Source organism: Trachymyrmex septentrionalis, unplaced genomic scaffold (assembly GCF_001594115.1).
Source record: "Trachymyrmex septentrionalis isolate Tsep2-gDNA-1 unplaced genomic scaffold, Tsep1.0 scaffold37, whole genome shotgun sequence".
NCBI lineage: Eukaryota > Metazoa > Arthropoda > Insecta > Hymenoptera > Formicidae > Trachymyrmex > Trachymyrmex septentrionalis.
This window is the reverse complement of record NW_017305536.1, coordinates 5,697,772-5,750,424: the sequence shown is the minus strand read 5'-3', so window position 1 is coordinate 5,750,424 and position 52,653 is coordinate 5,697,772. Positions and strand designations below refer to the sequence as shown.

At 32.9% G+C, this 52,653-nt stretch overlaps 4 protein-coding genes across 5 annotated transcripts; 1 reads left to right on the top strand and 3 right to left on the bottom strand.

Moving 5' to 3' along the window:
- The first annotated feature begins 24,426 nt into the window (after positions 1 to 24,426).
- On the top strand, positions 24,427 to 40,901 carry LOC108750404. Its single transcript, XM_018489818.1, has 2 exons — positions 24,427 to 27,720; positions 40,827 to 40,901. Exons 1-2 carry the CDS (start codon positions 24,427 to 24,429, stop codon positions 40,830 to 40,832), a joined length of 3,300 nt encoding a protein of 1,099 aa, XP_018345320.1. The 3' UTR covers positions 40,833 to 40,901.
- LOC108750765 (retinol dehydrogenase 12-like) lies at positions 33,595 to 37,372 on the bottom strand. Its single transcript, XM_018490487.1, has 6 exons — positions 37,110 to 37,372; positions 36,446 to 36,527; positions 35,989 to 36,293; positions 35,768 to 35,887; positions 34,785 to 35,001; positions 33,595 to 33,879 (listed from the first exon to the last, which is right to left on the bottom strand). Exons 1-6 carry the CDS (start codon positions 37,225 to 37,227, stop codon positions 33,732 to 33,734), a joined length of 990 nt encoding a protein of 329 aa, XP_018345989.1. The 5' UTR covers positions 37,228 to 37,372; the 3' UTR covers positions 33,595 to 33,731.
- Positions 40,902 to 40,992: 91 nt separating the features above from the next.
- LOC108750766 (retinol dehydrogenase 12-like) lies at positions 40,993 to 42,942 on the bottom strand. Its single transcript, XM_018490488.1, has 5 exons — positions 42,738 to 42,942; positions 42,153 to 42,234; positions 41,697 to 42,004; positions 41,469 to 41,588; positions 40,993 to 41,244 (listed from the first exon to the last, which is right to left on the bottom strand). The coding sequence occupies exons 1-5, from the start codon at positions 42,868 to 42,870 to the stop codon at positions 41,021 to 41,023; spliced, it is 867 nt and encodes a 288-aa protein (XP_018345990.1). The 5' UTR covers positions 42,871 to 42,942; the 3' UTR covers positions 40,993 to 41,020.
- A 2,080-nt stretch (positions 42,943 to 45,022) lies between these two features.
- Positions 45,023 to 51,753, bottom strand: LOC108750763 (retinol dehydrogenase 11-like). Of its 2 annotated transcripts, none has more exons than XM_018490486.1 (6): positions 50,391 to 50,508; positions 47,008 to 47,089; positions 46,533 to 46,840; positions 45,717 to 45,836; positions 45,352 to 45,568; positions 45,023 to 45,259 (listed from the first exon to the last, which is right to left on the bottom strand). In XM_018490486.1, the coding sequence occupies exons 1-6, from the start codon at positions 50,506 to 50,508 to the stop codon at positions 45,112 to 45,114; spliced, it is 993 nt and encodes a 330-aa protein (XP_018345988.1). In that variant the 3' UTR covers positions 45,023 to 45,111. The 2 variants fall into 2 exon arrangements, with proteins under 2 accessions (XP_018345988.1, XP_018345987.1); XM_018490485.1 differs by lacking the exon at positions 50,391 to 50,508 and adding an exon at positions 51,633 to 51,753 and having other exon boundaries at positions 45,112 to 45,259.
- Positions 51,754 to 52,653: the final 900 nt, after the last annotated feature.

The window sequence follows — 52,653 nt, the reverse complement described above, 5'->3', positions numbered from 1 at the left end:
GAGCCCTCTCTTCCTCATTTATCTATGCGAATGTTGTAAAGCAGATATGATTAATATGTATAATTAATGTAATTGTATAAAGTGTAAGTTGTATTATATTGTATTATGTTAAATTTATGCTGTATTTATATTATACGAGTATTGTAAAAATATAAGTTTCAAATATAGAGTGAAGAGAAATAAACATACCAAATGTAAATTGATTGTCAAAATACAGATCAATTGAAAATACATTTACTGAGTATATCACTATTTTATATAAAAATTGTTACATATTTCTTTAATAAAAACTAGGAAGGGGGAATTTGTTATTATAGAACTATAAATTATTACTGTTGTGTGTTTTTGTTGTTATAAAATTTATGAAAAGGGTTGATAAAGGATCTTCAATTTTTAAATAATTTACATATTCGAATGAATTTTTTTTATCAAAAATTTGTGACTAATTAATTAATAAATTGTATTTGCATTAAATATAGTCAAAATAAATTTAGACATGTATAAAAATGAACATATTGTTAAGAGAAATTTCGTGTAGAAAAATTAATAAATTACGATTTTTGTCTTGTGTAATAATATTGTGATAACGGAGTAAATGAACTAATATAATAACGTTCAGTCGCAAATAATTTTATGTAACGACCAATACAGTCATCCCTTTTAGAGGTCCTTCCCTTTCAGACGGTACGTTCCTCCGGTAAACACGTCCTCCGGTAAACAATGCATAGGAGACACTGCATTCGTCTCCGTCGTTGACGGAAGTAAGTCACGTTCGAATGATAAATACGAGGAGTTTACAGAAGCGGTACCATATCAATTTCGTTTGTTGAAATTTCAATTTAATTTGTCTGAAAAAGTCGATGTTTAGATCAGTAACAGTAAATACATTTTACAATACTCTCGACAATAATCACGGAGAACGAACTGCCGCTTATTTCCTCCCTATAGACTCGCGCTCTGTTTTCTTTATTCATACTTGCGTATTTTATTACACTTGTGTAAAAATCGAACTTTTCTCTGCCGGGAATACGTTTTGCAACATTGCACAACGTTGAGATAAGATCGTACAGCCGCATCCTACGTTACCGCGCCGTAAAGATATCGCGTTCGCATAAATAATTCTACCGTGCCGAGTATCGCGAATAAAACTTTCCCGGGCGATTTATGTGATGTATAGTATAATACGCGCGCGGCTAAAAATCGTTTTCGATCGCGCCGAGAGAGTTCGTGCGATTGCGATGTTTTTCCGCACGCGCGTCCGTACTACCGTGATAAGCTGAAATTAAAGAAAACCGCACAAACCGGTTCGATTCGCGATGCAGCGAGATGCAACAGCCGCGCGCACATCTGCCGCTGAACGAATGCGCTGCATCTGAGAGCGCACAAATGGTGATTACGAGAACAAAAGGGCGAACACCGTGAATATATCCTTCGTAGTGTGCCACCCCGGTGCGCGGCCGGTCTTTTTCTTTCCTCACTTCACTCCCTTTTTCCCCTCCCTCCGCCCTTTTTCACAATTCGCGATCTTTTGTCTTCCTTTCGTTGACTCTCCGAACTTTTTGCTCTTTGCCTTTCGTCTATAATTCCTACCGTTTTTAACACTCCTCTCGTATTTTTACTTGCTGAATTTCAACGTCAATGGCTTATTGTGAGTCGAATAAAAGGCGTGCTCAAAATAGTCATACAATGACGTCGCATAATGTCCGGATAATGAACGTTCGCAATGATGAGACGAAACTTTCGGATCGCATAAAATAATTACGACTGAAGTTGCACAAACGGAAGCAGCTGTGTAAGTACCGGTAAAAGCTCGATGTAATTTATCTTCATAAATTAGTACGCGCAACATTAGTATTTTAATTAGAAAAACTTGTTTTATACAAATTTTGTTTCGACCATCGAAATAATTCTTTTTATACTTGTAAACTGACCTGTAACAAAAAAACACAGATATTAAAACTAATTAAAATAATCGGAAGAACAAATATTGTGTGTGTGTGTGTGTGCGTACAGAAAATCTCTTTTAACTGTCTTCTAATCTCGATGAAATTCTTGCCGATATTTGACCGAATAACTTCCTTTCCGAGCAGCACACTTTCTGCAGTCCCATTTTTTATTAGAATTTCTCCAGACATTAGGTATCGGTATCAAAAGTTTGAGATCGTAAATTACTGTGCTGCAGAGGTTAAAGAAAAATTTTGCTGGTACCGCGAGTATACACACGATTGCATCGTAAATTCAGGAGCGATTTTGCCACTTCACGGCCGGTCCGCGCGACGGTAAGTATGAAACAGCCTTGGTACGACACGGTGGCACATTGTTCTCCCCCCTTGAGTAGCGCACACTGAATTTCGAAACGACCGACTGCGAAACTGCGGCGAAAGTCAGGCGATTTGGCGAGCTGGGCCCGACCTGCATCGGCTGGTATTTGGAATAATTGGACGACGCGACTGGGGAGGATTGCACACAAATCTCAGCTGCCGAAAATGGTCGCGCTCTTTCTCCCCCCCCCTCCCCTCCCAAGTTATTTATCGGAGAATCGTAGATTATCGCCTGTGCGGAGACCATTGTGCCGGACAGAGGAATCTGCCGTGTTGTTATTAACTCAGGTTTATCGTCCGCCTTTCTCGACTGGCTTAATTCGATCTGGTTTGCGGTTTGATAACATAATCCCGAGCATGGAAAGTCGCTACCTAATTGAACGGCGTTTGTATGAAGAGAAAAGAGGAAGTGTAGGTATCCGCGTTAGAAATGAGAGAAAGACAAATGAGAATGCTGAAAAGATTTCTCTAGAGAAAATTACAGAAAACAAATTTCAAATTTGGGACACAAGATGCCTTATAAGAAGTCTAAAAGATATCTAATGTCCGTTTCTAACAATGTAGATTAACTTTAACCTCGGTTCTCAACTTGCTTTTCATTTTTTCCAAGATGAGGAGTAAGTTGAACCAAGATCAAAGTTAATCTTACATTTGTAAAATTGGCTCTTAGAACTTAATAGAAAAAGAAGTTAGTTGAATTAAGATTAATATTACATTACATTGATGGAAACGGGATTTAAGTTAATCTTACATTGGTGAAACCGGACCTAAATCGGACTTAATTAGTGTCGTGAGTCCATTGAACTCGTATCAAATTTTGTAGAAGGTTTATTAACTACACTGTGTGTTAGAAATGTAAATGAAGCTCGTGGTTATGAACGAAATTAAAAGTAATGAATGATTTAACTGAAAATTAAGTTACAGAGTAATTACTTAAATGTAATGAACGTGTACATTAAATTTATGAAATTTAATGTACTTTTAATAAAATTTTATGAAAAGTATATTAAATTTCATAAATTTTCATGAAAAATACATTAAATTTTATGTATACGTACACAAATATATTATACTTTTTAGCTATAAATACATTAAATTTACTGTAATGTCATGAAATTAAGTTCAAATTGTGTAACTTAAAATTTAATGAAATTTAAGAACATTTCTAACAGTGTATACTTTAAATAAAGATCAATGCAAGGCTGATTATTAATTTCCCCCATATTAGTTTTAATTGCAAAATAGATAAATGAATCAAAAAGATATAATAAAAATATTTTCAAGATTATAATGAGTTTTATTTTATTAATAATTATTTGAAAAATCAAGATTCAGTAAACTCTCGATGTTTGAAGAATAATATTTTTTTCACGACACTAGAGGGTAAAAGGCATTTTTGCAAAAACCATCTAAAAGCCGTTCGAATTTTGAACTTGTTATTTGGATATTGTCGCGCTACCCATTTATTCCATCACAATTTGCCGTATCGTAATTTTATCCTTACTTACTGCATTATAATTATTTTTACTTGATACGTTCGGACTTCATTCGTTTAATGATTGCCACATAATAATTTCATAATTCATGGTCGATAATTTTATCTCGGTGGCCTATAATCAGTCGCTCGAAAAAGATTTTATCTCAGAGCATAATAAAATATTGTCACTCATACGCTTATCGCAGCGGAGCGGCGGTAAAATAAAGCTGGTATTCACGAGGTTGCTGACGATGAATGTTTTTATGTCGATGTGCTGATCGCGACTGAGTTACCCACTTCCGTTATCGCGCAGTTGCTCTAATCTCTATTACCATTATCCATATAACGAATCGAGAGTGTATGGCCGGCTTCCCATAACCCGTTACGTAACGCTCGTTGATCCCGGCGATGCGGGAAATTATTCAGGGATATCAGGGCGCTCTACCGAGAGGATGACGTCGTGCCACGCCGTTCCGCGACTTCTTCTGCGGCTCGTAAAGATATAGAACGCAATTCCCCACATTTTGCATGTCCCAATAAATCGCGATTTGCGCGCCGTGTGCTTTATCTAGTTTTTCCTTGGACTTGAATCACGACGGTCTTCGCGCAGCACACCTAAATTACCATCTCGTAAGTAATCCAAGTAGATAAACGATAAGAAATAGCCGTTGCTTCTCATCGTTCGTCTTAGATTAACCATAAATCGATCGTTTAGATTTTCCATAAATCCGATTGCATTTTGCGGTTTACGTGCACGAAAAATATCGAAACTTGTCGGCCTAGATTTCGCATGACCAAGATATACGTAACTTAGAATGACGATTATTTTATCAATGTTAAACATAATCACGTTAGAGAAAATGTGTTTGGAAATCGTTTATGTGCATTTATGTACTCATTTACTTCTGTAGAAAAACATGACGGTTACATTAAATCATGATCGCTTACATTAAAATTGTCGGCAAAGTTGTTCGTCCATTCTGGATGTTGTATATGACGAAATTACAAAGTTACGACTGCAACGCTTGAATTAAGAATTTCACGGAGATTACATCGTTGATACCGAAAGACATACGGCATGAAATACTAACCGCCTTCGGTTGTGTGACCGCGAGAGAGGTTTCTTCACGACCGAAAAGATTTGAGCGCGTCGAAACCGGTTTGAGTAAATACACATCACTAGCATTCTCTTTCTTTATAATTTACAACGAAATTATAAAGTTATCTAAGGCATTGCTCGTCTTCGCCGGACAATGACTGAAATATCATTGAGACAAACAGGTTAACTATTATAATTCTTCTCTCTTTCTTTGCTACTTTCACGATCAATATTTCAGATTTACTTGTTGTTATAACAATTTAGATAATTCATTATCTTAATTAATCAATTTTACGAATCATTAAAATAATCAATCAATGTTAATGATTGATTACTTGGAAAGGACAGTTTTGCTGAAATATCTAAAAATAGCTATATACAGATCTAAAAATAATTTTGTTGGACTATCAAAATAATTGTGTACGATGCTGAAACTGGTTGCTAGAAGATCAAAACTTTTTACAACATTGTTTACCATTGAGATTCCTATATAATTATTTTTAGATCTATATCTACACTGAAAAAATAATGTTATACAACTGCATTATTTTAATTAAAAATCGTGTTGTCAGTAACATTGTTAATAAAATAAATGACATTTTATTAAAACAAGAGCATGGCATATTTGTTTCATTAATAATGTTGTGTGTGTGTGTGTGTGTGTGTGTGTGTGAAACAATAAAATTATTTTCAATTAAAATAAATCTGTTGAAATAATATTATATATTATATATTATTTTTTCAATTTGTAGCTAAATTTTTAGATACTTACTTCAGTAAAATCTTTTTCCTATGTATATTTTCGCTTTAATTTTAGAATGATGCCAATATTGGTTAGTAAAATATGGAAAACACATTTTATATATAGGTATAGATGTTTCTTTAAAAATATATTTGGTGAAATATCTGATTTTTTAATAATTTCTCATTGGACAAATAAAATTCGGCATCGCGTGTTGCCTTAATCGCAAATTTGAGAGTTCCCTGTCCGGCACGAAATATACGCAATGCGGTTACAAATACGCATGTATATTACAACCACGTATGCGACATGCGATGAACCGGTTAACACGCTACGAATTACGCACACGAGTCGCCATAAATAATGTTGCGTGCAAATCTTGGTGTTAAAGTGTCTAATGAGGTTGCTGTCATGAATTAAATCAAACACAGTACACACCTGACAAAATGCATATATAACATTAAACGCAATGTCCTAACACTCGTAAGTTCAATTTTACATAACAATCTAATAGTTTGCTAAAACTTGAACTTACTAATCAAAAGTTTATATACCGTTATCTTTATCTCTTTCTCTTAATTTTCAAAATTCGACATTAAATATCTTGGTGGTAAAAACTGAGATTACAAAATTTTTTCTGAAGAAGTGAAAGTTTCATCATTTTACATATAAAAACTTATATTAACAATTTATAATTTTAAATGACTTTGACATTTTCGTCCACGAAAAATTTCCTACAAATTCTTTAAAGATACACTGTACGAACTTGCTAATTTTCAAATTAAGTTTTATTTATGTATAATTTGCAGCTTCATGGCTTCTAAATTACGAAAGCTAGCTGGATAAAATTACTTTATCTCGCTAAAAATAGAGGAAAATGGAACTCGAAAGGGCCTTCGAGAACGAAGGAGCAACTGATACGACGATTCGTCCTAATGCTGGCGCCAGCGGAAACTCGTTACGGTGAGAGCCAAAAGTCGTTGACGACACGACACATCCGCTGCCGACGAAGGACGTAGCTGCAGGAAGCATCATGAAGAAACATCAGCGAACGGAAGTATCTCTCGCTTAGACGCTCGGTATCCACACAATACGGCGTCATCGTTCCCAAACGACACGGCAACCCCTGATCCAGCCAGCTCGCAAAACGATATTCCACTTCCCCGTACCTGCGTAACATGCTACTGTTGCAACTGCTGCGATAGTTGAACTCCCGCATCCTTCTGCGAATGTAACATGTCTGCAGACAGATATGTAGGTACATCTTGACTATATATGTCTCAAGTTTGAATATGCATCCTGATAGTGTTGCTGGATATATGTTATTAATGTTATTATGAACAATATTATTCAATTAATAATGCTAGAATATTATTTAACAAATAGATTTAGAATTAATAAAATAAAGTAGATTACAAAGAAATAAAGACGTCTTTGTGTAATTTTTAGGATATATTATATCTAGTTTTACAAATGTATTAATATTTATACTTTAAATAAACTATATACATATAACATTTTTATTTCTAGAAATGTATATTTTTTTTAATAATATGTTTTTATTTATTTTATTTGTTATCATTTTTATCGTTATAAATTAGAATTGGAAAATAACAAAAATTTTAATCTTTTTATGTAAGTATTTTAAGTATTCAGAATAATTTATGTAAAATTTCAATGAGATTCAAAAATTAGTTACAAAGATTTAGAAGAAATAAATATTTTGTTTATTTATAAATATCTAGAATAATCTAACTTTTTCGTAACATTTTCATTATTTTGAGAATATGCATTATACATCCTTAAATCTCTTTGTATAAATTAAATAAAAAGCCTCATATGTGATACTATATTTTCTCAAACTTAATAAAAAAAAAGACCTTAAAAAGGGGTTAATTTGCGTAATGGCGTCTCCCCTAAGCGGTCCACTTTTCGCGTCGTGATTCCTTTCATAATTTCGTCCCTTTAATTAAACATATTCACAGGGTGTCACGATCCGTCGTTAATGAACCGCGTGAAAATAAAGCCGGAATTAAATACGAAGACGTCGTCACGTGAAGGTCTCGCGAGAGTTGTAACGCGCGTGTGTACCTGCCACTTTCGCGTACCGTGCATGTGCGCGAAAAGCATCGTACGCGCCGTGGGCCAAACCAGTCGAGTACCTTAATGAGGGAGAGATGCTCGTATTTATATACGTGCGTGTGCATCTCGGCGTGGCGTGCTTGTATGGCGATGATGGTAGTGGTACGGGTACCACGCATACCGCGGGAACAGGTACGTGCCCATGTGGGCACGCGGCTAGGGCGCCCACAGAGAACCACAGGGTACCCAGCCTATAGCCGCGACAACTCTCTCTCATGACAACTTGAGAACTTTTGCGTCTTTGAGCTCAAACGATTGTCTGCTCTCGTCGTCGCGATTTGAGAATTCGAAGTTTGCTCACAATTTACGCAATTTATACTAATGAATATTATGACGTTAATGACCCTTTTATATTTGTTAATAAGATGCTCTTATAAAGGATTTCTGTGTCCTATTTTAATAATTGACAAATTGAATTAAAGTATAAATCGTTTAGATTTAAATTTTACGAATTTAGAAAGATATAATTAGATTATACTGAAAAAGAGTAAAATTTGAGATATTTGTAATTATAATTACATGTTATAATTACATATTTTATGATAATAATAATTATAATTACTTTTAATCACATTAACTATATATATTTGTTGATAGAACTAAATATACATAATTATTATTTTACTAATATTATAGTAATAATCATAATTATGGAAACATGTAATTATATATATAATATGTGTGTGTGTGTGTGTGATTATATAACAAATAAATATCAAAAATTTTCCTCTCAATGTTACGAAGATGTTAAAAAAATAAAAGAATAAAGCATATTCCTATTAGATAATCAATGGAAGTTCCGATTAATGTCTGTTTCTATCAATGTAGATTAATTTTAATCTCAGTACAATTCTTAAAACTAGAAAAAGATGGAGAATATAATAAACCTATATTAAAAGTAATTTACATTAGTGGACATAAGCTTCATATTCCTTTAAATCTTTGCAATATCTTTGCTATATTATTTATACTTTATAGATATCTTCTTTTAAGATATATTTTAACAATACCTCTCTTTACATATCGTGCATTTTTACTCAATAGATTTGTCCAGTCTCTTTTCTTTATAACGATATGTATTTTGTTTCATAAAAAATTTGCTCAATGGAAAAATTATAGCATGCGCGTTATGTATAATTATTAATCCATGTAAAATCTGAACATTTTGTAAGGCCGATTGATTAGTACGGAATTTTTACGTTCGCGTACATTTCCGATTCTTTCTCTTCCATCAATGCACACATCTCTCATGCAATATGAGTTACAAAACACAAATTCACAAAGCAACACAAAAAAAAGATAGAAATCTGTTGTAATAAATTAATACGGTGATAACTCGTCGGATATTTCTGTTCCTCATCATTAAAATTAATTTTAAAAATGAAATTCTCAGCTGCATTGAATAATAAAAACTGTTTAAATAATATTTTTAATTAATGTTCGAATTGAAAATTAATTTATTCTCTTTCATAAATCTTTATTTTTTCGGACAAAGTCTAAAGCCATATTTACAAAACTGCCCAACTTTATAATTTAAGATTTTGTTACAGAATTTGTGTAATATCATCTTTTTGTAACTTATATAAGATAACTTCTATAAATTTACGTACCACATTTGCACGAAATTAGTTTGTTCTAAAATTTATAGCGTTAAATTGGTACAATGTATACTTTCTCGATAATAACTCATTTAAACTTGCGGAAAGCTCATTAAATTCCGAGATCAATGCAAAACAATCGAATGCAGTTTAGACTCTTTACTGCTCTTTTGAGCAGTATATTATTCACTCGCTATCAATTTCCCTGAACCCTGCCTTATGCCGTCCCTGGTCGTTGTCCCTCGATCAAGATCCTGATCCATGGCGGCCAGTCTTGCCGCGCCAGCGCGATCGAGAGGATCGATGCTACATAATAGTTCTGGTGCATCGGTGCTCCGATTCGAGAAATCGAATGTACAGTGATTCTCAATAGAATTAACAGAGATCAATAATAAAGTGGATTCGACAGTGATGCGTATTTCCATTTGTGCTATTATAACTTGCTGGATGCGTCACGTAGATCCGCTGCAATCTGCCGGAGATTCGCGGATTAATAAATTCACTACGGAACTCATTCATTTATCCCAAATGAATTAAAGCCCTTGAGCGAATTCGTGAGATTTCTTCCCATTTTTCCCCATCGTATATTTCTGCGCCAAGAATCTGTCAAACGGTTCGGTGCTTACATTTTCATTCTCGCGGTGAATTTATTCGGGTATATTTTTTTCAAGCATAGTGTGACGAAGTACACAAAGCTCTCTCTTGTCTGTCATTAATTCGAGATTAAATTAATGAGCGCCGATTAAGGGCTTCCTTCTTCTTCTCACGAGATCATGGCTCGCATTGCCTTGAACGACTACTTATTACGCTCGATTTAGATTTCAATTGACCGCGTAACTCGCACGTATCTGCACGATATTCCATTAAATGTATCGCCCGAATTCCGTTGACTTATCTTTATCTTCTTCCAACTTATCTTTATCTTTCTATTGAGTCATGCTACGCCATGCTTGTATGACAAGTAATTCATATAACTCTTTTCTTTCACCTTTTTCATTCACTTATGAAATTTTTTTATAAATCCTCATCGAATAATTTTTTATTTGTATAATCGAAGTTCATCAAACAAAATTCTACCGATCTTCCGGCGTAAAAAAAAAAAAAACGCGAATGAGACATTGAAATAATTAACAATTAAGCAAAGTCGTCAAAACATCGAGAGGGCTCTCGATATTTTTCGACTTTAATTTAATAATTTTTTCGATTAATCTTGTAACAATGGCGAGAGAAAGGCGGACGTTGAATGGCGCGCGGTATTTTTTATTCGTCGCCCGTTAATATGTTAATTCAATTTATCTCGCGGCATGCAACGCGTCCCATTTGTCTCTGTCTATCGCTCGGTGTTTACATCCGTGTTCATTTCCCTCAGCATTCCCTCGTTCTTCCGCCGTGCATTACTTTTTCCGCGGCTTTTCCCGCTCGCGAAATTGCATCCTCGCATATATCAGCGCAGCTGTCGCACGACTTTCCGACATTGTGACTTTTTCAGAACGATAATTATTATCTCTTAGACATTTCGAGCCTCGAAATTTGTTGACGATCAGCTTTGAAAGTCTAAATATGTTTGGAAGCTCACGAATTATTTCGTGAATTTATATAATGGATACGTGGTATATACAATAATCTTACGATCTGTTAGTACGCTTCGTTAAGACGAGGATTGAATCATGCTAGAGCACCCCTGCATTATCCTTACATAGTCATAATTTATGACAGATTCGCGAATATTAAAGCAGACAAGTTCGAGCTTGTTACTAGTTTCTTAAGGACTCTCCTCGAGCTATCGTTTAATCTCTATGTTATTAACGTAAATTCCTCGCAAATTATGCCGAACTTTCCGTCTCGAAGTTTAAACTAAACGTGTCAACTTGCTTGTCCTGAAACTAATAATAACATTAAGTTACGTGCGTGCGCAAAATAATTAAGTTATAAGCAATTATCAAAACGGTACAAAAGTTATAAAATTGATACCTCCGCAAATTTTCTAAGAGATCTACGTTTGACACGACCTTGATTATCCTTGATTTATAGTAGGCGATGTGATGTACGTTTTAACATTGCACAGATATCGAGATCGCACGTATTCTTTCGATTCTGGTAATAGTGCATAATTTTACGTGATAGTGGTGGTGTACGGGATAGTGTACTGGATCCTCTTTTCAAGTGCTACACAAGCGGCCGCAATTACTTTCTCGCGATACGCGACGTCGCTGCCAGTCCGGCCTCGCGCGAATCGCGGATGAAAGGATGCGATTAGCGCGGCGATTTGCCGTTACGGGACTGTGAAATTCGCGGAACAAGACGTAGCCTAGGCACGGCCAACAATTTCGCGATGTACTTCTTACGCGGTATCGGAACGGCGTAAAAATAGAGAAGGCTATCGATCGTTCGCCGCGTTCGTGAAATCGGGACTATCACCGGACTTGGTGTCACGAAGCAATCAGTGTACCGCGAAGTGTACCATTCCTCCAAATTGCGGTGCTCTCTCTGCACGATAACGGCACTTGACTTCCTGCGATATACCAGCCTGCAAAAAAAATCTCGAAACGGAAACGTACAATTATGTCCGCGGTCTAATTGGGAACGATGCTATTGTGTACGATTGGAGAGAAAGTTTAGAAGCTTTAGACAACGTTACCACAATAAACGTTATTGCGTAGTCGCGGCGCGCATCCTCGGACATTTTTCCACACGTGAATTGGAACATCTTGAAATAATGATGTAACGGACGATGGTTATTTCTGCCTCCATTGTGACTCCAGTGTAACAGTTCGATCCGTGACCGAAGAGGACTCTTCACATTTTGTGATCCATGTTTCACGCGTGGAGCTTTGGGAAATTCGTTAACAATTTTTCGCACAGTCAGGGATCTCTTGACATATATCGGCGACGAGTTTACTGCAATTTTCACGTGGACACGCGCTGCGAGTATCGGTTTGGCTCGCGATACAATGTTACCTTCTACGGTGAATTTCGCGGTACTTCAAATGGCAGTTTCCGCCGCAGAGTAATAGTTTCGCAGCTTGCCGCAACTATGGATTGTTTCTGCTCCGCTGGTGCGGCGCGTTTCGCTAATTTGCTTCGATAATGCTCGCTGACAGAACTCGCTACAAAACCGAAATTGGGTTCCTAAATTTAAGACCGGTCGACCAATTTCAGCGACGATAAACAACGTCCCATGTTCCAAGTTGCAAGCGAGTGGCACTGTGTGATGGATATTATAAAAGTGTTCAACGTAAAACAATGATTATTGCTAATCTCCTTAGTGTACTTGAAGATATTTTTAGAAAATCGAAGGCAAAAGTCAATTTCTTGTCAACATAACGGCTATTTGTTAGAAAAACTGTTATTCTATTTATTCTGATTGCAGTAACTATTAATGAGTCGTCGAGTCTGCACATTGTACCCAAAGAAAATTTATGTAAAGTTTTCTAAAGCTAAAAATTATTTCCTTTCCGTTTATTGATCATTGGCAAGACGAAAACACGGAATTCCACCTTTCCACCTTTCGTGCTGCATTGCGTGAGCAAGCAATCGATGTCAAGGGCTTCTCTTCCACGAACCTCTTTTTCGGGAATTCATCGGTCGCGCGTAAATCCACCGTGCAATCTCGAACGGCAATAATCTGAGTCTTCGAGGAAACCGGAGCCGCGGGAAACCGCATGGCCGTGTACGAGAGCAGCCGACATCGACGTCGAAGGACACCGCGAGAAGTTATCCTTTGCGTGGCGAATCGCGTTACAACGCTCCGCGGGTTGGGAACGGAGGTACCTTGGAAGAAATGCATCGAGTGCAACTCGGAGAGCCGCGCTCGTGACTCGAAGAACTTGGATGGTCGGAAGGGAATTCGAGAAGTTTCGTCGCGCACGTCGAAAGGTAATCCATATACGGAGCGCGGCGGGCGATAATGCAGCTTGATGATATGCAACCGTTCGAGCGAATTCGCGACGTGGTGTTGCGGCGGGCGAAAGAGGATTAGAGATTGCAAAATCGATGCAATCTACTGGTACCGTCGATGTCGCGCGGCATTGACTGGCGGAGTGATGTTTCTCGGTTAATGCCGCTCGCCCGACACGGAATTGCACCGCGTCGATTACGCTGCGTGACCTGAAATCGTCCGGATACGCAATCACGGTAGTTTATTGAGGATAATATAACGGCTCCTTTCAACAAACGAGTATGTAAGGTGCGTTTCTAAGAAATAAATGCGTACTTTTCAAATATGTATTAAAATTGCCAAATTTTAAAAGACACCGCACTAATATGGAAAATTGGATTGGATGGTAAAATGAATTAATTTTCACATATAATGTACCTTACAATATAGTGAAAAATAAAGGATATTATAGACAAGCCTCAATAATGAATAATTTTTGAACTGGTGTAAAACTTGTGAGCATCACAGAAGAGCACTTTTGATACATTGTAACTATCCATTATTGAGCTACAATGATACATCTTTTATTTATCACATTATACATGAAAGCTACATTAGGTATGCGTGAAAACCAACTCATTTCACCGGGAGCCCAATTCTCTGAATATTAATCATTAATCATTAATAATTTATGATATAATAATTATTTTTACTCTCTCTCTCTCTCTCTCTCTCTCTCTCTCTCTCTCTCTCTCTCTCTCTCTAACATATCTTTAACACATATAAATTCTTCTATTATTTTTCTACATTTCATAAACCAATTCACGTAGAGTTACAGAAAAAATGTTACTCTCCCCAGTTCGAGAGAAAACTATAACATATATAATATATATTAAAGTTATATTTATACACATTCTTTTTGAAATACAGAGATGTATGGTCAGATATTTGTTCAGTATGTTTATTCTGGATATACTGAGTGACTACTGAGCGGGTTTAGAGCTCAATGTACATACAAACCTAGCGAGTTGCATTAACTTTAGGAATAGAATCGGCTTCGCGGTTAGTAGTCAGAAACTGCGGAGGATTTGAGGAGGAGGAAGAGAACATTTAATCGTCCCGTTAAGGAAAGTGCAATAGTATGTAGGAGGTGTTTATTTCAGTAATCAAAGCTTATGCACGTGATGATGTAACAATGAAGCAATAAATCTTCTTTCCTCTAATAGTATCCTAAGATTGATGTGTTCATTCGAAACCGTTATTTAATTTATGTGACACTACGAGAGCAAGGAATCATTTTTTTATAATCGATACATCGTAAGATAATGTAACATTGAATAATAAAAAAATTAATAAGTTATAACAAAATAATAAAGATGTATAATAATAAAAATGTAAAATATTTCGATCATTTTTTACGATTCATTAAAAATTATATTGTTATTTTAATATTTGATATAATTTTATGCATCCAATTTTCTCCCTGTGTATGTACGATATCCATTTTACTGTTCGGATATTCCATATCATTGCAATATCACGTAACAAGCCAAAAATAAAAGCATCTGTAGCTTCTGTTACAGTATAACAAAGATATAAATGGTAATTTTGCATTAATGAGTTAAATCCCTCGGAAGAGGGATATAGTTTGAAGTGAAACGTAATGATCATGCTTGCAATAAATATGTACTTACGCATACATACAGCAGACAAAAGCACACGTTCGTGTACGTATCCATATTGTGCGATAAAAAGCGTATCACTCGCGTTGAGCGATTCATGCGCGTCGTGCTATTATCAGTATGAATGAGTCTCGCAACACGAGTGTGACGCATTCATTACTATTAGTGTGCGTTATCTACGTGTGAATGCACTTGCTGCCGATCGTCCATTTGTCTCAAAGAGAGAGAGAGAGAGAGGGGGGGGGGGAGAACGACAGAAGCGAGGAGCGGTCTGTAACGAGCATATCCGGTTCCAAACTGAGTTCAAAGACATTCTTCCAATCCGATGCGAAGAATTAAACGTCATCTCTCGTTCTTGCGTTCTCAATACCTCAGTTTGGCTTCAGCATTCTGTCGATGACCGATGCACTTGTGCCCGATCTGTGTCAGGGGATGATAACATCCTTATGTCGTATTTATATGTTTTACTTCATAAGGCTATTCTTTTTAGCTAAAGTTCTTACACGGTTCATCTTTCTTCCTTTTCTCTTCACGTTGGAGAGAAAAAGAGAAAAGATGAACCGTGCAAGAAGTTCAGCTAAAAAGAATAAAATAAATAAGCCTATTATATCACTGAATTATTTAAGACCGGCATCTATAGTTGATTCTTATATTTAAGATTGTTTGAAGTATAATCTTAAGATATCAATAAATCAATCATAGAATCATTAGCATTTTGACATTATTTAGAACGGTCTTAAAATAAAATAAGAACTTAGTGCATTGAAAAAAAGTTTACTAAAAAATGTATTAAATCTTAATAATTTTTTGTAATAATATTAAGTAAATATTTATTCAATAAAATAATGATAGTTAAATCGAATTAATAATTTTTATATTAAATAAATATATGTTTAAACAAAATTAGAATAAATGTTTACTTAAAACTATTTAAACAATAATATTAATTAAAATCTAGTATTTTTTAAGTATACAAATACCGGCCCATATTTATTTAAAAATTAATTTAATGAAAAAAATTCAGCACACGTATATTTATTTATAAATTACGTCATTTAGTATTCTGAACAATTAACCTTCTTTTATTGTGTTAAATAATTAAAATGATTTAACATTTTTGTTAAAACACAGCAATAAAACGAATTTGCCGCTCGGAAAGAGAAACAGCATGAAAAATTAAAAAAACGCGCGTGTCGAAGCACTATAAATTCCATTTTCACACGTAATAATAATGTGCGAACGTAAATTAGCTACGTGAAAAAAGAGCAAAATAACGTTTAGCTTTGCAGTGTCTCGAGCGGCTCATGACATTTGTTTGTTCGTGTGGTTTGTTTGTCGAAAAAAGCGAGTCTCTTCTGGCAGATCTCGTACGGTCGTACGTCGTGGGGATAGGAGAAAAAATAACAGAGAGAGTAAGGCGAGAACAAAAGAATGGAGAAACCTGGCTTCGGGGGCCGCATGTGCAACCCAGAGCGAAGGGACCTACGCGGAGAATGTTAAGACGAGCAAAAAGGTTGCGAAGTACTTCTTGGAGCCGTCGTAAGAGACAACTCTGTCGGAAATCGAAACTTTTTATAGAAAGATTATGAAGCGTGTAGAAATATAATGCATATATGTACTTATGCATTATTACAAAATAATTATATTACAATATAATTTAAGTAATTTCTCTATTATTTTGATATGCAACTATTATAATAAACAATCATAATATTATTTTATATTCCCATAATAATTATTTTAGATCACTGTATTTATGTGAACACACAATACTTTGATGATTTTTAAATAAATTTTAATCCACAAGAATGTGTTTGTCGATTTATTTAAACTAGACTTCTGGATTATTAATTGTTATGTTTCTATACGGAAAAAAATTACGAAAACGTCTACTCCTTCACATGAGTAGAAACAGCGAGTCATTTGAAAAATTTGAGTGCGTAGGCCCCACGTAGCTGCGGTCGGGTTATCCACCCTGAAGGCAACTCTGTCAAAGACGTGAATAGCCCAACGGTTTAGACTTTACAAGAAGAAGGGAAGAGGCGAGAGAGGATTGTGAAAGAGGACCGCAACGTTTTCAGAGACCACTCGCCGGAAGGGATCGGTATATACTACCTAAAAGAATAGTTAGCAAAGACGCTCGGCGGTCGGATAAAATCGATATATCGTTGTCAGAGAAATTATGTCTAGAAGAAAGAAATATGTGAGGTAGTTCGGCTCTCTTGAGCAACCAAGAATCATATCCCAACAGTCTTGCCGGTATAAGCCTATAAGCAACATAGCTCTGATTTTTGAGTTCGATAAAAAATTGATGACTTTTTCAACGTGACATTACTTCAGTAGAATCTCTATGTTAGATTACGTGTTAAAATATAAAAAGGAACTTTATAAGAAATTTCATGTTAGATTGTGTATAAAATATGCAAACAAACTTCACAATAGAGCCAAACTATAAAGCCACTCTTTACGAACATTTATATTTTTATATCGTAAACAAAGATAGACGGTGAACGACTGATTGTCCTATCTTTAGAAAATAGCATTGGAAAAACTCAAGCTGAAGCAGTGCTCGAGCTTGATTTATTTTGTTGCCTGAGGCGCGTACTCGTATTATTTAATTTGAAAATAATGTCGTGCATAATGATGACGTGTGCGATATTAAAATCAACCATCGGCGATCGCCTGAGGGATACGAGACGTGCGCAGCATAATAGTTCGTAATACATACGAACGGTAGACACATAACGAATGGCAAATCTGAATTACGAGCGATACGAGATACGCGATTGGAAATATCGCGCGACAAGTACTCATCGGGATGATAAACGAACGGCGATTAAGTAGAGTCCAAGGCGAAGGTCTTCCCGCACGTTTAAAAAGTCTCAGCCTGACCAGCACACTATATCGACCAGATAATACGGGGTCATTAATCTTCCTAAAGGATTGGTGCTCACCTACATATCGCCAGATAATGTTGCTGCTCGACGGCGCTTAATCACGTACGCATACACGCGCGCACGTATGCTAAACGCGCACAGAGTACCGCCGATCCTCGATAAGATTGCTCTCGTGTGCGCTACGAGACGTGCGGTATACGTTTTATTACGGCGCTACCGCAGGAAACGACCGTGTCTTCCGGTCTCTACACGAGAAGTATTGTCGGTTGAACGAAGTAATTGACAAAACACCCGCGATTACGATTGAGTACCCTGAAAGCTGATTTCCGCGCGTGTAAGTGTCACCGTCCGCATGATTATTCCTTCTTAATATGTTGCCATTTGTCGCATCACGTTTTATTTTAAGAGAAACAACGAAGATCGATCAGAATAATATCAATATTTAAACAAAATAAAATAGAAAATTTTCATAAGCAAGCGTAAAATCAAATAAATATTTCTTTTTTTTTTTGCGTATAAAACGTTTTTATTTGCTGCACTAGATTTTATTTTGAGAGAAAAATAAAAATCAATTATATCAATATATCAATAGAATAAACTATAAAATCTTCATCGGAGTATTCAAATAAATTAGATTCTCTTACAATAATTTAACGCTATATTTAGATGTTTAACAATGAACGCATGTTAATGCACGTTAAATATTGATAAAGTAACATGTTGACAAAGTACTCGATTAAACTGCAATAACATGTCGCGTTTAAATAAATAATTTTCTTATTTTATCTTATTTTCAATGTTTTTAGAATAAATATTATAGAGAATATAACATAAAAATGAATTTTTGTTTTTTACAAACGTTCTATATATTTTATCATTATGATACTTAATAATTTCATTTTTCTTTATTTTCATTATTGAGACCATTATGCTTTCCTGTAATTAATATTATGAGAGTACTCCTAACAAAATTTTCAGAGATAATATTCCTTAATAATATTCCAATAGTGATCGTAATATACAATCGATTAATTGAACAAATTTCTATCAATTAAAAAGATATTTCTAATTTTTATATTGAAATTAATGATAAGAAAATTTTATATGTATTTTTGTATTTGTTCTCTCTCTTTTTCTATAGGTATATACTATTATTACTTTCAAAAACATTTAATGAAAATTACATTAAAAGAAAAATAAGTTATCACATGGTACTGTAACCCTTCATATTGGATTCAAATCCAAGCAGAGGATTTAAAGAAGAAAAGAAAGATAAGAGTGTTAATATTTTAAAATAACATTAAAAAATTTTTTAAATAATATAAATTTAAAAATAATAATTTTTTAAATAGCAATATTAAAATTGTTTATACTTGATTCTGCCGTTATATATTTTTCATTGTAACATAGTAACATTATACTATATATGTGTACATTTGCACCCAAATAAAATTGCATGTTTTACTTTTAATTAATTTATTTTGAGCTTTTCAAAATTAGAAGAAATTTGAGGCACCGGCCAGCATAAATAATCCAGATGATCCGTACCCAACCTTAGATGGATGAGATCAAAGATCTCGTTATCCGATTAATTGAAAGGTTAAAAGGTTTAAATAGCGTGTACAGTACCTCGCGCTCGGCTAACGAGTCAGTTCCCGAAGTACGTATTTGCTTTTCGCGATCGTAGGTCGATTACCATCCCTCGTTTTTACGTAATCGTGCCATGGCCGTTAAGCCCACGCGATCATTTTTGCATTCCATTGTCGTCTCACCGCGATTCTAACACGCTGCAATTCATTCGGGAATGTCAATCGATGAATTATGTATATGTGCGGCACCGATTTGCCATGAACATCTCGCAGTTCTTAGCGGAATATATTGCTTTTTGCAAATAGTGAGAACAAATCTGCAAAGGCATTTTGCGAAATAGAACTTTCTGAGATTATAGCTGTAATGTATGTACATATATTATTATAATGTATATTCCGTATATACATATTTTACGAGTATTATATTCTCTATTATTCTATTTATCTTTGATAAATTTTTAATTTCTTTATCAAGTTGTCATGGATCGTGAACCAAATTGTACGTAATGTCATATAATAAATTATGTTACATATATTACATGTATTACAAAAATAAAACATAAATAAATACATACACACTCATATATTTACGATTACGTTAAAAATGATAAAAGTTCCTGTTTAAACATATATGGAAAGTTATTTATTTCGAAAGATGTGGTAGAAAAAATTACGTGTCATATTTTCCTTCTGACTGATTTCCATAATGTTTCTAACTGTAAATTGCAAGGAGCATTGCGCGACGGCGAGTACTAAGGGCTTGCTAACAAGAGACCATATCATGAACTGAATTGCTACGAGTGTCCATAAACGATAAATCGCGATGATCACCGCAGATCGTAGTCACCTTCGTGCATCGCGTGTTAGTGCGCGCGTAGAGGATTCGGGTCAGTGCATTCGTGGAAACACCTGAATTTTCCAGTACCGTTAATTACGTTAGTTAGCACACCTATGGCTAGCATTTCTGGGGTAACACACGGTAAATATTTTTATCAGGAAACGGATATTATCAAGCGTAAACGCAATCTTTACTCTCATTTACATATTACGCAATGACGTAATTAAAGCTTTTAATAAAAACATTTTTTTTCAGAGAGAAATTTATTCTGATGTATCTTTTTCTGTCGGGCTGCCTTGATTATCTGCACTTCTATTTTTTTCTCAGTACATTTTGACAGCCTCCATTCTTTCGTTGCATATTTCATAACACGAAAAGCGTAAATCTATTATAATACATTATTTTTCATGAATTTGATAAAATTATAGAGAAATTTATTTTTATGCGAAATTTTTGTAAGCTAGATAGTACACGCGAATAGAAATGAATCAAATTAAGATTAAATTAATTAAATAATTCTGGTCCAATGCATGAGGACTTGTGCGATATGAATTTGATAAAGTTATAGAGAAATCTGTTTTTATGTAAAATTTTTGTAATTGGATGGCACACGCGAATGCAAACGAATTCAATTGAAATAAAATTAATCAAATAATTTTAGCCAAACGAACAAGGACTTGTAATTCTGCCGAATTTTAAGGTCAATTTAACGCCGACGTTAAAACGTCACGCATGATTCACGCATGTTTCGTTACGACGTGGTGGGTTACGCGTTATCTGCGATCTAAAAGTAGAATTCCAGCCAGGGGGCTTGAAAGTCTGTGCTTGTGTGGAAATCATTAGAGTGCCAGAAGAGCTCGCAATAATGCAGCAGCGAAGCCGCGACAGTTTAATTCAATTTACGCCGCTCGCGCGCACGACCTTACAGTATCACATGAATTGCATCTAACCCTCCCTATGACAATGTTCGCGATTCTGAGCGATTCTCGTTTAATATTTATTTTATGCGTTCGCTGATTTTAACGCATTGTTAAATTACATCGACGATGGCTATCGCGCAATGGATTGTAATTAAATGGAATAAAATCTACCATTCCCTTTTTATGCCGCTCGTGAATATTATCGGATTACATAGCTGCCTCATACCCTTATCGTGTATCGTTTTATAAATATTTATCGCCAGGTCGATCTTTATTTTTGTCGAGCGGTATACATCATCGCTGAAAACCGATTGTTTGCCGAAAATACGCAATTTGCAATTAATCCAGTTGATGAGTAGTCCGATAAGTAGCACGAATTTTCGTATTTTCACCTCATTAATCACGATTTTGTTCGATTTGTATTCGGAACTATTTTGCTGTATACATATATTACCCCTCTCAACTGTGAACCAGGTTTCCACGAATTACATCTTGTTAATTATATACAAACACATTATCGACGTGTAATTTCGGAAGAGAAGTATATCGTTGGTAATCGACATAAAAACGCAGTTATACACAAAGAGAATACTTTTCGAAATTGATTTGTATTTCATGGAAAAAATATAAAAGCGAAATAAAAACATCTAAAACTTCCTTATTTAAAGAATTTTTCTAAACTTGTCTCAGGTAATTTGTCTACTGTCGCTGTATTTTGCATTAATGTTTTAATTCTTCTAATATTTTAGTTATATGTTAGTTTAATCTTTAAACTATGAAATACAATTAATTAGTATATTTGTAGATATATAAAATAATTAATTTAAATTATCTATTTTAATTTCTTTTTTTATATATTTTATAATATATATAAAAATTCTTAGAAGAAAATCACTTCGATCTAAGGAAGATATTAATATAGATAAGTATTTTAGGTACATTACTATATTCTATAAGTTTAATTTTGCATGAAATATTATGAGCTTGAAATAAATGTTTACGTGGTTTTGATAAAGAAGGTACTATTTTCATTACTTAAAAGTTTCCTTAGACGCGTTGATGATATTTTCTTAATAATATATAAGGCGCTATATAAACTTGTAAGCTTATTTTACGAAGAAATAATGTTGTTTCGCACTGTTTCTCTCTCTCTCTCTCTCTTTGCTAGTATATTAAATTCCGTTAATCTCTTGAGTTTCTTAAGGATTCCACGCACGACTTTCTCAGGGCGAACACATTATAATATTTAATGTCCTCGAGCTCAGGAACCGAATTAATTCAAACCGGATACCGGTCAGCTACCGGAAATTCCACGAACGATAAAACGTGCCTCCAATGTTGGCAAACGATGGCGGCGTCGGATCGCTGCAATCGTTACAGAAGCGCGCCTTCTGCTATTTATCGCTGATCGGCGAGATTTCTAAAACGTGGTTGAGTTCGAAATAGCGAATTTTGCCGAGGGGAATTTTAATCTTAAACTTAACACTATCTCGTAAGATAGCCCTGATTCTCACAGCCCAGACTCATACTTTTTTATTTGCAGAATTAAATGCTGTTAAATCTTTGGTAGAAATTTCACGCATTTTTTTAGCAGTTACTCAAAGAAATTATATTAACCCTGTTTAATAAATGAGAAGTGAAACTACTTAGGACTCTAATCAAGATGTAATGCTCTGCCTGCGGTTACTGCGTATAAAAGATGCGCGAAATCTGAATACTTTTTACTGAACAAAAACAGGACAATAAATGGACTACGCAGTACTTTAATTAATGAATCTACTTAATAGTAAAAAATAACTGGGCAGGTATCTACGCAAAGTTTTATTAGGAAAAGTTTCAGCCACTGAATAAAATTCTATCAAGTTTATGTCCATTTTCTACACAGTATTGTTACAATTAATGAGAATACAGTAATACTAGACAATATACATATATAATAGGATAGGATCTAAAAAAATTGTATACATTTCTACGACAGATTTTTCCCAGAAATTTTTTAGACATTTTTTTTTCAAAATTTGCAGAAATCATTTCACCGACCTTTGTCATTCAATTATTGTGATTTTGTTGACTCACTGACAAAACAGTAGTTGGTGTCCGTAAATTAAAATGACGCATAATGCGCATAGAGTTCAAGCGGAAATGCAGCCGCGGCGGTATCATTTAGCGGTACACGCACGTAAATTTCGTGCAGGTTGAAAAATTAATGAGGAGAACGTTCTTCGCTTCACGTCACGCATCTGCGAGTTTGAGACTTTATTATGGGAGAGACTTTATTAAATTGGATTTGCGGGAACAGTTCCTGCATGAATGTTTCTAGTGGATAATTTTTGGTACTTGTATGCAAGCAATCGTGGAGCAACAGTTTCTAAAATTTTACGTAGTTAATTCCATTATCAAAACTGATAAAGTTAGTTGACAAATTACGTTAGTTTTCTCCATTCTCAGTGTATCTAAAATAACCGTGCACATCTAAATAATGATATGTGTTTTTATACACTGAGGAAAATAATTATTAAATTTTTAATAAACATTTCTTCGAACAGTTCTAGCAGAATGTTTACGGTAAATAAATATTTAAATGAAAAAAAATGTAAAAAAATGACAAATAGAAAAATAGTTAAATCAATCTAATGGTTCTTGTATCTAATAAATATATGTTTACATTTAATAAATATTTTGCTAGGACTATTCAAAGAAATATTTATTAAAATTTAATTAGTAAATTTTGTTTCTTAGTGCGTCTAAACGATAGTTGTCTATTTAGAAAAAATGTAGATTTTTGTGTTAAATCATTATTCCGGAACAAATCAATATTATATACGATGCTAAGAAAAATTATTTGACATTTGAGTAAAAATCGTCTGCGAAATATTTTTAAACTTCTTTTCACAATTTCAAAATTCTAAACCGGAAAAATGTTTATTCTGATTTATATAATCAGAATTCGTTTTTTTTTTGTACTTTTTTACTTTTCGTTACTTTTTATACTTGTTGGAACAAGAATATTTTTAGAATATTTTTCTCAGTGTATCAAATATAATTTTATAAAGATAACTTTATATATATATAAAACAGCTATTAATTATTTTCTCTTTTTCTTCTTTCTTCTCTTTTCATCTCAAACATTTTTACCAGAATCTATATATTTAAATATTTCCATTTCAGGATCTCTTCGAGTCATCAGTATTCGTTCCTATTCTCTTTGAGAAGATACTATTAAAATGCCGTTTTGCGATAGAAGATGAACGATGAGATAATTTCAAAATCCAATGTCGGCAGCAACATTCCTTTGGCCGATGAGGATGCGATCAATGTGGACGGCGGCGCCTTTCGTCTGGTTACTTCATGGATCACGTCGAAAGGGTTGACGAACGCCGAGGAGGACACGTGTTCGCGGAACGTGCAGAACTTCACGACCTTCCGGACTTCCGGTTTATCGGCAATTGCTAGGCGGGACTTGCCGATGTCCGACGACGGCAAGATGCTCAATCATCGGCGGGAGTCGTCTCAGCAACGTTACGCGCGTCAATCGTCCGCTTCGAAGACGGACCAAAGCGAAGAGATCGAAGGCGCTTCGTCGCACTTCGAAAACGCGGTGATAAAATATCAGAAGTCGAAGCTACGTCCCAAGCGACAGATCAGCCGAGAACGTCAGCAGCAGCAGCAGCAACAGAGCAATTACTCGAGCAGCGACGAGAGTGTCGCGAGAAACAAGTCGAAGAGCATCAGTTCGATTGACACTCAATCGGTGAACAATATTCTGGATGAATACGAGGATCTAGATTATCGTAGATCGTCGGACCTCAGTGATGTTGGTAATATCAGTGTGACAAATTTCGAGGCAATAATGATGAATCAGCAGAAACGGCAGCAGGTAAAGTCGAAGCAGATAAAATCCAGTGGAAAGATTCAAACTAAATCTATTCCGACAAGGGAAAAAATTCAAGCGGTACTAAAGGTGAACCAGCAGACTCAAGTGAGACAGCGTTCGCGGGATAGACAGAAGGACTTTAATAAAGGACATCAACAAGATATCTGTTATGTTTCGCCGCCAGTTACAATGGACACAATCGAAAGTAGTCGTTCGAAGATGCCTGAGATTTTACTACGCAAAGGAGAAGTCCAGAAAAGGGTAGACGAATGGTTGAATCAAGCGCACAGCCAAAACTTCCCGGCAGCTCCTCGTGAAAAACCTTTGACGAGGTCCAACAGCAGCGCCGAGAAGAATCACCGAAGATGTCGTGGTCAAGATTCGCGATCTCGGACATCGACCGACGAAGCGAAGGACAGATTGAATGGAGGAACCTCGTCGAGTTATGACGACCTGACTCGCGTGAATCGCCGGTTGGAGCGCGTCAGGCCAGAGAAGGTGAACGTCGGTGTGAACACCAGTAAAGGCACGTACAAAGAGTACTTGGCGGTGAGGAGTAAGCAGGATTATGGCTTCAGTACTCAGTCGAATATCGCATCATCGAAATCTGGTGATTCCAATCCAGCCTCCAGGATCCCTCAGAGAGGACTCCTTGGTTCGAGTTTCAAGTCCAGGCGTGTCGAAGCGAATCTTGAAGAGAAACCTACAGCATCGAGTAGGATTATAAATTTGACGAAGGCGATAAGTGAGTCTGATCACAGTAGAACAACTATTAACTGCAATTCGAAGATAATCGAGATGTCTATCGGTACGATGTCGATGGCCACAGCAACGACAACGACGTCATCAATTATTTCCTACAGAAGGCCGTCCTTGAAGCGTTCTGGAAACGGAGTGGATGGAAACTGTGCAGCGGCGGCTGCTGCGCACTCGCTTGCTAAAGAGGAGATGGACCCGCCGTGCGAGCGGGGCCCCACGAAGGGCCTACCATTGCTTGGAGGCAGCTTTAGTGACCAAGGCGAACCGATCTCACCAAATAAGGACGGAGAAAGTAGGCGGCCAGCTGCTACGGCAAGCAGGCTGACGCCGCAACCCGGCGCTGCCGATAAAACGGTCGAGGCGACTTGTAAATCGACGGAAGTGTCGGCGAGATGCGCTGCAAACTATTCACGAGGTAGCTCGAGGATCGCTTCGTCAGCGGAATCTGACCGCGTCGCGATCGAATCGCCGCGACGCCGACTTCAGTTTTGCAGCGATGCCCGAAGAGAGCCTAGATCAATCGATCAATCGCGACACGAGCAACCGATTTATGGCTCAGCTGTTAGTGCTCGTGTTAGAGCTCTTCAAGGTCAAGTGGAGTCACGTACTCCGCGAAACAGGTGTCAACAGGTCGCAGGAGCATCGATGGAGGGTAAAAGACCATTGATCCTACCGCGCAAAGATCTTGGTGTATCTTCGCAAGATGGTGTAGGATCGCAAGATCGAGCGAATATGTCAATTAGCACACCTTCGTCCAGTTTCAAGCCGAACAATCGAGTTTACACCACGATCAATGATTCGCAGTCACAACCGAATGAGCAGAATGCTGGAAGATCCAAGATTGCTGTCTGCGAAAACGTCCCGTCCGTCAGAATCACGCGTTATGCTTCTCCCGATCACGTGGAGAGGATTTACGAACGTAGCCTGCAACCGCAAGTAATCCACGCAGATGATCTTGAATCAATTCTTCGACCTTCTCTGCAAACATCACCTTACGGTGAAAAGGTCGGCGTTTCTAAAGATCGAGAATCAACTGTCAAAGAAGTGCCATTGACGCTCGAGGACGAGACTGGCGAGTTGCGACACGAGCATCTCGAAACAATTGAGGAGGACGATCGAAAGAGCGAGAATTTGGTCTGTAGGTATCCGGAGGTCGGATTGAAGCAGTGTCTGAAGATGCAGAAGAGTTTACCAAACGGCAAATCGAAAGAATCGGATAAGAGAAAGGAAAATTCAATTTATGTTAAGTGGAATCCACAGCAGCAGATTGTTTTTAATGAACCCGCGAGAACTTTTGCCACTTTCCAATCGGGATCATCTTGTCAGGATGACGTTAAATCAAGTATCAGGTCTCGATCTCCAGAGATGAAAGAATCCAGAGGTCACGAAGAGATTACACAAGATCCAGACGAGTCGACAATCCTCCAAGATCTCGCGGGCGTTTACGAGGACGCTTCGCGAGAAGATCAGAACCAACTGACGATTCATTCGCGAGAGAATAGCAATTTGTCAACCGCTACGATTCCTGTCGATGAATTAGAGAGCCAGAAAGACTCGAGGTCGAAGGAGGCTGAGGAAGAACTTTCTCGAAATAAACTTCAGTTCGATGAAAAGTTGCAAGAACGCGTAGTTGAAGAAATGACAAAGAATGCTGACGAACGTGGTGCAGTGGTCAATGAAGTTCTCGTTAAGAACCTGCAATTTGAGCAAGATCTGCCGGAAAATCCTGTCGAGCAAACGAAACCGGATCATGTTGTACAGCAGGTGAATTTTCACAATATCTTGTGCGACGATTATGAAAACGAGAAGTTGAAGAATAAGAAGATGTATATGACAAAGGAGGAAATGGAACATCAGAGGCTAATAGATATGTTGAAGAGAGGAAACTTCGAGACGCTGAAGACGGTGAGTGACACTGTAATTTTTTTAAATTAGGCTAGTAAATTGCGACAGTTCGATAGATCTCGCTATGAAAAAAATATGAATCTGATATAAATTATGTGAGAACAATCTTTTTAATGAATCGTCAACGAAATAAATAAATGCTAATTTATCAATTGACGATTCATTCAATCAAGTTATTTATTTAACTGTACGTTATCTATTATCATCTTGATGTTAATATATATCAATATTAATAACAGAGACAATATGCTATGAGTTAATTAATTTCCAGCATTTAAGGAAATTGTTAACAATTATGATCTATTTATATATTGTTCTTCCTTTTCTTCTTAAATTCTGAAAAAGAGATTTTCTTTAAATAGAAATATCTTTATCAAAAATTTGAAAAATCATAACACACACATACACTATATTAAAACTTGGAAAAAAATATAAAGTAAAAATATAAACAAACATAAAGTAACTTTTAAAAATATTTTTTGTCAATATGTGTATATTATTAAAATAGTAATATTTATTTAATATAATTGATAAAATATTTGATAAGTTTATTACTTTATTAACTGTCATCTCTTAAGTCATCGTGTAATCGACTTAATAAATTAACTGTGTGATATGACTGATACTTATCCATTTTAAAGATTCACATTGGTCGAAAAAAAGCGAGATTGTCCGCGGTCGAAATTCAATCTCGGTGAATTGACACACGATGCATTGATATCGTATTGATTGTTTTCGCCGCCACAAACTCTATCTCGTTTTAATCGCGATAAAACTCGCCGACAAGATATGCCTGACAGTAACCCAATAATTACATACGTGCTGCTACACGATAGCCTGTGCGACGAATCCGCGGCTCTGTCGGTAATTACATGTCCTGTGTATAATCGCGGTTATTCGTTTCGTTCGGCTCTTTATTTCAACCTGGTAACAAATATATACTAAATTGCCATTAACAACGACTAAAATGTTTACGTATCACCGCGTTATCAATGAATGGACAATTATTTAACAACGCGAATTCTAACTTCCTGAATCGCGGCAACGTGAACGAAATTAATCGAGCTAATTATAATATATTATAATAGAATAAATATGAAATTATAATATTGCGCAGAATCAAAACCAATACCATTACAAAATTATTGAAAAACGATAATTGGCTGTTTATAAGCTATTGTTTATAGTCGTTTATAATCACGGCGCTATATTTCTAAAAATTATGAATTAGAATTATCTCTAATAATATTGTATTTAAGATTGATTGATCCTAAATAATCATGAGCGTATAAATATAAAATATTAAACTAAATACTACATACTCTGTACACATCTTAAAAATAAATATTATGATAACAATACTTAATTCCAGTCTACAATTTTATCACATTAGCGCGCTTTAGTTTATCTCAGCTTGTTTAATTATTCTTCTTACATTTATAGAATAGATTTTTTTTTTTATCAAGATATACAATAGAGTTATTAAGATCATTATTTGTTTATAGAAACTATTTATGTAAGCTATTTACAGAGATCAAAAGTAATTTTGCATCGCATTATATATCAAGCCATACATCTTATTATGAGTTATAAAAAACCGGATTGTTGTTAAAGCTGAATTATTTTGTACGTGTAAAAACATCGTCGGAATAAACTGTAATCACATGCTTCTTAGTAATGTATGTAGTTGTCACAAAAGAGGGTTGTGACGTAATGTAATTATTAAGTTTCTGCGTTGTGGTCGCCGTAAACGTGATGTAATGGGGTTTGCGCACGTGTCTCAGTATATCAAATTCTCCCAGAGGGAGTGATATTTCATTCCCGGCTGAATATAGGGTGCAGAAGGATAATTCGCAGGTCCCGAAATAGGGATGCGTGAAAAGCACAAATATTTCATCATCGATAGACATTTTCGTATTGATGACGCGTGACTTCATCACAATGTCTGTTCGCTCAGTCGCTCAATTAAAAAAATTTTATATTCCATTTTTCTTCGATTGAGTTAGAATTTGCATTACGTAACTCTCATGACAGTCTCAATCTCAATTCAATAAATGTAGGTTACATGATGAATAAATGTTTGATGAAAATTATTCGTGATTCTATAAAATAACTACTTATAATTATAATAATACTATCTGGATAATCCCAAAAATACACATAACTCATAGATTATATTGCTTGAAAAAATAAAGATTCCGAATGTAAAAAGTGAACGTAACACGAACAATCCTACAATAATATTTTAGACTTAGACACTTCTTAATTATAATAACACATATATCTTATTTATTTCATGTAGTATGTAATTTTAAGGCTTGAATTTCAAGGTTTAGAACAACTTTTTTATTGAAAATATTATTTGAATAAAATTACTTCTTACCTATAAATCTCTGACAATCTCTTTTTCGAGATCACTATTTACTTCTATTATCACAACTGTTTTTCATCAAGATGTGGTTCGCTCGTACACGTCTGATTGAAGAAGAATTAGAAAAATCACATTTTATGATGCTTCTCTATCCACGACGTATATAATTGTCTATTAGAATTCTCACTGTGAATTTCATTAATTATGTATTCGATACTGTAACGTTTGCTGTTGCTTATCGAATAATCGTCCTCAATGAAATATATATATACCTATATATATGTATTTCAGAACGAAATTGCGAAATGTTAGAAAAGGCTCACTTGCAAAGAAAGGCCCAGTATTTTCAGAGATAAATCTTAGCTATTAGAAATTGTATATTATTTGTATATGTAACAATTGCGTCACATATAAAACACGTTTTAAAAACAAAAAATTTATTGTATTTTGCCAAATTACTAACGATAGATGTTGCATTCAGATATAAATAAATTGTACTTTTTTCTTTATCACAGTGATATTCAATGACATAATTCAATGATATTGTACTGTACCTCATTAAAATATTAATTGTAATCGTATTATAAATTTTAGAATTGTATAATCCTTTACATAATCCTCAAAAAACTTTTTTATAGCGATACTTATGCTTAAAATATTTTTCATGTCCAATTAATACAGAATTTCACTGATTATGAGATATTTAAAATGTAATGAAAAATAGGTTTATGTCACCAAAAATCCACGAAAAAAAATTTTTTCAGATCTCACACAGAAGTATATCCTGTTAATATAGAGCCCTTAATACAAACATTGTTCTTGTTTGGGAAGTACTGCATGAAATGTTGCGAACATATAACGATGCAGCTTGCACTCGTATCTCAAATGGAGCGGCTCGTAAACATACGAAGGGTAAAAGCGAGTGGTAAAAGCTTGCGTAAGGCACATGAAGTGAAGATTCAAATAACTAGCGCGAGCGAGTAGAGATAGCAGAACTCGTACATCCAACGAGAACAAGCTTGAACATTGCTGCACTTGAAGGTGCACGAAGGAGTCTTCCGACTAGTATAAGAAATAAGAGTGACCGTGGATCGAGGATCAGAGGACGAAAGTCCGAGAGAGCAAAGGAGAAAGCCATACGATTTATGATTCAACCCAGCTGGGAACCAAGCATAAGGTATGCGGTTCATAGTACGCTTTAACGCGCAAGAAAGATGCAATAAATTGTTCAACGTGTGCAAGTACGCCTCGGGTAGTCGGGGGTAAATGCGAGACTCGCCCTTAACGAGATTCGGTCGTCCGATGCTCTTCCTTTCTCTACAAAGTTGACCTTCAAGAACGTAATAAACTCATTTTCTTCTGTCTGCGGTCAGCATGAACATGCAAATTGTGGTCTAACGCTTTTCAGACATCGTTGATAAAAAATCAATTTCTTTGCTACGAGCAAAAAATGCGAGCAAAATTGCAATTTCGTACTTATTGTATATTAAAAATAATAAGTATAATTTTGCGTTTATCAGACATTGTCTATCTGTGAATAAATAAGAGTCTGTGAAAATTTAAATCTTCCTATTTTGTACTTTACTTCTTTCTCAATTAATGTACCCTTAATAGACACGATTAGATCATTATCCTGCAAATTTCTTCTTTGAAAAATGAAAAGCCAGCATCAAGTATTAACATTATAATAAGTTATAATACTTATTGTATACAGGGGCGGCGATTTGTCGATTCGTTATGTGTGGAGTTGGACAACTTAATCGTGGGGGGGAGGGGGGGGAGGGGAGGGCAAAAAATTTCCAGAATTTATTTAATCTCCATATTAAAATCTCTTTATAATCGTACAAAATAATGACCAACGAAATTATAAATATTTTATAAATGTTTATAGTTTAACTTGAAACATACTTAAACTCGCAAAACAAAACTTAATGAAAAAATGTAATAAATTTAATCTCGTAGAGCAAACGTTGAATTCCGAATTTTATTTTTTTTTAATAAACTCATCCATAAGTGCATCAATATCTCTCTATAAAGTTTATCAATCTCGGAGTGCACATGCAATATAACTACTGAATATTATCGAATATACGAATATGAATTCGTATATTCCGAAACAAATAAAGACTATTCGCTAATAAGATGTGCACGAAAAACTATAGACTAGCGCTCTTCGCGGAAAAGAATACGAACTACAAAAGAGAACTGCGTGAATATTTTATCGGCCGCGCTTGTGGTTCCGCTCAGTGTGTGTAATTGAAATTTTGATTGAAATTTAAAAGTTCCAAAAAAATTTAACTATTTTTAGTTTAACACTTGTTATTTTCAAATTTGTTGTTTATGAAGAATTTTTCATATGTGGAATTCCACACATAAAAAATTCTGATGTGTGGAATACTCCACACACACTTCACAAAAGTCGCCACCTATGAGTATACAATTTTTTAAATACACTTATAAATACGGATATGTAAAAATATGTTAAAATATATGTAAAAATCACTTAATTTTTGTATAGCTGTAAAAATAATGAAAATTATATAAAACACAAACGATTCATCGTGTGAAACAAAGGATTGGAGAATCGTTGTGTATACTAAAAGTTAATTTTACCTTAATTTAAATATTCTTATAAGATAATAGAATAGAAGTCATATACATATGTAAAATACAAAAATAATTAACCGAAATATCGGTATTTTTTTTGTTATGCCTATCAATTTTTTTCTCACCAATTATCTCGATGCACCAACTCTGAACGTGACATACAAGATGAGTGGCTCAATTCCTGCAGTCATCGTTATACGCGACGAAACGTATTGCCGTAGCGCATACATCAACGATTTATCGTTCAATCTAGCCCTTTTAAAAGTTTATCGTGCCCGCGAAAAAGGCGTTTTGACGGATCGCGATTCACTAGTTTGAATCGGTCATAAAGTCGACATTCACTTGCGAATGTTACAATGAAACAGATTAATATGACGGTTTCTGATTCAACGCGAAAGCAGACAAATTCTTTCACTCCACCTCTCGAGCTTCGATTAAGTCAAATCCAAGCGCGCTGTCAACTAGTTTTCCAAATAGGGATTTAAGGTATTCAATAAGGATGTCTGATGCAATAATAATTGTTTAATGAAATTATTCGTGACATTGTAAAATACTACTAAATATTATTATCTATTTATTAATAAAAAATGTCTTACTTTTATATATTTTTCTGCATTTGACTAATATCTGTTAATAAGTACCTTTGAATTTCATTCGACAAAGATCGATTGAACAAAGCCACAATTATCACGAAAAAGATTTAAGGCTTTCTCTAATAAGAGTATCATCTTAAGAGGACTATCTTAAAACCATTACTATTATTAAGAAAGTCTTTCAACAATATAAATCGTTATTAATTACATGTAGAATTTAAGTACACAAATCTAGTATTGTAAATAAAATTCTTAGATAATAAGGTCATTATACATACAATTTATGTAAATAACTTACTCGCTTTTGTACTTTCTCCCTTTCTTTTATCCATTACATAAATTATCATGCAGTTTATCCGAAAAAACATCGGCCCTTAATCTGTTAAAAATTAAAATAAAATAAATTTTATTCCGAATTCGTTCACGAATAAAGATATTTTTTAAAGCATTTGACGTGAAACAGTTTCCAAAAATGTGGTAAAATCTTCTTTAGGTTCTAGATGTAAAAGTCGACAGGATTCATTCCACAATTTTTCGGGATATTGATGTTTGTTTGCTTTTCGATATGGAGTGGTAACACCGCAATTTCTAAATATAAAAAAAGATAATACAAAATTGAATATAATTGAATATAATTGTATATACATTGTACATTAAAAAAAGTTTGTCTTTTCAAAATATCATATCTCAAAGATTTTTTTGCTGAACATGGTGCCGTCGTAAGAATTTGCGTAGTATATCAAGATTTTTAGTAAATTGAGGTGGTTTTTATTTATTGCAATTTATTAAAGATCTTGATGTACTACGCAAATTCTGATGATGTATTCATCGCAAAAAAAATTTTCGAGATATAGCACTTCGAAAAGAAAAAGTTTTTTTTGTTGAACTGCGTAATTATACAGAAAGTCAACAATTAAAACAGCCATAATTTGATGAAGATAAGTCATACTATCATAAATATAATAAAAACTCATTTAAAAGATTTTAAGTTGTACTTGTACTTTCAGATGCTGTAGGATTTGTTTACAACATTTTTAACAACTATTAAATTAATAACTCTAATAATTTATGTACTTGCAACTTTGTAGTTTTACAAAGTAATAAGAATTAAGCAATACTGAATATTATACTTTTATAGTACTATATATTTTTATAGTATTCGGTACTACTTTAATTCTTTTTATTTTTTAAAACTAGTTGCAAGTATTTAAATTTTAGAGTTGTACTTTACAGTTGCCACAACAAATTTTTTTCTCTCAGTAAACTAAGTACTTATTTGGTCTGCCAAAAAATATTGAAAATGTCCAAAAACGTTCTTAGACTTATTTCATTTCAATTAAATATATATATTTGTGAATTATATCTTATTATTTTGTAAATATATTAATTAAATATTATATCAACAATCGCGGAGCCTCATATAGACAATTTATTTATATTTGATTTATTCTTAAAATTACAAAATTATTTACTTTAGTATGATATATTCTTACGAATAATAAAGTCCAGTCTCATTGGCTATCTCTTCATCTATGCAGCAATATATTGTTGTTTGCGCTCCTTGTTCAGTATTTTTATAAAGCAATTGAGCAAATAAAGTGAAACAAAAAGTTGCACCTGGAAACATTGTACTACTGCTATACCGTGATATTTCAGTTGGTATAATACCAGGATGTAAAGAATACACGTTTATTCCATGGATGTTTGCTGCTATAAATAGAAATCTTGTATAAGAATCTATCTTCTTTGCATATTTTTTCATTATATAATAAATCGTTAACAATTAACTAGCAATTTTTAAATAGATAAAAGATATAGATTAAAGATTTCCGGTAAAAAATATATATAAACATGCATAAAAACGCATAAATAATCACACGCATAAATATTTACACGCATATTTACATGTATAATTATGTATTATTATGAAATGTCTACATATATTCATATATCTTTTTTTTTTGTAAAATTATTACTTTTTAGTGTAATATAGAAAAAATAATAGCAATGTGAAAACATAAAAAATAATTAAAGGGATAATTTTCGTATTTCTTGGTTATAGAAAAAACAAGTTTGGAAAAATGTAAAAAAAAATTGCTCATACATAATTATGCACAATTTTATATATAATTACACAAAATAATTTTTTCCTTAAACTTGTTTTTTTCTAAAATAAACAATACAAAAATTATCCCTTTAATTATTTTTTATGTTTTCACATTACTATTATTATTTCTATATTACACTAAAAAGAGAATAATTTTACAAAAGAAAAAAAGGATTAACCATACTCGTATATGGATATATTTTATATAATATATAATTATATAATTATATTTATATGAATATTTATGCGTGTTTATGTATATTGATACATATTTATACATATTCATGCATGAAAAATTTTTCACTGGGAAAATAGATAAAATAAACATAATTTCCACTTTGTGAAAGAATGTTTCCTTTTTTGGTATACTTTTCAATCGACGAGCGAGTTCCTTGGTAAATAGAATGTTCGCTAATTTGGTTTGTATATAACTTTTAAATGGTGCATAAGATTTCTCTAAATTAATGTCGTCGAAGTCTATATCAGCAACTATAACAAGATTTTTTGTTACAATTGTACTTTAAACGAGAATCCTAAATATAATAAATACTCGTTTTTCATTTGTAAATTACAATAATCGTTTTACATACAAATATGTACAATTGATGAGACATTGATTATTCTGCAATTGGGAGAAGACTTCTGCATTTTTGGCAACAATAGAAGTGTCAAAAGAAAATGACCAAGGTGATTGACTTGTAGTGTCGTCTGATTCCCATCCTCTGTTTTCTCATTTGGATATGCAGCCACACCGGCATTATTTACAAGTATGTGAATAGCTGCTTCGTTCATCAGCAAATTTTTAGCGCAATCTCTCACGCTTTTCAAGCTACGTAGATCCAGAAAATAAATCGCAAGCTCACCAGCGTTATTTTTGTATTCACTTTTATGGAATCTAAAAATAGCCATAAAGTTGAAAACCACATCATCATTTTTTCAACATACAAAAATTTAATTAAAATATATATTTCATAAAGAGAAAAAGAGAAAATTAAAGGATATAGTAATAAATTTAATTAATTCTTGTTATAAGTTCTATTTACTTACCTTGAAGGTGGATTACTTTTTATATCTTCAACTGCTTTATTTGCCTTTTCCATATTTCTACAAGCCAGAATTACTCTAGCACCTAAATGCACACATTATTTATACAAATGTATTCGAAAATGCATTTTATTAGATTGTTCGAAAAGTTTATAGAGATTTTAAGCATATTAATATTAAGAATATAAGAAAATATTAAATAAAATATTAATTATTGATATTTAAACGTATTTTTATTCAATAATTGCCATTTTTTTCGATGATTCTATATCATCTTGTGATGTATGTGGGTGACTTTATTACATTTATCATTTGCCTAAAACTTTATTTCACCATCATTAACAGCTGAGAGTGTAACTGAGCGACCCAAAAAATTTTTTACCGGTATTCATAGTGCGTTCTTATATTTAAAATCATTTTAATTATGATCTTAAAATATCACAAAACAATAAGAACCACAGATCCGTATTAGCATCTTGAGACACTTTGAGATATTGACGATAATATCCGATATCTTCACGTCATTAACCAAATCACATTTGTATTATACTTAAAGGCACAATTACTATCTTTTAATCAATAATAAATTTATATTTCATTTATATAAAATATCTATTTAAATTTTAAAGTTTAAGTATAACTTAAATTATCATTTCAGTGACATTACCTCTCGCATATAAATCTCTAGCAGTCTCCTTGCCGATACCACTATTAGCTCCGGTTATCACAACAGTTTTGCCATCAAGACATGTTTTGCTTGTGCATGTTTTATTGAAAAACCACATTTTATGTTCTTTTGTGTTAGTTCTTTTTGATCTACGATTAATTAATATACTATTGATTATTTTTACTGGAATTCACTTATTATCAATTTCACTTTGTTGAACGCAGAATTCAAAAGGCATCGATAAGTCGCACTAATGCGGGATGCCTATGGCGAACGCAGAATTCAAAAGGCATCGATAAGTCGCACTAATGCGGGATGCCTATGGCGTTCCGATATTTGCCTGGTCCGTGATGAAGTACCTGCGTAGATCACTACTACGACTAATCGCGATTATTAAGCACGAAAGGTGGATGAATGAATGTCCGAATATCAATCGAGTACACTTTATTTACTTCATCCGTTCCACAAGCCACGCACCACAAAAAGACTACCGTAATGCGCTAGAACGCGCTCGAGAAAAGCGTACACGCTCCTTCGATAGTGGCAGCTAGACTCCCTCTCCATCCACGAAAACGAACAACGGAGTCGAGCCCGATCATGAGGCGTTATGGGAGAAATCACGCGGTCTCCTCATGGCGAAACGCAAATATATATATACGAGGGAAGACTATTATTGAATACACATGTATGCTGCGACAACGGTATTTCGAATACAATTACAATCTGTGTGGCCAACCAAAGCTAATATTTTCGAAACCCAAACACACTTAATTTACGATCGATTTTATTGCTTGATGACGTTCATTGACTAGTCACACGTTCGTACGTTCATATTCTTACAGACTGTCTATTAGAAACGCTGTTTGAAAATTGTATTCCACTCCTATTTGGCTCACGAACATATTCGTTAATCTTGGTCGTTAAATTACTAAGTTAATTAAAAAGAAAAAGATTTTTTGTTTTAAAACGATCAAGAGGTTAAAAATAATTTAAAAAATGCTAATATGAGATTATACGCAAAAAAAATAGAATTCAGTGCAAATTTGTTGCACCAGTTTTATCAATGGAACATTAAACACTGAAAAAATATGTGAACTGGTTTTCACAATAATGCAATAAAGTTGCACTACGCATTAATGTTGTACTGGTTCTCTCAGCGAAAAACGCTATTAATCTTTCAGTATTATTAAAGATCTTTGCCGTAAAAGATGCTATTAAAAAATGTTGATTTTCACAACGCAAATCATGAGCAATCCCAAAATTAAATAAACTCATTAGCGCGACTCTTGATCGTGCATGCTTGTCCACACGAATAATACACTGGATATTCTCGCGTTCGAGCGTGGTCGAGAATTAATCACTCCCTGAGTTTTAATTATTCCGTTTATTGTTCACTGAGATACAACTGCCGCTCTACGCTGAATTATTTCGCGCCTATGTCGACGATTGCGTAGTCGAGAAAGAGAGAGAACAACAAAGATGCGTTAAGGAATCACAGATTACACGAACGCCGATACGAGCCGCACGCGAGTCAAGAAAGTAGAAGTATGTTGTCGAATAATATAAACTAAACACGATGTCCTTGAAAGAAAGTGTTTTTAAAACGCATAATCCAAAAGAAAAGAAGAAGAAAAAAAGGGAAAATCATTTGCTCATAACTTGATCGAATGACATTGCATAAGACATTCGCTGTTATCATGTACAAGAAACTCTTACAGACTAATGAACCTATGGCTAAACTAAACTAGGAACGATTATAAATAGATTCAGGTTAACATGTGTCTGGAGAATCCATTCTCCATGTAATGGCAATACTGCGAGTTTGGATAAAGGCCTTACAAATACTCCCTTGATGGTTCGGATCGTGACGGTTCGCACAACACCATCAGAGCCGGGGTGAACTTCCTGGATTCGACCTAATAGCCATTACATGAAAGCTAGGCCCTGTTACCGCATGAGTACAAGCTGACCAAACTTTAACTGCATGCCCTTATTGGCCTTCCATTTAAAACGCTCTTGAAGCGAATGAAGGTATTCAGCACTCCACCTTCTTCAAAAGTGCTATCTTGTATAGTAGTTGATCAACTCTCTGCCATCGCATTAACGAATTTTTATATCACATAAATTGTGGCAAGGGCTGTTCCAACCAGAAAATGTCCCGGGCTGAGGTATGCTAAATCGTTTGGGTCGTAACTAAGCTGTGTAATCGGACGCAGATTCAGGATTGCCTCAATGTCAGCAAGTGCATTTGCCAGTGATGGTATACGAGCCGCTTTTCTAACGCATGCACGGTGCATACGGTCTCAGTAATGTATCTAAAGTAAGGTGAAAGGTATGTCAGTAATCGATCTTAAAACATTTCCTGAATGTTTTTAAAAATTGAAAGAATATAAGATACGTGCATATACTAAATATACAATTATATATATATGATATGTGTACACACATATACACGAACACACACATGCATATGTACAAGCGCGCATATCACTCATCGTCATGAATTTAATATATCACATATATATTTAATAAAAATAATATATTTAATACAAATTTTACGCTACAATTAAGCTGAAATTGAAGAAAACAATAATAATTTTTTGAACATATTATATTAATATAAAATAAAATATTTAATTTTGGAGAAATATTACATAGAGTATCAACACTTGCTTCTTAAAAGCTCCTTTTGCCATCTTAGGATCCATTACAATTAATTAAATTTATACTTACCTCTTGTCGATCTCCTTAATCTTCTGAATGTTGAGCCTATTAAAACAAAAGTTTTGCATCCAACATACGACGTGACACATCGTTGGTTCAACAGCTCCACCGATGCACATGCGCTAGAAAAATGATCCGTCATTATACCATTATTATCACACTAGCTCGTTTTCTCCCCACTCCATTCGTTTGTGGATGAATCAAGATTGATAGATTAGATTTAGAGATTGTTCGTATCATTTTTATTTTTAATGTGTAAAAATAAAAATAAACAATTTTTAATAGTTTTATCCTTACAGTTCAGCTGTTTTTATTTTTTTGTTTAATACTAAACATAAACGTTTATGTGTGCATTCCAACAAGCGACACGATGCGATACAGTGATTATGTCATCTTTGTTTGATATTGGCAAATAATAAAAACGTAATGATCCATTATGTCACTTGTGTCACTTGTTGGAAGGCACACTATGATAACTAATATTATACAATAAAACATATAAACTTTTTTATATGTTAGTAAGAGATAATAAAAAAATAAACAACTTTTTTCTTCATAAAATTAAATACTGTTTATTCATTATTAGTATTTGCACTCCAGAAAATATCGGTATAAATTTAATATCATGCAATGTCTATATAATTTTCACTATAATGTTAATATTAACAACATGATAAAAATTACATAAACATCGCATGATGTTAAATCCATACCGATATTTTTTAGAGAGTGGGCATTTTTCACAGTTTTTTATTTTAAAGCAAGAGTTTAAGATATATGAATTGAATGATGATATACTTATACATTCATTAGAATAATTTTTGTCTTTAGTATCTTTTTTTACTAAACATTTTATTTATTTGAAAATTAAAATTAAATAATATAAGTATTTTAAAAATTCCTATAAATCTCTTAAAAATAAAAAAGAAATTTTTAAAGCATTTGACGTGAAACGGTTTCCAAAAATCTGGTAAAATTTTCTTCTGGTTCCAGATGTAAAAGATGACAGGATGCATTCCACAATTTTGTAGCGTATTGACGATTGTTTGCATTTCGAGACGGAGCAGCAACATTGCAATTTCTATATATAAACATTAATGAAAGAAAATTAATGTGGAATTGAATACATATATATTATATTCTATATAAGAATAATTTTGTAAAAATAATTTATGTATAGTGAATTCTTACGTATAATAAAGACCGGTATCATTAACTGTCTTTTCGTCTACCGAACAATATATTGTCGTTTGCACTCCTTGTTCAGCATTCTTTTTATACATAAATGGCCCAAATATATTAAAAACAAAGTTTGCACCTGGAAACATTGTGTTTCTGACATGATCCCATATTTCGGTCTGTATAATACCAGGATGTAAACAATATGTGTTTATTCCGTGAATATTTGCCTCTAAAAATCAAAATTTGGATAATTTTTTACACTTTGCATAAACTTTTTATAACTACTCGTATATATTATATAACCATATTTTTATAACTTTTTATAACATTTTATAATCTTTGCACATTTTTTATTATTGCGTAATAAATACCATTAACAATTATCAATTATTAAATATTAATTAATCAATGTTAAATATGACTTATTGTAATTAATAATATTTTTTATCATACTTGTTAATTGATTAGTCAATTCCTTTGTGAACAGGATGTTTGCTAGCTTGCTTCGTGCATAACTTTTAAATGGTTTATAAGACCTCTCCAGATTAAGATCATCGAAATCTATGTCAGTAACTATAATAAACCATTTTTCTTACAATTATATTTTATAATAAAATGCGAATACTTTAAACAAAAAAAAACACTCGTTTTTCATTTTTAAACTATAATCGTTTTACGTACACATATGTGCACTTGACGAGACATTGATTATTCTGCAATTGGGAGAAGACAACTGCATTTTTGGCAACAGCAGAAGTGTCAAAAGAAAATGGCTGAGATAATTGACTTGCAGTGTCATTTCATTACCATCCTCCGTTTTCTCCAGAGAAAACGGTGATCCTATACCGGCATTATTTATAAGCATGTGAATAGCTGCTTCGTTCGTCAGCAAATTTTTTGCGCAATCCTTTACGCTTTTCAAACTAAGTAAATCCAAAGAATAAGTAGCAAGTTCACCTGCGTTATTTTTATATTCATCTTTATTGATCCTAAAAATAGCCATAAGTTTAAGGTTTATATTATCATTTTCAACATGTAAAAATTTAATGAAGATAAATATAATTTTATAGAAAAAATAAGAAAGAAAGCAAATAGTACATAATTTATTCTTATTGTGTTACGAGTTTATTCATTTACCTTGAAGGTGGATTATTTTTTATATCTTCAATTGCTTTATTTGCCCTTTCCATACTTCTACAAGCTAGAATTATTCTAGCGCCTAAGCGCATATGTTATTTAAAGTATGTTTAAGAGTATATATTTTATTTATGAAGTTGTAAAAGAGTCTTCATAAAGTTCTAAATAAGATAAAAAATAACCGAAAAAACCTAATATTCTAATAAAGAAATGATTATAGTATCTTTTACGAATTATTTTTATATGATATATTCTTACATAACATATAGATATTGCTTGAAATGTCCAAAAATTTACACTTAAAATAAAATAATATATTTATTCGGATATTGAGAGAAAGCGAAGATTCTGAATGTAAAAAGTGAATGCAACACGAATAATCTTATAATGATATTTTGGACTCAGATACTTGCCAACAAAAAGTGTCTGAAATCGCGTCATAAGACGTTTTTTTTTGCAGATAGACTTAAAAATGTCTTATGTTAGACTTTGTGTTGCTTGATCAATAACACATATATTTTATTTATTTTTATATAATAAATTTCAAATTCAGAATAACTTAAAAATATTTTTAATAAAATTTACCTCTTGCGTATAAATCTCTGGCAGTCTCCTTCCCGAGACCTCTACCTGCTCCTGTTATCACAACAGTTTTGCCATCAAGACGTGCTTTGCTCATACATATTTGATTGAATAAGTATTTAGAGAACCGTGACATTTTATGATGCTTCTCTTCCACGACGTATATAATTGTCTACTCTCTAAATCTGAATCAGTGAATAATCATTGATATCAGTGCCAAGTATGCCATTAATAATCAGTAAATAAAATATGAGGTTTTTAATCTATCTAATCTTTATTATGTGATCTAACTAACTTTGTTTTAATGTATAAATTCAATGAATTGGAAAGATTGAAATTAACATACAAATATCAGTATTTTAATTATATAATGTTCAAACATTCTTTCTTTTTCAATTAAACTTTACTGATTATTTAATGCCAAATATACCATATACTGGATAATTAGTGACTATCCACTAATTTAGGGCACCTATCATGGAACAACTCGGAATACATTCCGATAGGAATTATTCAATTATTCCTTAGATTTCGGTTGTGTTTTCTAGGGAAAATGGAATAATTTCGATCGGAATTCATTCCGACATGTTCCATGATAGATACCCAAATTTAAAGATATTAAAATTCTCACTTTCACTCACTATGCTCTATTCGATACTGTAACACTTACTGTTGCTTATCGAATAGTCGCGCGCTTGAGTATTCGTATATTTATAGATTTGAAAGCCTAATAATCCAGTCCAAAAATAAAAAGAGTAGGAGAATATAACAGTGAAGGTGGGGAAGAATGTGAAGGTTGCAATAATTAAAAGCAAGAATCACTATTCCGTTGGCTTCTTTTGCCGAATTTAGTATTGGATACACTTTTAACTATATTAGCACCCTGGTACTACATTGCAGAAAAGATAAGCAATTGAAAGATAAACAAAAAAATTTTTGTAGTAGCTTTTGGCTCAATCTTGTACATTTTTACTTTTTAATTGTACAATTTATTTTTTTGGTTCTGTTAACTCAAGGTTTATTCCAACTTCACGTTCTTGGAACTACACTGAAAAAATTTTGGTCATTTTTGATCTAATGAATGATCGTTAATCAATGTCCGACTTAATGTTACTTAATTCATTGATATAATAACTGATATAATTCATTTACATAACTACATTTATTCTTGCAATGGATTATTCTTGAAATTCTAGTAATAATTTTATAATCTAAATTATTATGTGTGTGTGTGTGTGTGTGTGTGTTGTGTGTGTGTGTGTGTGTGTGTGTGTGTGTGTGTGTGTGTGTGTGTGTGTGTGTGTGTGAGAGAGAGAGAGAGAGAATATATTGGACCAATTTTCATTCCAATTCACTAAATATTTTATTGTATGAATATTTTATTTACGTATAGTTTTACCTCAGAGCAAGTGTATAGGTATATAGTTTCATAATTAGAAAATAATTTATGAGATTGTCACATTAAAAATTGCGAAATAAGAACTTATGTCCTCAATTTAACAGCACTGATAAATAATAAGTTGCCCTAAAAAAATATATATATATATATATATTTTTAGAGCATTTTTTTATTTGGATATTGCAAGGAACGACAAATACAATACGTACTCGATATAGTTTGTTGAATAGTCATACGCTTGGGTTTTATGCTTTTATATGAACTACAATATATTGCTTCCAGTGATAAAATAATTATTCGATCTGTATAAACAAATTGCAATGTAAACAAAGTTATGAGAATTATCATACATTATGCATACAATAAAGTATACTGTAAAAAGTATTTAGATATCAGAAAATTATTTCTTATGCAAAAAATAACCGCATATTAACGATAATGTATAATATTAAGATATTGTATTTTTTTAATGATAAAATGAAACGTGCCGGGCATGACACATTTTCTCATACAATATTTTAAACAAAAATTTCTTGGTTTTAAAATGTTTAAACCTTTTGAAAACAAAGAAGATAACACACACACACACACACGCACGCGTGCGCGCACACCTATCCATACGACTTGAACAAAAATTATAAAACATGTCTTAGGTCCGTTTTCACAATATATGATTACCTAAAGGTTAAAAGTTCCAACAGATTCATCAATGAAATTCATCCATGAATTTTTTGGTTACCTTTAATCTTTAGGTAACCATATATTGCAAAATCGGGTCTTAATATCTATTACATTAATATCTATTTTTAATCTATTTAAATACATGAATTAAATCATAAAATATTTATTAGATATACATTTCTTAGAATCTATTTTTTATTTTTTGCTGTATTAAATGTTTTATGAATTAAAGATTAAATAAATATAAGCACTTATTATAAATTTTCTCAATGATTCTCTTGAGAATAAAGGGCATTTTCAATGTATTTGACGCGAAACGGTTTCCAAAATTGTAGTAAAATCTTTTTCTGGATCCAGATGTAAAAGACGACAGGATACATTCCACAATTTTTCCGGGTATTGAGGATTCTTTGCCATTCGATATGGAGTGACAACATTGCAATTTCTAAAGATAAAAAAAGCGATAAAGAGACAATTGAATTTATTATATTTACTTTATAAAAGTAATTTTTTATATAATATAGAATATATTCTTACGAATAATACAGTCCGGTCTCATTGGCTACCTTTTCATCTACAGAACAATATATTGTTGTTTGCGCTCCTTGTTCAGCATTTTTATAAAACAATTGCGTAAACATATTACAACAGAAAGTAAAACCTGGAAATACTACCCTATCACCATACCGGAATAGTCTGGTCGGAATCATGCCAGGATGTAAACAATATGTGTTTATCCCATGAATACCTGCTTCTAAAAATCGAAATCTTTATGTAAGAGTTTATCTTCGATGTATATTTTTCCTTTATTACGTAACAAATTATTAATAATTAATGATTGTCAAATATTATGTAAATGTGATTCAATGTAATTCGTAAATAATGCGATGTTTGTGTCATGCCTTTTAATTTACGAGCGAGTTCCTTGGTGAATAAAATATTCGCTAATTTAGATTGTGCATAACTTTTGATCGGCCCGTAAGATCTCTCCAAATTAATATTATCGAAATCTATATCAGCCCCTACAATAAAAAATTTGTGTGTAACAGAAATAACTCTTCTAATATTATATTAGCACACAATTTAAAAGTGTTGATAATATTTCTTAAAAGATATCTATACAACATGTTTATTGTAAAAGATATCTATATAAGAAGAAAAACTGTATAAGATATATAGCCTTAAGTTATTTGTACGAATTATACTTGATATAATCTTAATGTTTAAGAATTCTTTACATACACTGAATCTATAATCTCGCTCTTCATTATTCAAAGTTTTAATAACGATTCAAAAAAATTTTTTTGACAACTAGTTTTAAACAAGAACTAGTCAACAAAAACCGATTAGTTCAGTTTTAAAGCTATCACAATATTATACCGAAAAAATTATATTCTTAAAAGATGTACTTAATGTTTCCTCTTAAATTAATAATATATTTTTGATTTGCACGATGGTGATCATCGTTACACGCGCGCTTCACGCGGTTTTTGATAATGATTCCCCTTTAAAACCATGTAACCTTTGTCAGAAAAATGTTTCAGACTATTTAAAAGATATTTGAGATCATCGTTAAAATAGGACATCATGTACGTTCTTATATTAAGAATATGATAATTTAGATAATTTCTCTATTAAATTTTGACGCTTATTTAAAAAAAAATACTATACGTAAGTGGAATACTCTTAAGTTAATTTTTTTTGTGTATTTTACATACAAAAATGTGCAAGTGATGAGACATTAACTATTCTGCACTTGGGAGATGACTTCTGCATCTTTGGCAATAGTAGAAGTGTCAAAAGAAAATGACCAAGATAGTTGACTTGTAATGTCATTTCATTTCCGTCTTCTGTTTTCTCGTATGACGGGTAAGCAGCTATACCCGCATTATTTATAAGTATATGAATAGCTGCTTCGTTCGTCAGCAAATTTTTTGCGCAATCCCTTACGCTCTTCAAGCTACATAGATCCAGAGAATAAACCACAAGTTCACCTGCGTTATTTTTATATTCATCTTTATTGATTCTAAAAATAGCCATAAAATTACGAATTACATCGTCATTTTTTTTAACATACAAAAATTTAATTAAGATAAATAATATAAGATAAGTTTAATGAAGAGAGAGAAAAAGAAAATCAAGCAAATGATAATTAACTTAATTGATTCTTGTGTCACAAGTTTATCTATTTACCTTGGGGGTGGATTATTTTTTATATCTTCAACTGCTTTATTTGCCATTTCCATATTTCTACAAGCCAGAATTACTCTAGCACCTAAATATACATGTTATCTATACGAGTACTGTCAAAAAATCATATTTTATTAGATTATTCGAAAAGTTTGTAGGGACTTTAATGGTAAATTAAAATATGATTTATTAATATTTAAGGATGTATTGTGTTTTAACAAAATAAAAAAATTTTACACAAATCTGTCTTGCAAATTGAAAACAGCATTTGCAGTTTTATATAATTTTAGATACCGTAAAAATACACTTTATTTTTAGTTATTTCCAAAATCTTACGAAATAATACTGAACGAATTTGCGCAAACAAGTTGCTATAATACGTATGTTTAAACATTATCTTTCAGAATATCCAAGACATAATTTGATGTAAAGCGCAATATGTTTTAGTGAACTGCAATACCATCTTTTAAAAATTCCTCTACAAATTTTTCAAACAACGTAATACCATATTTATAAAGTTGTGAGTGTAAAAAAAATAATAAAATTCTAAATTAAGAAAAGAATAACCAAAAAAGCCTATAATTTTAGTATGTTAAAGATATGAATATAGTGTTTTTAAAATATTATTATGCATATAAAATATTGATATATGATTATATAACAATAACACTAATTTTTGGCTAGTAAAATATCATATCCGAAGTATTTTTTAACGATGAAAACGATGCTATTTATAGAATTTGCTTATTATGTTATATTTCCGAGAAAATTGAGATATTATAAATGAAAAATGACGATTTTGGCTACATTTAAAATGGTATTGTGGAGGAAGTATTATTAAAAAAATTATTTATTTTGCCAATTTTGTCTACACTATTTTAAAGTGCTATTATTTATCTTTATGAGTTTCTTTTTGTTTTTGTACAATTTCTTATGACAAATAAGTTACGTGGATTTGAAGTTATCACCGTCTGACATTATTATAATTGCTCAAAGTTGGAGAAGATGCACGGTGTAGCGGAATAATAAAAATGCTCAGTCAGTTCTCTCCTATTAATTCATTTTTTGTATATCTCATTATAATAAAAATAATCTTTCAATGAAGAGAAAAAGTTTCTGACGTTATAACAAAACGATTAGCATGATAAAAAGTGGCTGTATACGCACGAAATTTTTTTACAAATATCCAATATAACCATTTTTTTAAGTTACGTAAGAATATTTTACTTTTTGTTGAAAGATTTTTATGAAAATATCTCGTTATTTAAGCACTATGGCCACTTTTTTCACTCTTGCTAATCGTTTTAAAGAGTTACATCAAAAATTTTTTCTTTTCGTTAAAGGTTCGATTTTTTTTGCAAAGAGACATATGTACAGTCATGTCTCTGATGTAGACTAGAATTCGTTTATGCAGTGAGCGCTGCATGCTGCATATATATGATTTTTATATTTATTTTGACTTTATAGCTTATTTCCGTGCATGCAATCAAAAGAAACAATTGCTAAGTTTACAGTTATTTATCAAACGTCAGACTGTATACATCAAAGCAAGCATGCATGCTTATCATTCAAGAAATCGAGTATCGTGTGATTCCATCTTAATTTCAAATCTACGTAACTTGTTCATAAAAAATCGTACAGAAACAAAAAAGATAATTTCAGATTTTGAAGATAAAAGAAGACATTGCGTTATAAAATAATGCCACAAAATTGGCAAAATAAAATTTCCTTAACCGTAAAATCACTTTAAATATGGCCAAAATCGTCATTTTTTGCCTACATTGACTGTGTCCTAAAATTTATTGCCAGTACTGAAAATGTATAGTGCACGTAACTATATATTTTCAGTACTGGCAGTAAATTTTTAGGACACAGCTATAATCTCAAATTTCACGGAAATGTGACGTAATAGAATTTTCTGACCTTGGACTTAAATCTAACGGTCAAAAATTTTCGAGACACTGCACATGCCAAAGACAAGAAAAAAAATCAAATTTGTCGGACGATGCAATACAATTGGGAATTATCATTGTGAAGAGAATTATATTACTTTAATCAATAACAAATTTATATTTCATTTATGCCATAAGCAACATCTGCATGGAAAGAACGATTTTATTTGAAGTGTAAGAATTTAAGTAGATACAAATCTGAAAATAATTTTGATGGACTATCAATATAATTATGTAGAAAAATCAAGCATGACGAGATTAATATTGCAAAAAATATTGACATTCAGTTTGACTGTCCTACACTATTATTTTAATGGTCTTTCTATGCAGGGGAGACCGGAATCAGTTGACTATAGGAATAAGTAGAATAATCGAAGCTACATTAAAAATAAAACGCGAGACACACGTAAACTTGTCTAACTTTGCAGCAGCAATTGCCGTTAAGTCTGCTGTAACATCTTGTTGCGAACACATCTATGATAGAAATTATGCCACAATTTTAAAAAATCATACACCTAAGTAAATATTTTTATTCTTAAAATTTTTGTTTTACAATTATATATAATTGTCTCACTTTGATTTCTGCTTAGATAGTAAATGTAGTTCTTACTTAATAAAGTCAAACAGATTTTTTTTGTTTATGTGTCTTTATTATCGTATATTGTTAATGTTTTTAAAAAATGAACGGATGGGGATAGTAGACTAACCATAGCACGGTACTGTATGACTCATTTAGTAACAATTTTACAGTATTACTTAAAATTTTATTTCTTTAAAGAGATTTTGCGTTATAAAATAATGCCACAAAATTGGCAAAATAAAATTTCCTTAACCGTAAAATCACTTTAAATATGGCCAAAATCGTCATTTTTTGCCTACATTGACTGTGTCCTAAAATTTTACCTCAGTGGTAAATGTTATAAATTTAGTTTCCTCATGTTCAATTTCGAAAAGTAAGCTCATTCGACATGTTTTTGCACGAAATAAACAAATTTTGCAAAAAGAAACATTGTTTTATCCTACGAAGCGAATATTTGTGTTCAAAATATATTTTTAAAAAAGTTTTATTAATATGTAGCCAAAGATGTAGCTTAAAATACATTAATCTTTATTTTAATAATCTTAGTCGAATTATCCCGATCCCGGAACTAGTTAAATCAGATGGAATGTATTAGAAAAATTTTTTTTCTATTAGTTTTTTTCATATTAGTTATCAGTTCTCTTTATTATTAAAATATTATTAGGAAGTCAAATGTATGTAGTAACTAGTGTAAAATTCATTTTTTCGATAAGTCTCTTAATTTCATCTGTAAAAATTCAGAACTGAAAAATGAGTCTATTAGCTCCGGTCTCTCCTATTTATATTTCAAAAGTTAGAATAACTAAAAATATATAAAATCAATCAATAAAATCAATAAAATCAATAAAAATCACCTCTCGCGTATAAATTTCTAGCAGTCTCTTTGCCGATACCACTGTTTGCTCCCGTTATCACAACAGTTTTGCCGTCAAGACGTACTTTGCTCGTACACTCTTTATTAAGAAACCACATTTTATATTATAGTATTTTTTAATTTATCAGTTGATTATTTTTATAGAAAATTATTCACTACCAATTTCACAGAAAGTGCACCGATTTTGTTCTGTGTTGTTATGTACTGCTTGAAGACTGCACTGTTTTTTATATACTATTACCACTCCCACCATTATTCTATCCCACTCCCAGTTCAATTACGCACTTATTGAGAAATATCCTTACCTTGCGAAGGAAAAGTAGGTGTGTTACAGTGAGCTGTTGGAATTCTCGCTGTGTGAATTACAGCTTATCAGTACTGAAAATCTTCGTCGTAGAAGATGCTATCAAAATAATTTGATTTTTACCGCGCAAATCATGATTCCCGAAATTAAATAAATTTTCTGAAAATCTTTGATTTCCACTGCAAGAGAGACTACAAAAAATGATAATTGATTCGATTTCGAACATCGTCAGAAATCGATATCAGTCTTGAGCATTTTTGAAGCTGTTTTGCGAATATAAAATCAAATTTTTCTCGCTGCAGTGATTATTGCTCGCTTTCTTCTAACATTATCGATTATACAGATCATAATATGATTGTCCTTCTAAAATGATTAAAAAATTCGACCAACAGTGTCGTTGTGCTGGCTCGCGTACAAGAGTAAAATATAACATTAAAGTAATTAATTGCTGGGCTAATTTTCATCTAAGCACTTGTTTTGCGACGATCAGCGTCCATCTTAATATTATTAATGTAGTTTATTTCGGTTTCAACACGCATTCAGAAATTGTAATATTTTCTCTAGGTATTGATGAACAAACCGTAGATTAATCACATGTCATAACATGTGAAACATATTAACAAAATAATGTTATGGTTTCTATAAAACATTTCTTTCAATATAGGACATTTATTGATTTGAGTAGTTCACATTTCTGATTTTGTAATCAAAAGTTATATATATACTGTTTTTAGTAATCTATTATTATTGTTTGAAATAGTCAGTATTATTAACTAATTTTTTCAATGAAATTTTACTGATTTACAATATTACACTTATAATTATCATAATCAGTGATGTTTACTATTTTTCAATGATAATATGCTGATTCACTTTTAGAGGGTAGAATAATTTAAAATATCATCTCAGTAAAATTACCTCTCGCGTATAAATTTCTAGCAGTCCCCTTGCCAATACCACTATTTGCCTCCGTTATGACAATAATTTTGCCCTCAAGACGTGCTTTGCTCGTACATTTTTTATTAAGAAACCACAACATTTTATCGTGTTTCTTTATGATGATATTTCGTTATTATATAGTTAATTATTTTTATTGCAAACTGCTTATTATCAATTTCACTGAAAATGCTATATTCAATTCTGTTGTGCTGTTTGTAAATACTGTTAGGCGCTCGTATATACAGGGTGGGGCAAAAGTCCCGCTACCATTGCAAAATTGCACGTCTACACAACACAACGGTTAAAGCTAAACTGAGCTATACGTCACATAAAAAAATCACAATGGTAGCGGGACTTTTGCCCCACCCTATATATGTTCTTGAAGCTTTCAAATCACATCTCACTCCCGGCTCGATGTGTAGAAATCTCGTTTTGCTAGCGAACGGAGTAGGAAACATTGTAATTATTTTCTTTTTACACCAACTCTCAGATAATTATTACTTGTGACGTTATGACTTAATTGAACAAACGTTCCTTTTGCATTTGAGAAGTGAGATTTAATTGAGTTTTTACCTACAATCTGCACAAACTCGAGATCGTGTACTTTACTAGGGCTTGGTTGCACCAACGTTACTTTGACTTTAAGTTTGAAACTCTATTTGTCTTATTTTAAAGCCGAAAAAGAGACATAAAGAGTTTTAACCTTCGCTTAAGATCAAAGTAACGTTGGTGCAATCAGGCCCTCGTAGACTCATTTTAAAAGAGTTATGGTTATAAACTTGTGTTGTTATATAAGTTTTCACCAAAAAAAGCAATTGTGACATTATTTCTAATACATAAAATTTATCGTCATTTTATCGACGTGAACCGGCAAAATATAAATATGTCGCAAAATGTGACATGAAAGCCATAGCACACAAAATCTTAAGCGATAAAACGTAAACAAGAAGCGAATTGACCAATCACAGTACAGTCCGTAAGGCCATAACATAAATAGTAG

Coding starts and splice junctions, on each gene's coding strand:
- LOC108750404 (XM_018489818.1), top strand. CDS start 24,427: ATGAACGATGAGATAATTTCAAAATCCAATGTCGGCAGCAACATTCCT.
- LOC108750766 (XM_018490488.1), bottom strand. CDS start 42,870: ATGTCACGGTTCTCTAAATACTTATTCAATCAAATATGTATGAGCAAA. Junction 42,235..42,737: donor CAGAGATTTATACGCAAGAG/GTAAATTTTATT, acceptor ATATGCGCTTAG/GCGCTAGAATAATTCTAGCT. Junction 42,005..42,152: donor AAAAATAATCCACCTTCAAG/GTAAATGAATAA, acceptor GGCTATTTTTAG/GATCAATAAAGATGAATATA.
- LOC108750765 (XM_018490487.1), bottom strand. CDS start 37,227: ATGTGGTTTTTCAATAAAACATGCACAAGCAAAACATGTCTTGATGGC. Junction 35,002..35,767: donor ACTCGCTCGTCGATTGAAAA/GTATACCAAAAA, acceptor TTCTATTTATAG/CAGCAAACATCCATGGAATA. Junction 33,880..34,784: donor GAGACTGGACTTTATTATTC/GTAAGAATATAT, acceptor TTTTATATTTAG/AAATTGCGGTGTTACCACTC.
- LOC108750763 (XM_018490485.1), bottom strand. CDS start 51,753: ATGTTGTGGTTTCTTAATAAAAAATGTACGAGCAAAGCACGTCTTGAG. Junction 46,841..47,007: donor AAAAATAATCCACCCCCAAG/GTAAATAGATAA, acceptor GGCTATTTTTAG/AATCAATAAAGATGAATATA. Junction 45,837..46,532: donor CTCATCACTTGCACATTTTT/GTATGTAAAATA, acceptor TTTTTATTGTAG/GGGCTGATATAGATTTCGAT.